Source organism: Carettochelys insculpta, chromosome 6, assembly GCF_033958435.1.
Source record: "Carettochelys insculpta isolate YL-2023 chromosome 6, ASM3395843v1, whole genome shotgun sequence".
NCBI lineage: Eukaryota > Metazoa > Chordata > Testudines > Carettochelyidae > Carettochelys > Carettochelys insculpta.
Window position 1 is genome coordinate 21,734,013 of NC_134142.1, and position 69,563 is coordinate 21,803,575.

General features: G+C 47.3%; 1 protein-coding gene and 1 non-coding gene across 2 annotated transcripts; both read right to left on the reverse strand.

Annotated features, from left to right (window-relative positions):
- Window positions 1–4,745: 4,745 nt before the first annotated feature.
- EIF5 (eukaryotic translation initiation factor 5) lies at window positions 4,746–15,287 on the reverse strand. Its single transcript, XM_074996449.1, has 12 exons — window positions 15,156–15,287; window positions 14,851–15,034; window positions 12,080–12,359; window positions 11,400–11,481; window positions 10,800–10,972; window positions 10,305–10,416; window positions 8,341–8,480; window positions 7,592–7,747; window positions 7,212–7,373; window positions 6,738–6,902; window positions 6,349–6,483; window positions 4,746–5,129 (listed from the first exon to the last, which is right to left on the reverse strand). The coding sequence occupies exons 3-12, from the start codon at window positions 12,149–12,151 to the stop codon at window positions 5,037–5,039; spliced, it is 1,290 nt and encodes a 429-aa protein (XP_074852550.1). The 5' UTR covers window positions 12,152–12,359; window positions 14,851–15,034; window positions 15,156–15,287; the 3' UTR covers window positions 4,746–5,036.
- On the reverse strand, window positions 10,035–10,158 carry LOC142015513 (small nucleolar RNA SNORA28). The gene has a single exon (XR_012646168.1). It is a non-coding gene; the product is annotated as a small nucleolar RNA SNORA28 (small nucleolar RNA).
- Window positions 15,288–69,563: the final 54,276 nt, after the last annotated feature.

Below are 69,563 nucleotides of genomic sequence, written 5' to 3' on the forward strand. Positions count from 1 at the left end.
AAGTGTCAGAGCAGAGGAAACTTTTTAAAGATTCAGAGAAAAATTAGTAGTAGTAGAAAGAATAAAAAAGAACTCAGACATGTTAGAACAGAACAGAACTTACCAGCCCTGCCTTTTCAAAGCCAAAACTAAACTTCCGCACTCTAAGATTTTGAGGGTACATGCACCTGATTGAGAAAGGGAATTAACAACCCCACTCCTTTGAATATGCAAAAGATATCACATTGCTGACTTATTAACATCCAAAAGTGGGCATTTGGGGCAAAATATCACCTAACAGCCCTTGGTGACCTAGGCCTTCACTTTGGAATAAACAGGATGGTTGATCCAACAGGGCCATAGCATCTTGGCACCATACAAGATAAAAATGTTGTCTACTAGCTAACTGAAGTCTGGGAGCACAGATGCACTTCCCCTTATCTGTATCTGTCCAGAAATGTCCAGATACCCACAATGACTAGCTCAAACTAATGTCTTACAGAGTATACCTGTAGACCCTTTAATTACTGCTAAAAGGCAATAAAATACAGAAAGGTACAAGGAAATAGAAAATAATATATAATACAGGCTTAGATTACAAGAATAAAATATACAAAAATACATAACTGGCTAACAGCCTTATAGGCTACAATGCCTTGGTGCAATAAAATTTATTTTGCATATGGATGGAAAAAAATTAGAAGGAACATTGATTATAACTGATTCTTTGTTTTGTGTTACAGTTACCCAAGTATATTAATTCCCAGATATCAATTTCATCTGCTGTGGTGGTATACCAGATGTGGGGCAACAGCCTTTGGCCTGTGCTTGTGCTCAGGCAGCACAAAGCAGGCAGAGACTACTCTCCTATGCCTGTTGGCATATGGTCCCTTTAGGAATCATGGCCAGCCAGCACAGGTTACAACAATCTATGCAGACAGAGCCTTGTGGAAGTAATCAGCTCCATAATTCCTCTGCTCCTTCATCAAGAGGCTGTATTAACTATCAATTTTGATTTCCCAAACTTCATTCCAGCAAGGCACACAATGTCTATGGTGAAATGGTCATTAATGTGCAAACACATTGTACTCTGAAAGCATATGCTCCTCTCACAGGAGATGGCACTCAACAAAAGCTACATTTTCTAGGCTGTTCAGGGAAACTATGTGCACAAGATCTGCGTATCATGCTTTTACTCCTTAAATGGACATAAGGTCTGAGATAACAAGGACACACTAAGACAAATGAGTACAAGGCTCAAATGGGTTTTGCTTGGTTCAGATTCATTACTCTTCAAATTGGATAGGTTGTAATTTAGCAATAGTTGTCTTGTTTATTGGTATCATTCCACTAGCGAGCTGCAGTTAACTCCACATTTCTTAGTTCTCAAATTTACTTTTAGCTACATATGCCTGCCCTGCTCCCATATTTCCAAGGATTGCTAGTATGGAATGACTGCCTCAGTTCATTCACTATAGTGGCTGTAATTTGAGAGTGAAAAGTGATCTCTAGGATCTGTACTGCACTTTGGGTTCCCCAGCAGGCACCAAAAAAATATGCAGCACCAGCATTATAAACAAGATCAAAATCTTGCACCAGTTCCCTCCTCTAACAATTTAAAAAGCTTGTCTTTGTGAGGAGCCTACCATCTAGCACTCAAAACCCATTCCTTAAGATTTACCACTATAAAGCTGTTTATAGCTGGTTTTGCACCCACCACAGTGCCTACTTTGGTGAAGACCAGTATCTTTTCAGGGCAGAACACTGGAAACACCAGGCTGCAAGGAGATTGTTAGGTGGCCACCTAACAGGTTAGATGGAAAGAACAAGACTATTTTCAAGCTTTGCTAGTCAAGCACTTTCTAGAGCAAGCAATGCTGCACAAGTTTGAGAGGGACATGTTCTGCTTCTGAAGTGCAGAAGGCAATGGGTTTGGCTGTTGTCACCTGTCCTCTTTAAGTACATAGATTTAATTTCTTTATAAACTTGAACAAAAACAGGGGCTTGGCTTGTAGCACCTTTAACTCCAGAATTAACTGTGTAGTACTTACTTTCACAGCTCTGCAAGGTCTGAGCTACCCTACTCAGATGTAATCTGATTGTGAGATTTCTGGAAAGTGTCAAATGCTTTCTAGCTGCTTTTGGGGGCATGTTTGAGCACCCAATTATCATTTGTGGTCATGAGAGAGTCAAGGATATTTTATCAAATGCCACAGAATTAAGAATTAGGTAAAAGATACTGTTTAAATACTTAATACCTGTGATTGATAGCTCAGAGAGGGAACATGCTGGTTTGTACACAGGGTGCATCTGCAAGTGGAAGAGGTATTCTGAGGCATAAGTGCTGAGGGTGTTGCAAACTTAGAATTACTCCAGAGAAAGACTACCATTTTTCAAAGGGAGACAGACACTTTCTGCTTTAAAAGCTTTTGCCATATTTAAGTGGAATTTTTTTCAATTACAGCAGACCTAGCATTGATGCCATCCCTGAAAACCTCAGCTCTGCATTACACTGAAACCAAACAGATTTAGATACCAGACTTTACTCCACAGTTTACAAACAAGTGGTACTCAAAATTCCACTCACATAAGCAAGATAAGCTCCCTGAGAACCTAAAAGCAAACAGTACAGTTGAAAAGCTAAATATTATAGCTACACTATCAATACCTAAGCTGTGCCTAAAATTAGTTAGAGCAGCCAAGCCCTCCTCCACTGTAGGCATAGCGCAAGTGTAGTTAATCAAACAAAAGCACAGGTCAAATCCATAATATGCTGCTTTTCAAACTATTTTTAGTGCAGTGTGAAGAATGTTTTTGGTGTCTATACCTTGACCAAAATAGTTCAGCTCTATGCATAGGCCAAGACCGGTTTGTTATTAAACACTAACTCTACCTGCAGGGTGAAGCATCTTGTTTAATCAGCTGTCTATAGTGTGGTGGTAATATAAGCCCAGCTATCACATTTATTTCCTCCCTTTAACAGCTGCAGTAATAAAGCTTCATAAACAGTCATTTTGACATAAGCTGCTCTGTCAGGAAAGTTGTTGCCCTATGTATCTAGAATTTATTACTGCACCACCACAAAAAAGGTTAGGCAGTCACTCCTAAGACAAGGAAGCAGTAAGCTGGGAAAGGCTTATTCTAAACTTGCAAACAGCATGAAGAGGAACTTTGTTCCTGCAAGTCTCTAGGTAGACCACTATTTCGGCCACACAGAGCCCATGCTAGTTAAACCACTTTTTACTCACATACCTCCTGCCAAGCTGGCCTAGGAACTCTGACAAAGCTACATATACTGAAGAAAGATGCCAAGCTCTCCCCCCCCCCGCCCCCCAGAGGGTCAAGAGCTCTTCCAATCTCATTATGTGCGCAAATCAAAAGCTATTAACTTTGTTCTATGCAAAGGAGTCAAGTAGCTAGGACTAGATTTAGTTTAAAGTCCCTGCCTCCCAGCCCCAACAAAAAAAAAAAAAAAAAAAAAAAAAAAAAAAAAAAAACACAAACCACTTAGGTTGAGATTCCCTCAGTACACTAAACCAAATTGAGCTCAGGTTTTGAAACAGCTTCAGAAAGGGTATCAAGTTGTCAAAAGCTCAAAAGGTTTTCCTTCATAGCATTTAAGTGGCAGTATTTGATGAGAAAAACACCCCTGCTTCTTATGAAACACTCCGAGTCACTCTTTACTACTTAGTCTGCAGACAACATTGAAAGCCACTTTTTCTTGCTTAAGAAAGTAGCTTGTGTCAATTCTGGCTTTGCCAAACATCACAGCTGATGCTTACAATAGCAAAAGGATACATGTATGAGAAAAGAGAAGAATTAGGTTAGGAAAAAGTTAAAAGCAGTAGTGTGACTTGTTCATACTCCCCTCCTTTCTATATTTTTCTCCTTCATGGCCTTCAGCAAGCCTCACCACCCCCTCTTGATTGTTAATGTGCTCAGAAATGCAATTCTCTAGAGGCGTGTCTACATGGACACAAGTCTTTGAAACAGTAATATTCAAAATGGCCATTAGCATGGCTAACAAGGTGCTGAATTGAATATTCAGATGCTCATTAGCATTGACACTTCCAGCCACAGTGCTTGGAAAGCATGTGGCTACATGGGGGTCCTTTTCCAAGGGACCCTGCACCTTCTGAAATCCCCTTCTCTCCATGGGAGTAAGGATATTTCAAAAGGTGCAGGTCATTTGCAAAAGGAGCCCAGCATAGCCCCATGCTTTTGGAGTGCCACAGCTGGAAGTGTCCTAATGCTAATGAGGTGCTGAATATTCAATTCAGCACCTCCTTAGTAATCTTCAAAATATGGCTATTACAAATCTTGTGCCTGTGTAGACAGAGCCTGAGTTAAAGTTTGAGGAATTTAGAAGTTGCTACTTCAAATTGCACTGGCTATTCACCATTTGGAACTAAGACTAGAAGGAAACTTTTGCTCTTGCAGTTTGAGCTGTTTATCATAGGCAATATCAACAACTTCAGAAGCACCCTACGGACTGCAGAAGTCTACTTGTTTTACTAATTTTAACTACATGCCCATATCATCAGATCAGCTTTTTGTCTGCCAACTGATACCTGGTCATTTAGTGTACCTCCTAGCTTTTTACAGATGCTAAAAAGCCTTAGCAACAGCACCCTGGAATATGTACCAAGCATCAATACTTCTAGACAGAAGAATAGAACTGTTATGGAGATACCTGGATATTTAGTTTGGAAATCAGACCAATACCCACTCAGTTCAAGCTGAACAGACATTCAGTGATGGCTCTCTTAAGCTTGACCAAAACCAAATCCTTTATTCCCACAGCTGTATAAATGTGCTCCAAGCATGTGTGTCCAAACAAGTTTAAAAAGAAAACATGCCATTAACAAACTAAGTCAGTTCACTGATGTGTATGACTCCTTGGTGTTTGGCTTATACTTAGTTACACAAAACCAGTCAGTCAGTGAAAGACATTGGAGTACTAAGTTGAATGTTAAGCCATTTCAGCTTGTGCAGATACTTGAACTTCTGGAAGAAAATGCAGAGCAGTCTGCAGTATATAGTGGAAGCATCCACTTTTAAATGGCATCAATATCAATATCATCATCCTTCTTGTTCACAGGCTTCACTGTTTCGACTTTAGGTACACTGGCAGTCTTGGAGTACACCACCTAGTGAGACAAGATATTTAGTATTTTGGGACATCCACTGAAATCATTTAGTAGCTGGGGGGGGGGGGGGGGGAGAGAGACCACCACATTATGCTATAGACAGCATGTACAAAGTAAGTCTTTCAGGAACAGGTATGGACTGCTTGTTAAAAACTGAGCTTGTATAAAAAGTACAGCTGAAGCCAGTTACCACATCCTGCATTACTCTATAGGGATCAGCATTTCTCCGTCAGGGTGCAAGTCTGTGTTATCTGTAAGGAGCTTTAGAAGTTGTCTAGCATCTGATGGATGCACTGGATAGTAACAGCAGCTAGCATTAAAGGCTAGACAGTTTGCGCTTTAAATTTAGCCTCCACTGAGTGCATTAGAGTTCTATTTTAGAAGGCTGACAATCGTTCTACATAGCACAGCCTATTAGTCTTAGGCTACAGCTATACTTATCAGCCAGAAGTTCAAACACATTGCCATGTCATCCATTCCCACTTGCTCCCACTGTTAGATCATATTGTGCTGGTGCACCACTGACAATATGAGCAACGCACTGTGAAATATCCCTTAGTGGAGCATTTCTGTGGTTACAGATCAGTTGAGGCTGTGGGGGAGATCAGAAGAATACCAGGAGTGACATTGAAGTCTATGCATTACGGAATACTGGAGGAAGCCAGTTCTGTTAAAGACACTGGAGTCCATGCTGGCTCTGACAATGAATGGAAGAAGTTTTGACTAAAAAACTGGGCTCTCCCCCCCCCCCCCCCCGGATCAAGTACACATCACTGGCAGCGTATACGCTTTTTTTGGCGTAAGTGGCAGCTTTTGGCAAGAAACCCTTAGAGAAAACCCTTTATGTCACAAGGTGAAAATGAGTGCAGAAGTCTTGTACTTTTTACTCAGGGAAATAATTTCATGCCCACACAAAGAAGGGGTGAAAATATAAAGTGTTGGTATTTTTAACTGGGTGAGGGGGGTTCTCCACAGCCCCAATTGCTCAAAGTGGAGCAAACAAACACCAAAACAAAACCTTTAACAACTGAGTGCGTAAGTGGCAGAGAAGCAGATTTAGTTTGATGGGGACAACGTGAACCTGCCAAGGTATTTAAGGGCATACAGCAACAGCCTTAGGCAAAGAAAGCACTTTAGGGAAAAGCTAATTACTTAGGCCACAACTAGTCATGTAGGCTTGTTAACGAACAAATGGGAGAAGAGGTAACACATGGCTTACCTCAATGTTTTCATCTTCATCCTCTTCTTCATTACCAGAAGATTCTTCTTCAGCTTCCTTCAGCCATTTGATAAAGGGTTCTGCTTTGAGTCTGATTTCTTTAGCAAGCTCTTTTGAGACGTATTTCTTAGAGGGCTATAAAGAAAAAAAAAAAGTAGTATCAGCCCCAGTGCACCAAAAAAATTCACTAGAAGACAAAGTTTAGCAAGAGAGTTTTGCCAGAAGCTACTCAGGAACACCAAGTTACAGTGGCCATCTTGAACAAACTGCTTTCAAGAAGTGTATACTCTGCACATTACACTACAGGAATTTAACCAAATCAGGACATGCCTCCCTCCAGCTCCAGAGAGCACATGATGTAGCACTGTATCACACACTCCCCCCAATACCTTTTCTGCCCAGCTAAGTATGACTTCTTCTTCCAGAAGATCTGCATCATACATTTCCTTCAGGATATGTGGAATTTTAGAAATAAGCTGAGATTGATGCATGGCTACCACACACTCCAAGCCATGAAGAAGGTATCTCTGAGCTTTCTTGTTGTTGTGGCAGAACTGTAAAGAGACAGTATGATTGACAACCATGAGCTTCTCACTCAAGTAAAAGTGTTCATCTTGAAGATTTCCAACATTCTCTAGCAATTGTCAAAACCTGACAAGTTACCACTGCCTTGTCCATTAAGTGTTTTGGAAGCAGTCACTTGACCATTTACTACAGAAAGCTCAGATTCTCCTTGTACATTTTGTTCTGCCCCAGTAGTCAAAACATCTAAGCAGCTCTTAGACAATTCTAGAGGCAAATAGTGAGACTTTATATACTGCAGCTAGTAATACTACTGCCTTAGATTAGAGCAAGAAGCTTACACGTAAGAAGTGGCGTCTATATTTCTTTATCTGCTCTCGAATCTTCTCATCGAAGAGGACTTCAGTCAAAACTAGAGGGCCCATAGCCTTTACATCCAGTCTCTCTGCTTCTGCTACAATATCTTTGTCAGAAGTCTCAATGACACCTTCTTCCTTCTTTTTCTGTAGGTGAGAATTAGTCACAAGTCAGATGCTACCAAGCCTATACTTCCACTCAAATCTCACCATTCACTTCCCACCACTGAGCTCTTGGTGAGAAGCATATCGCAGTTAGAAAGCTAACACTAGCCTTCATTTACTATTCTTTGGAATAGTCTACTGTAACAGTAAGTTTTTTCAAACCTACTATTTCCCCAGGCGGGGGTACCCTGAAGTCTTACCTTCACGAAGTCAAATAATATGTTGACTCTCTCCTCTATTGTTCTTTCCAGGTCATCACTAAGTGTGAGGTTCTTTGCATGATCACTGATTTCATCCATTCTGCGCCTCTGGGCTTCTTCAGTTGTATCTTCACCCCAGTCATCATCATCCTCCTCCTGAGGAAGAGCATTCAATGAGTTTGAAGCTCTGAAGACAAGTGATGCTCAAGTCATGGGCACATTAAAATCCTAATGCCATTCCAAAACATTGTATTGTAGATGTGTACTTTTGAGGGAATAGGAGTGGAGATATTGGTGCACATCAGGTGAGGAAGTATTCAAGTTCACAGGGCTGGCCCCAATCATTAAGTTATACACAGAGCATCTCTGTTAACTACAGCAGTTAGCTACCAAAAAGCCTGACCACCACACTTGTTTCCAAGATGTCAGAAGTAACTATTAACCACTTCATGAATTCAACTGCAGAACTGGATATTGTGCGTGACTACTCCCAGACATGCACAGGGAGCACCAACAGAGAGAGAGAGAAGGAATAGGCGCTTGTGTCACAATAGCTGTTGCAGCAATGGCCGCTAGCTTAAACAGACTGGGCTACAAATATAGCCCTTTCTAGGGCAGCTCTTGTGAAGGAAACTATCACTCTTTTGGAGAAAAGTTAAGTGGAAATGTTGTCTGAAGCTATTCTGAAGTCTAACTTAAGCCAACTTTGTTTTTTTTTTTTTTAATATAGAAAACTAGAAAAAAATTACCACTGCACGAGGAGGGTCAAGCTCATCTGGTGGTGGCGGCAGTGGTGTCTCGTTGCTAGACACAGAGCCATTCTCTTTATCCTTGCCTTTTCTGTTCTTCTTGTCCTTTTCTTTCTTTCCTGTACTAGTATCACTGTTCTCTGGAAGGAGAGACAATCGATATTTTAATTGGTTTCCACGTGGGGGAAAAAACAACATCTCCTTGTTGCAGGCAAATTGTCACTCGAGTGCAGCAGATCACTAACAAATTAGCTTGAAGTTTAGTATTCCTAGGTTCCTTTTTGTGGTGCACTCAGCGTTAAGCCTGTACCAAAACTACCCCAGACGCAAGATCTATAATCTCACTCTTGCCCATGAAGGTTAGAAGCCAACATACTGAGACCACTTTAATAAGTACTATTCTCCCCACAACCTGGTTTGAAACAAAGCTGTGATTTGATGAAATGTGCGTATCATGGACACCAGGCCCATTTTACATGTAGATAGTTTTAAGCCTAGTGATCTGTTCTGGCCTTATCTTGTTTGATATGCTCTATAGGAACAGGTCAGTAGTTCAACCTTTAGAGAAGTGAGCCACTTTCAGTTATCTGGTCTGTTTTGTTACTCCAAGCTTCCTTTCAACTTGGTTACCCAAATCCCACCCATCTCACAAAGCTTACTAGGAAACAGCTTTTTAACCACATTCTAAAAAAGTATAACCCCGGAGGGAAAACAAAACAAGTTAGTATACTACTCTTTACACAAGTCACTGTACAGCTAGTTTCAGTTACTATTTCAACCTAGTAATTCCCCGAGCTAGATCTACACCAGTGGCTTTGTGACCTGGCAAACACATCACCTAGATGACCTATATATTGCAGGGGTGCATCAATTTCTCTGAATAGTCACATAGCTTTCCAGCTTAATGGAAAAGCACTAGCAAAATGGTATCACTACCTTGCAGTCAGATTTTAAAAAAAAAAAAAAAAAAGCCTTAACGTACTGCAAAAGCTTGATTTAAAGATCTGACTTGGCACTACCAGCGATTAAGACTCAGTGACGTCACCCCTCTAAGAGTTTAGCTTTGTTTCCAAACAGTCTTATAGCTCTTACTAAGCAGACAAGCCTTTCAGATGTCTCTGCACTTGGCCACTATTAACTGTTATGACTGCAGTAGTATTTCTGCAGCCACTAGGTTTTGAATCACTGCTTCTGCAGCTTCATAATACGTACACTCTCTCATGTAGAGCTACTTTCAAGTCTCAGACTGTAGACCCTGTACCTTTCAGAAAGGTTTGTTGAATCAATGTCATCTTTGGTCCTTTGCACTGTCAGATTTTAAAGACCCAAGGTTTAAGCTACAGTCCTCCTAGATCTCTTACAAGGGGTACTGTTCAGTACACTTGTTTTTACTGCTCTGTAGGACCCCCAGAAGAAAGGAATTTTATTTTGAAAGCCTCTTCCCAAACTGATCAGTAACAGAGCCTGTCTGCCTCTGTACAAAGGTTTGATCATAAGCACCATCACCCTATATGAAGCATTTAGTGATACCAACCAGCACGCAGAGCCCAATTACTTTTATTCCCATTGTACTTGCCAAGCTGTAACCTGCAAGATGAACCTATGGTTTCCTCTAGGAAAGGCACTACAGTGTGCTGTTTATAAACCTTAAAAGGGACTGGGAAATCAGTTGCTAATGTGCATTTTCAGATTAGGTTGTTAGAGTCTATATAACAAATGACCTCATTTTACAGAGGCCCTTGGAATAGGTTAGACTTTTTTATTTTAGCAAGCTTAAATTGAGACAGGCAACTGGGTATCTGCCACAGAGTGTTGCTTGCACAACATATCCAATTACATAAAACCCTTCCTCCCAATCTTTAGGCATCCCTACTGCCTAGCCCCCTCCAACACAGATCTGTAGGTGAAGCCAACTTTAAGGTTTTAAACAGTTAGATGACTTGTGTAAATATGCAAATACTTACCAGGTGGGTTTTTGAGAATGAATGTGCAAAGTTTATGGTTTGTGTCAAGCATGCCTCGATAGCCACAGGCTTTGCAAGAGTTGCCTATAGTTTGTTTCTTGGGATTGACATGCTGCCGAAAAGGAAAAGTTGAAGTTAAAACCTTAAATTCAAAACATGCATTTGCTTAGACCAAGTAGTAATATGCCAATATTGAGATTTAAGGTAAACAATTGATCTGTGTAATCTGAACATGAAAGTTATGCTAGTAGTGACTTGCATAAGCATTCTCAAGCCCAAAAAGTTTCCTTCTTTTGTCATGTCTGAGACTGGACACATTTTAGACTATTTCACCTAAGCTGCAGGGACTATCAATTTAACTGCAAGTAGTCAATCTTGCATAAATTAGTACCTGTATGTACCCTGCCTTATTTTTAAAGGCTAATCTTATGCTTAATACCCATACGAGCCTGGCTTTTTTTTTTTTTTTTTTTAAATTAGATATTTAACACTTACCAGATCAGTTTCAGGATTCTCACACTCAGGACAGAGAACAAATTTTTTAATGAATCCATCCAACATGTCTTGCAGCTTATTCGCCTCATGAGATCCATTGACAATGTAACGGTCATTCTTAACATCAAACTGGGTCTGTGCCCCCAGCTCACAACCAAAAAATTTGGTGGGATCTTTCAGGAGACAAAAATTAGCACTTTATAAGTTTGCTGGGTTTTGCCAATAGCCAGCTTTAGGCCTGTGTACTACTGTTTACATTTAAGGGATACCACCATCCTCACCCTTAATAACTGATCACTTTTCCACTAAGTAAACAAAACAATTGTTTTACCCTAGGAACACTGTTGAATTTTAGGACCAACACCACCTTAACATATAATACTGTCAGTGTCCTGCAAGTATATAGACTTAAATACCCATGACTTAAAAACAAAACTATTGGCAAAATTATCTGTACAGAGCCCTAGTCATATGCATGATTTTGAACTCTAAGTTGCTGCATACCTGCCCCAGTACATGCTTTCACCACACTTAAACACTGCACAGGTGGAGAGAATCCCTTAGATTGGGAAATTTTATGTTACTTTAAAAACTACTTACACGTTGGAGGCCGATTAAGTGCCTTTGCAACATCAACCATGTTGACTATAACTGTCTTTATTCCATTTCCTTTGCCCTCCACCTAAGGAGGAAAGTTAAATTCACACAGTTACATATACATGAAAGATAACATCACAATACTTTCTCAGTAGTTACTCAACCCAGGTCTACAGTAGAAAGTGAAAATCCTATTTTAGATACAAACAAATCCAGCTACAAGAACTGCATAGCCAGAGTTGACTCCTACAATTGTTTTTGCTGCAGTCCACACAGTGGGAAGTCAGAGGAAACTCCCCCAAACTGCCATGTGTACCAGTGTCCACAGCAGCGCCATGACAGTTTGATTTATATGTCCCCAACAAGGTGCACACTAAATTCAAGCCTGGAAGATCAACTGCCGGTGGTGTTAATCTTTTAGTATTGTAGACATGCACTACGTGAAACAGATGCTGTGTAAAGCAATACTGGTCCTTCAGAGGCGTAGTGTGGTATAATGGACAGAGCATGGGGAAGGGTTCATTCCTTGCTCTGCTAACTGGCCTGCTGGATGACCCTGCCCAAGTTACTTCATTTTGCAATTTAAGGTAGAAAAAATACCAATTCAAAATGCTTTACAAAGGCCACTGATGGGAAAAGCCACTAAATAATGTTTACATTCTAATTGATGTACAGGAAATTACCTTGGCAATCAGACGGGGCATTTTGTAGCGATAGAACTGATCGGAAACACTGCGGTTGACGTTGACAGACATTTTGTCTTATTAGTAGCTTTATCAATAAGGTGAAGAGATCTTTGATTGCAGCTTTTTGGTATCCTCTGTCTGGAGAAGACGGGATGACATAAACGACTGCAAGAGTTCTTGGTCTCTGACATGAAAAAGTTTTCGCCACTGAGGCTGTAAGGTTCTTGCTTGTATGCTATGTTCACCCAATACAGGTACCAATGGCTGCGCAACAGCTCTGCAAGTATTAAATAAAAAAAAAGGTAGAGATCAGCCTAAAGCCTTCCATTAAAAGCTGCAGGATATTACTGTACAGGTTAAACATCTCTAGTCCAGCACCATACATGATCTGGCATGATTTTTGTTAACCCCCTTATGAGGGTGGCCAAGTTTCCCCAGGGACACACAACATTTGTTCGCAGCCACCAATCCTGGCTCTGTGTTCCATGCTGTTATTTAGAAGACATTTATCAGTAGCTTAAAAGTAAGACCAGTAAGTAGTGGACATAATTGGTAATGCTACTAGACAATACAGACCTTCCATGGTCCGGCAAAGTCATTTGGTACCAGTCAGGCCCCCCAGTGGTGCCAGACTAGAGATTTCAACCTATAATTGTAATCTTAGGTATGTTCTCCCAGCAGTCCTATGACCAGCAAAAATAAGGTTTTTATGCATTATCAGTTATTTGACTATGCAGTTTGTGTTTTATAGCAGTTGCTCAGCTGAAAAGCAACATCTGCTGTTCTATAAACTAGAACCTCTTCACATGGTGCAAGCCTCCACCCCCCCACCCAACACCATATACTGGAACTACCAGAAGAGGGTTGAGATGGGGATGGATACAGGTCAAAAGAAAAGCCTCACTAGTGAAGAGTCATGGGGGGTGGAGCAGGGCAAGTTAAAACTACTTTGGAAGGAAGCAGCAAGCAGGAGAAACCCCAAACCCCCTTAACTGGCTGTTACTGAAGAAGCTAATTTTGAAGTGCGTGCTTCACTTACATCTAATCATCCAGAATACTGTAAATACCTACAGGATGAAGCAGCAGCTTTTTTGGTAATACAGGAATGACAATGTAGTTTTTCCTTTAGATCTGAAGTTGGCCTGCCCCGGGAAAGCTCACCTAATTATTTTGTGCTACATTGTCATTCCTGTACTACCAAAGAAGGCTGCCTGTTCCTCTTGTAGGTATAAAGATGTTAGTATTCAGATTCCTTAAGGGTTGTGGTTTGCCAACAGCTTAAGTGGCTGAACTTGTTAAAATTAACCACAGTGCTTCCTTCCACACAAGCACTCATGAGTATAGCAGAAGCCTTTGCTTCAGCATAGCAGTACTGAACACCCACACACCTTTAAAAAACACTTAACCAGCCTATTCCTATTCTTGCATCCGAGCAAAAAAAAATTATTGTATCACTTATGCTCTATATTTAGAGCTTGGTCATGAGAAAAAGCCTATTTTTCTAAACTGTACCATGATTAAATATTGACTGACCACTTATGTAGATACCACACTCAGAGAAGGAAGTTTATTCTTGCTAGTTCTTCAGAATGACTGGACATTCTACCACTCTGCTACTTCAAGAGATAGTATTTAGTTAACTTATTCTGATACAACAAAAAAAAAAAAAAAGCACATTTGTAGTTTCAAGCATTTTGTGCAATACTGGATTTTTTCCCATAATGAATAATCTACTTTCTCCACTATTTATTCAGTGACACTAACTCAAAGTCAGCATTACAGTAACTGACTGCAAGAGCAGTGTCAACCTAGGGTTGATGACCTATCAAAGTGTCAAAACGAATTGTGACCCCCTTAGTTTCACCATCTTCACCCACAGCTCTATTCTCAATATAAGTAACAGCTTGTCCCTAAGATACCTGTAAAAGCCTGGCAGTGGAAGAGAACTTTGGGTAAGTGTAACTTTATCTTTAAGAGTTCTGTGCATTATACAATTCGAAGGATGAGCTTACCCTAGGGGGCCTAGTGAATACCCACTCAGGCTTAATCTTGTCATAAGTCAGGTTAGAAGGAGCCCTTTTATTGGGAAGCGAGTGGAGGAAGAACAGCACTGTCGGCTTTACTCCCCACCCCGCTGCTTTTCGCAGCGGACCTAAAACCAGCCGTCATGTGGCCCAGCTACGTGCCTGCAGAGGCAGCGAAGAACCAAGTGCCTCAGGGAACAGAAAACCCCGCGTTCCTGTAGGCCACAGGGCTCCTTTTTCTACTGCAGCCCGAAACCGCCCCCCCCCACGAAACCTTCGCGCGAAGCCAGCAGCCTCCCGCCCGCCTCAGCCTTAGGATGACTCATAAATGCAGCGAGGAAGCACTGAGTCAGACCTCAGCAGAAACGGGGGAGGGAAGTCCCAAGTGCGCATGCGGGGCCTGCGCGACTGCTCCGGCAGCTCCCCTCTAACTCGCCCCTCCCGCTGTAACCCCTGGAGGACAGCCCCCGCCCCCCCGCGCTGCGGATTTCTAACTGCGCCACACAGCTCCCCGCCCCCCCCAAATCACGAGGCGCGGCCCCAGCCGCCGCCATTTTGCTTCCTCGCATGGGGCGCAGGGAAGAGGCCACCCTACTGGGGGAGTCAGCCCCGCCCGCTGCCCCTCGCGCTCGCATACCGCACCCTCTCCAACCACCGCTGCCCCCCCCGAAGGCCGCACGGACCCCACTCATTACCACTCCCCCTGCCCGGTCCTCCGACCCAAGGACCCCGCCCGCCACTCACCGTGTTCGTCCAATAAAGACATAAACCCAACGCTGCTCGCCCTGGGCTGCGACGAAGCCGAATGTTTAAGGAAAACGGGGCCGACGGGCGCTTATATCCGGGCGGAGAGGAGGCGGGCGCCGCAGCCGCCGGGTCTGAGCGTCCTGGGGCGGGCAGGATCAGCAGCAGCGGCGGCGGCGCCAATCTGTGGGGGAAGACACAAAGGGCACCGTGAACGGCCGCACCTGGGAAAGGGAGGGGCGGGCGCCGCTGAAGCTGAAGGGGGCGGTTGGCGATTGCCCCTACAATGGCTACCGCGTACCCACCTCTAGAATGTTCTCGCTCCGACTGACGGACGCCACGGCTGGGATCAATCAGCCAGCGGCGGGATGCCCCTCCCTCGCGCCACCATTAGCGCGCCTCACGCTCTCCGCCTCGATTATTGGCTGCCGCTCCTGTCAATCAATCCGCCCTCTTTCCCCTCTTCGCCCAGAGCCCCAGAGGACATCGCGTCTACAGTGATCAAAGCTCGCGAGAACTAGAGCGGGGGAGGGGTGGGAGGAAGAATGAGTCACTGAAAAAGCCTGGGCTGTGCGTCATGGGGTGGGGGCAGGGTGGCTGGGTTTTCATGTGGCTGAGGGCGGGCGTAGAAATGGCGCTGGTCACCGGAGTGAGGGGGCTTGTATGCTGAGGAAGTGCACCCGCCAGGGGCTCCTGGCATCCTTTTAGCCCTGTGTGCTAACTGCAATAGCTCCCTTCCCCTCCCCCCTCCCCCCAGTACAGGCGCTCCCTGCAGTCCCTGTCCCAGCTCTTACAGCAGGGGCTAAGTCGGGGCCATCGTTGGGATTTTTGAAAGCTCCTAGTAAAACAGGAATTTAATATTTTTGTTATTGTGTGATACTAATAATATATAAGTGGCTTCACTGTGATAGCAAACCAATTAAATACACAAATTCTCTGACGTGCTGTTCCCTGCTCCCTTATAAATGCCGTCAGCAGCAGGAGAAACCTCAATCCTTGGTATGCTTTGAATGGATAATATTTTACAGTATTTTGAGGGTTGTATGGAGGAGTAAGAAAATGGGACAGTGAAATAAAGTGATTAATAACAATAGTGAATAAAATACTTACAAAATTAGGTTTGCAAGCCATTTATAAACTAGGCCATGGCTGGTAGCAAATTGTCACAGACAGGGAACAATCCTTTTGTTGGACCTTTTGTGTTTCTGGAATGCTTTTTTTTTTGGCCTGGCAGAAAAAAGACAAACAACAAAATGCAAAGGGGCCTGATAAAAGTGATTTTCCTACAGGACACGAAGGAAAAGCCAGGCTATTACTGAAGACACGATCAGTGACACATTACAATGAAAAACATTTTTCCACAGCAGCAGCAGCAGAGCTGAAGTACAGTTGGGAAAGACTGTGTTTTTCTAGAATTTAGTGATGCTTTCTCCCAAGACCCTCCTACACCATGGCTGCTGCTGTCCTAGTTATACAAATTCTCGGTCTAGTGAGTAAACTAGTGCTCATGGCAGGACTCTATAAAATCTATATTCAGAGTTTTGTTCAGCTCTGACTGTTTGAATGAGGGAGATGTACAAAATCTTTAAATTTTTCCTTGAAATGTGCAAACTAATATCTTAAAGAATCTTCAAATTTAAATCCAAAACAAGGAAATGTATGTCCAAAATATGTGAGACTTGGCATTTATCAGGAGGAAAAAATAATCAGAAAGTGGGATGCAAGAAAAGCACGACAGGAAACTTCACTGTGTGACAATATGCTTGATCATATAAACTTTCTCAATGCTGCCTTTCTGTGACTTTTGCTTCATAGTACAAAACATCTGAGGTTAATGAATTACAAGTACTAAAAATGTGCTTCTGCCAACACCACTTCACAGTATGGCTGGAGCAACAGAGGCCTTGAATTTGCAGCATTTTGAAATAATGAGTAACCCTAGTCAGGTCTGATATCACCGTATTGAGATGCTGATGAGTTCTATAATTTTTGTACTATATAAAGTGACATAATTAATGTAATGGATGTTTTAAAATGTTAGTCCTAATGCATACTGCAGGCACTAAACCAATGTGAGTGATAATCAGAGAACATTATTTTTAGTAGTCTTTACATACAATATAAATGCTCTGTCAAAACAAAAAGCAGTCAAGTAGCACTTTAAAGACTAGCAAAATGGTTTATTAGGTGCGCTTTCGTGGGACAGACCCACTGATGATCTGAAGAAGTGGGTCTGTCCCACGAAAGCTCACCTAATAAACCATTTTGTTAGTCTTTAAAGTGTTACTTGACTGCTTTTTGTTTTGACAGTGTATAGACTAGCACGGCTTCCTCTCTATTACTATAAATGCTCTGTATTTTTTGGCCAAGAATAATTTCAGTCAGGACCTGCTTACACAGTGTAAGCAAGATGAGATGGACATTGTGAAAAGACGTGCAAAACACTGGAAATGGATTGTGCCCATGCCGAGGAAAGATGAAAGTTCCATCACAAAGACTGCTGTGCACTGGACTCCTGAAGGCAAGCAGAGATGAAGATGACCGAAGACAACATGGTGCTGGACTGCTGAAGTAGAAATGAAGAGCATGAATCATGCTTGCGGCACTATAGAGAGGCTGGCTAGTGCCAGACAGAAGTGGAGGACTTTAGTTGCTGCCCTAAATGCCAGTAGGTGTAAAGGACAATGAAGATGACGATACAAAATATACAAAAAAACCAGATTCTTTGCTGGGGACGGCTCAAATATTCCATCTGATTAAAACAATCTTTTAAAATTTGACTTTAGACCTCAAGTACTTTTACTGACTGAAAATACTTCTAATTTTGTTAATTTAGAAACTAATGGCTCTAAAGGGACAGAAATCACTTTCCACCCCTCTTTAAAATCATGCCTTCACGAGTCACAGAGCTGATGGTTAAAATTGTTGATGTGACCTTCAAAGAACAGGCCACTTGTGAGCTTTGCATTTTACTGCTATAAACTAAGCAATTTATAACTATTCTCCACTTTTATTGTTAATACATTATTAGCCCAGCTGTTTTGATTTCCTTTTTATTTAATGGTGATTTAATTACACAGTAGGAAATTGTCCGCAATGGATTATACTCCTACAATAAGCATCCACATACAGCAGAAATTGTTTATGAGGGTTTAATTCAGCTTGGAATAATTCATACATTTTGCTGTCTTACCCAGGTTATCAAAGATTCCGTCTTCCCTCTGCCCCAAAAATGAATGCCCGTTACCTACGATACAGCTAAATTAAAAATAAGTATTCAATTGATATTTATATTTAAGATGTAAACCCACAAAACATGGAAATTCTAATAATCTGAAATATCTATAAAGTGGGATACCCCTTGTTAGTCCATGTCTACATTGTAATTTTTAAGCAAGTTTGTAATCACTAAGGAGCATATTTGGCTCTGCCAATGTTACATGGTTAATATTCAGTTATAGTCAACCATGGCTGTGAAAAGCATTTTGACTGTGCTAAGCTGTGTCTACACGTGCGCGCTACTTCGAAGTAGCAGCACTAACTTCGAAATAGCGCCCGTCGCGGCCACACGCGTCGGGCGCTATTTCGAAGTTAACTTCGACGTTAGGCGGCGAGACGTCGAAGTCACTAACCTCATGAGGGGATCGGAATACCGCCCTACTTCAACGTTCAACGTCGAAGTAGGGACCGTGTAGACGATCCGCATCCCGCAACGTCGAAATTGCTGGGTCCTCCATGGCGGCCATCAGCTGGGGGGTTGAGAGACGCTGTCTCCAGCCCCTCAGCTCACTGGTGGCCGCGTGGAGCGGCCCCTTAAAGGTCCCCTCCCCCTCCCTGCCTCTGCAGGAAGCTGAGGGAACGTGCAGGCTGCAGCCTGCACACGCGGCCAGCCTGCACCTCCCTCAGCGACCCAGCCAGCTGCGATGGCTGCCTGGCAGCCCCCCCAGCGCCCCCAGGGGACCCCCCCAAGGGGAGCCAGGGCTCACAGCCCAGCCAGAGGGGCAGCCAGTCTGGGAAGCGGCAGCGGGGCCCCTCCTGGATGGAGGCTGAGCTGCGGGACCTGCTGGGGCTCTGGAGTGAGGAGGAGGTGCTCCAGGTAATGGGGAGCAAGAGGCGGAATGCGGATGCGTTCGCTCGGCTGGCCGAGGGCCTGGCTGCCCGGGGTCACCCTGCCCGCACTCCTGACCACGTCAGGAGTAAGGTGAAGGAGCTGCGGCAGGGTTACTCCCGGGCCCGGGATGCGGCCGGCCGATCTGGGGCCGCCCCCGTCACTTGCCCCTTTTACAGGGAGCTCAGGGACATCCTGGGCTCCCGGCACACCTCCTCCCCTCCGGCCACCCTTGACACCTTGGTGATGAGCCCCAGCAGGCCCTGCAGACGGAGTCCGCCCTGGAGGCAAGCCCCGCACCCCGGGGGCCACCCCCGGAGGCCACCCCCGGGACATCGCGGCAGGAGGAGGAGGAGGAGGAGGAGGAGGGGGGCTCCTGCTCCGCAGAATCCAGCCTGCAGATCCTCCTCCTGCCATCCCGGAGCAGCAGCAGGGCCTCCACCCCCCGGGGATCTCCGGACTGTGGGAGCGGACCGACAGGTAGGTACCCCCCTCTGGTGGACACCCCTGGGCTTGAGGGGCAGGGGTAAGAGATATGTGTGCAGGGCCCCCCACATGCTCACATGGCCATGGCCCCAAGGACACCAGGGCCATGGCCCTCACAGCACTGCAGCCATCAGCCCCTGCCCCCCCCCACCCCGCATGACAGTGCCATGCCCCATCCCCGGGCCAGGGGGGAGTGGAACCTCGAGGGGCCCCTGGGAGGAGGGGGTGGGACACCCCGCAGCAGCAGCATGTGATGGAGTGGGGGGAGTGCCAAAGGGAGACTCAGGCTACATATGAGCAACAAGAGCCGAATAGCTCCCAGGGCCAAAGGAGGATCCTGGGGCTACAGCTGGCAGGTGACACCTCTGCCCTGAACAAACAGGAGGGAGGAGCCGAGCTGGCTTGGAATTGGGGGGCGAGGGCGGGGGCCACAGGTAGAGCCTAGGGGAAGGGAGAGCTGGTAGGCAGCCAGCCTGAGGAGGAGGAAAGCTGCATCCCCGAGGGGCACCCCTTGGGGTCTTCTCCCCACGACGGGTTGGAAGGACTGTCTCTTCCGACAGCTGGTGCTGTCACTCCTGGCAGAAACTGGGCATCTGTGGCCTAAGAAACCTCTCCTGCTCTCAGACCCTGCAGGGTGAAGTGAGAGTCGCTCCCACCAGGGGACGGGGTGCAGGGCAGGGGGACCCCTGCACCCCATCCATCACAGCAGCATCTCCCGGGGACGGGGATGGGGAACCTGCAGCACAGGGCTGGGGGGACAAAGGCCACGGCTCGGGGCCCACACTAACGCCTGTCTCCATTCTTCTTCCCCCGCTCCTCTCCTGTGTCCTGCACCTGCACCATCAGAAGGACCGGAAGAGAGCGCCGGCGAGGCGTCAGTCGTCCCGGAGAGCCCTCCGGGACCATCGCTCCAGGGCAGCCCCTCGGCCGAGGACCAACCGGCCCCATGGCGGGCTAGACAGCGGACCCCGCGCCTCCAACCGCTGACGGCAATGGACCCCCAGCTGCTGGCCATCCATCATCGGCAGCTGGAGGTCGCGGAGCAGCACCTCCAGCTGGAGAAGCGGGCACTGGCCTGGCGCCAGGAGGCATGGGGGGCCTACATGGACACATTTAACCGCCTGGTGGACTACCTGGCCTCCCATACCGCGCCGGCCGAAACATCGCCCGCCCTGCCTGCTCCTGCAGCCCCACCACCAGCTGCTCCGCCCGTCGCCGGCCCGTCCGCCGTCGCCCTGCCACCCACTGGCGAGGGCCGGAGCGCCGAGGGACCCCTGGAGCCACCTGACACTCGCCGGCCACCATACCTTCCGGTCCAGCCCGCTCCCACCCAGCCACGGACCAGGCTGCGAGCGCGGCGGGGCTCCCGGCCGGCCACGCCCAGTGCCGGGCTATAGGGGCGAAGGGCCCGGGACGTGGCCCCCCCTTTTATATAGTTGGACCCTGTTTTTTTCGGCCCCCCATTTGCCCCGTCCCCCCCATGTACATCGTTCTCCCCTTTATCCTCCCTGGTTTTCTTTTTATTATGTCAGACAGTTGTTTCTTTGTATTGTTTTATTTTTGTACATATTGCTTTTGTTGAATGTTTGTACATAGTTTTCTGTTTGTGGTTCACATATTTATTTACATCCCAAAAAAAAAAGGTTCGGAAAGAAAAAAAAAAATTTACGTTCAGCCACAAGTGCGTGCTGTCATTTGTCCAGGACAAGTCGGGGCGGGGGGCGGTGGGGTGCTCCATGGTGTGGGCGAGGAAGGGGCGGGCAGTAGGGGGCCTGGGCAGAGTTCACCCCGCGGCCTGTTCATCGAAGTGGGCCCGCAAGGCCTCCTGGACCCGGGTCCCCTCAGGGTCCACCTGCCAACTGGGGGCAGCAGGTGGCTGGACGTGTGCCCTGGCGGCCTCCGCAGCCCAGCCCTGGAAAAAGGTCTCCCCCTTGCTCTCGACCAAATTGTGCAGGGCGCAGCAGGCACCCACAATCTGGGGGATGTTGTCGGGGCCCGCATCCAGGCGGGTCAGGAGACATCTCCAGCGTCCCTTCAGGCGGCCAAATGAGCGCTCCACCACCTGGCGCGCGTGGTTCAGGCGCTTGTTGAAGCGCTCCTGGCTAGCGGAGAGATGGCCCATGTAGGGGTGCATGAGCCACGGCCGGAGGGGGTAGGCCGCATCTGCGATGACGCAGAAGGGCATGGTGGTGTCCCCCAGAGGGATCTCCCGCTGGGGGATGTAGGTCCCCGCCTCCAGCCGGTGGCACAGGCCCGAGTTCCGGAAAACCCGGGTGTCGTGGGTGCTGCCAGGCCAGCCCACGTAAATGTCCTGGAAACGTCCCCGGCTGTCCACCAAGGCCTGGAGGACAACAGAATGGTAGCCCTTTCGATTGAGGTATCGTCCTCCACTGTGATGCGGGGCGCGGATGGGGACGTGAGTCCCATCCAGAGCCCCGAAGCAGTTGGGGAAGCCCAGGGTCGCAAAGGCGGCGATGGTGGCATCTGGGTCCCCCAGCCTCACGAGCCTGTGCAGGAGCATGGCGTTGATGGCATGCACAACCTGCAGAGAAAGCACATGGGACAGCACCAATGAGGGGTGAGCAGGGTGTGCGTGGCCCTGCCCTGCCCTGGCCCCCCTGCCCTGCCCTCCCCCCGTGGGTTCGCTTACCTCCATGAAGACAGCCCCGACAGTGGCCTTGCCGACACCAAACTGCTGGCCCACGGATCGGTAGCTGTCCGGAGTGGCCAGCTTCCAGACAGCGATGCCGACCCGTTTCTGCACTGTGAGGGCACACCGCATGGCAGTGTCCTGGTGCCTGAGTGCGGGGGTGAGCCACTGGCACAGCTCCAGGAATGTCTGCCGGGTCATCCTGAAGTTCCTGAGCCAGTGGTCGTCGTCCCACTCCCCAAGCACCATCCGCTCCCACCAGTCGGTGCTGGTGGGGTAGCTCCACAGCCGCCGGCGTGTGAGGCGGGGGGTGGGGCGGGGTGCTGCAGTGGTAGGGGTTGAGCCCTGCTGCCCTGGGGGCATCTCCTCCCCTGGGGCAAGGAGGTGCTCAGCTGCCTCCCACATGGCATGGGTCAGGGTAAGCCCTGCTCCTGCCGAGAGGGCTGGGTGGACCTCTAGCTGCTGCTGCTGCTGCTGCTGCTGCTGCTGCTGGGGGTCCATGACTGCGGCGCCCGGGGTCTGTGTGCCTATGGCTCCTCAGACCGCGTGCTGTGCAGGCTGAGTGTGTCTGGGAGGGGCCCTTTAAGGGAGCGGCTAGCTGTTGCCCCGGAAGCGCTAGTCCGCCCTGTGACCCTGTGTGCAGCTGTGCCTGGCATCCCTATTTCGATGTGTGCTACTTGGGCGTGTAGACGTTCCCTCGCTGCGCCTATTTCGATGTTGGGCTGCGCAACGTCGAAGTTGAACATCGACGTTGCCGGCCCTGGAGGACGTGTAGACGCTATTCATTGAAATAGCCTATTTCGATGTCGCCACATCGAAATAGGCTACTTCGATGTAGGCTTCACGTGTAGACGTAGCCCTAGAGTGGTAAACTTCAAACTGTCTTCCCATGACTGTTTTGGTGAAGGTTTTTTGCAATGCAGGCAGGACCCCTAACTATGTCTTAGTAAATGGTTTGGTCAGCCTGGCTTTTTTCCAGGTCTCCATGCTGTGAGGCAGTGGCTCCCAGCCTTTTCACTGACATGGCACACATCAATGAGACAATTCCACAGCACACCAACTTTTTTCACCTGAATAGATTGCTCATAAATGTTGCCCTTCCCCACTAGCCTGGTGGAACCTAGATGCAGCATTTAAAGTGTGTTCCAGGTCCAATAGGCTCCTGCCCTCCCTCTTTCCCCCCTTGGCATAGCAGGGAGCAGCAGCCTTGCTGTTTGAGCCCCAGCTGGTGAGGGGTCATCAATTTTTCCCTGCATTGGCTCTGCAAAGGTCATGTGTGTCCTGCTTCAGTATCAGTGAAATGGGAGTTGCATGTCAGTGGCACTGCAGAGGTCCATTGTGTTAACATGCTGAATTAACGGCTGATATGAGCGCCAGCCAGTGAGGGGTCATCAATTTTCCCCTGCATCAGCTCTACAAAGTAAAGAGGAAATTGGCAAAATTTCATGGCACACTTGGACAGTTGTCACTGCACACCAGTGTGTTGTGACACACTGATTGCAAACCACTGCTATAGGGCATCCCTGACTGCGCAGCCTTGTGTGGGGTTTTGTTGGCATATCTCTGGGCCCTTTGTTCCTCTGAGGTGCATCCCAGATAGCTGTTCAGATTTTCCCAGAATGCACTGTTGCACACATGTTGAGGAGCATGGCAATATATGTGCAACTGTGGCTGACTCATGTTTCTGAGAAAAACTACTCATCATCATCATCATCAATAACCGTGGGCTCAGCGCCCGTTGGTGTCTGATGCCTCTCTCACTATTTCCTTCCATCTTTCCCTGTCCATTGTGGAGTGGCTTAATTTCTGTAACAGCAACGAAGGGTCCTGTGGCACCTTACAGACTAACAGAAAAGTTTTGAGCATGAGCTTTCGTGAGCACAGACTCACTTCATCAGATGCTGGTCTTGGAAATCTTCAGGGCCAGGTATAAATAAGCCAGAGCAAGGGTGGGGATAACAAGGTTAGCTCAGTCAGCAAGGGTGAGGCTTACTACCAGCAGTTGATCTGGAGGTGTGAACACCAAGGGAGGGGAAGCTGCTTCTGTATTTAGCCAGCCATTCGCAGTCTTTGTTTAAGCCAGAGCTGAGGGCGTCAAATTTGCAGATGAATTGTAGCTCAGAAATTTCTCTTTGGAGTCTGGTCCTGAAATTTCTTTGCTGTAGGATAGCTACTTTTAAGTCTGCTACTGTGTGGCCTGGGAGATTGAAGTGCTCTCCTACGGGTTTTTGTATATTGCCATTTCTGATATCTGATTTGTGCGCGTTTATTCTTTTACGTAGAGACTGTCCAGTTTGTCCGATGTATATGGCAGAGGGGCATTGCTGGCACATGATGGCATAAATTTATTTAAATTTATTTATGCCATCATGTGCCAGCAATGCCCCTCTGCTATATACATCGGACAAACTGGACAGTCTCTACGTAAAAGAATAAACGCGCACAAATCAGACATCAGAAATGGCAATATACAAAAACCCATAGGAGAGCACTTCAATCTCCCAGGCCACACAGTAGCAGACTTAAAAGTAGCTATCCTACAGCAAAGAAATTTCAGGACCAGACTCCAAAGAGAAATTTCTGAGCTACAATTCATCTGCAAATTTGACGCCCTCAGCTCTGGCTTAAACAAAGACTGCGAATGGCTGGCTAAATACAGAAGCAGCTTCCCCTCCCTTGGTGTTCACACCTGCAGATCAACTGCTGGTAGTAAGCCTCACCCTTGCTGACTGAGCTAACCTTGTTATCCCCACCCTTGCTCTGGCTTATTTATACCTGGCCCTGAAGATTTCCAAGACCAGCATCTGATGAAGTGAGTCTGTGCTCACGAAAGCTCATGCTCAAAACTTTTCTGTTAGTCTGTAAGGTGCCACAGGACCCTTCATTGCTGTTACAGATCCAGACTAACACGGCTACCCCGCCGATACTTAATTTCTGTAGGCCAGCTCCGCATCAATCTACTATATTTTCTGTCCATTCTCTGTGGGGTCTGCCTCTCCTATTCGAACTGTCCATTATGCTGAATACCAGAGTCTTGATTTTTCGTTCATCGTCCATTCTTCAAATATGCCCAAATAGTTGGAGCTTCTGTTTTATAACCTTCTGCAGCAGGTTCTCTTTCGGCTGTATCTTTCTATATAATTCCTCACTGGTGACTTTCTGCATCCATCCTATTCGTGGACTTAACTGAGATTTGTCTGTGGTAACTGAGTCAGGTGGGACGATCACTATTCTCCTTCCTACCTTCGCAGTGAGAAGGGATTGCTAGAGTCCTGAGCAGATCCTCATCTGTAAAAATGAGCTGTTGATATCCACATCCACATCTGTGGATATCCACATCCACATCTGTGGATATCCACATCCATGATGGGGATACCTGTAGATATAAAGTGGATATCTGCGGATTTACAGGGCTCTAGGGATAGCTTAATTATCTAGGTGTCAGATTTGTATATGTCAGCACACATTCAGCTTCCAGCAAGGTTAACACACTTCAAAATCATGCAGTTTTCCAAGCAGGATTCTTTTGGATGTCTGTTTTGCATTGACAGTGAAGATCGTGCAGGACTCAGAAAAAAAGTATGCTCTGTTGTACTTGACTAGGGTCTCCACACTGCCACTATTGTGTAGCTAACTGTTCATCGTGTTGAGTGGATTTTGTTTCTAAAATGCTGTGGTATTTATGCTTAGAAGATGAGATCTGTCAATCAATGGCTCAGTCCAAGAAGAATTTTCTAGTTATTACATAAGAACATAAGAACGGCCATACTGAGTCACACCAAAGGCCCATTTAGCCCAGTATCCTGTCTTCCAGCAGTGGCCAATGCCAGATGCCCCAGAGGGAATGAACAGAACAGGTCATCATCATGTGATCCCTCTTCTATCATCCATTTCCAGCCTCTGACAAACAGAGGCTGGGGACATCATTCCCACCCATCCCGGATAACAGCCATTGATGGACCTAACCTCCATGAATGTATCTAATTCTTTTTTGGATCCTTTTAAGATCTTGGTCTTCACAACCTCCTTTGGCAAGGAGTTCCACAGGCCTACCGTGTGCTGCATGAAGAAAAACTTCCTTTTGTTAGTTTTAAACTTGTCACATACTAATTTCATTTGGTGACTCCTAGTTCTTTTTGTTGTTGTTGTTGTTATTACTAAAGGCCACATCCAACATTGGGGCCCACTTGTGCTAACTGTTCAAACACTTAAAGCTTTAAGGCTATGTCTACACTACAAAATAACTTTGAAGTTGTTTACTTCGAAGTATAACTTTGAAGTGAGCAACTTTAAAGTAGAGCATCTACACACAAAAAGTATCCCTTCCTTACTTTGAAGTAGGCTCCCTCTACTTTGGAGTAAAGTGTCTGCACACCAATAGACCCTACTTCAAATTAAGGGGCCAGAATATGATGCAGGCAGGGGTCTCATGGCCTACAAGCCCTTCCAGGCTGTCAGCCAGCTGACCCCTTAAAGGGCCCCTCCCAACACCACCCACCCTGCATGTGCTCATGGCTGCCAGGCTGCAGACAGCAGGGCAGACTGCGTGCTGGGGAGAAGAGCTGCACACCGTGCCCGCCCAAACACTCTCTGAGGAGGACCACCTCAGCACTGTGGCCAGCCTGCTGGCCATGCTGCTCGCCGTGCTCTTTCAGCAGCACGGATGGGTCGTCCACAAAGGCCTCATCCTTCAGGCCCTGTCCAGGGCCTTGCTGTTCCTCCCCTGGGCCCCCCGGTCTGGCACCAATGGGCCTTCGCCACCAGCACCGAGGGGTGGGACCGGCTGTTGCTGGGGGACTGGGACCAAGAACAGTGTCTGAGGAACTTTCGCATGACCTGGCAGACATTTGAGGACCTCTACCACTGGCTCGCCCCAGTCATCCAGCACTGGAACACTGGATGCGACCAGTGGTCCCAGTGCAGAAGAAGGTAGCCATCGCACTGTGGAGGCTGGCCACCCCCGACAGCTACCGGTCTGTCAGCCACCAATTTGGAGTCAGCAAGGGCACTGTCGGAGTGGTGCTGATAGAGGTGAGCCTGGCCCACACCACATACCTACCCTGGGGAGGAGGCTACTGGGCAAGGGGAAGGGGACCCCTGGTGGGGAGGGAAAAGGGAAGGGGGCCGCTTGCAGGGAGGGGACAAGGGGATGGGGGTCCACCTAGTCTGGTGTTCATGGATATGTCTTCCTCCCCCTATCTCGCCGGCAGGTTGTCTGAGCCATCAACACGGTGCTCCTGTGATGCGTCATCACCTCGGGGACCTGGATGCTGCCCTTCCTGGGTTCTGGGAGCCGGGGTTCCCAAATTGTTTTGGAGCCCTGGACAGGACGCATGTGGCAATCTTGGCCCCCAACCACAGTGGGGGCTCCTACATTAACAGGAAGGGGTACCACTCCGTGGTACTCCAGGTCTTGGTGGACACAAGGGGCCATTTCCTGGACATGTGCTTGAGTTGTCCAAGCAGGGCCCATGATGCCCACGTGTTCTGGAATTCATGGCTGGCATGCCAGATGCAGGAGGGCATGTATATCCCCCCATGGGAGGTCCCGCTTGGGGACATCACGATGTCCCCTGCATCATGGCTGACGCTGCGTACCTGCTGCACCCGTGGCTCATGTGGCCCTATCCTGGACGCACCACCTCGGCCCAGGACACCTTCAACGGCCGCCTCAATCATGCCAGGGGCACAGTAGAACAGGCGTTTGGGGGGCTGAAGGGGAGGTTTCACAGCCTCGTCACGAGGCTGGATGTCAGTCTCCCAAACATCTCTGCAGTGGTCGCTGCACGCTGTGCCCTCCACAATCTTGTGGAGGGCCGATGGGAGCCCTTCTGCCATGGCTGGGCCACGGACCTTGGGGATGAGTATGAACAGCCGCCTGCTGTCCCGTGCCACCAGGCAGAGAGGGATGGGGTCAGGGCCTGGGAGGCATGTGCCAGGCCTTTTTCCAGGGCCTGCCCTGACCCTCCCGGCCACACTCTGCACCACAGGCCCCCCAACTACCTCATTCCTCACAATCCCCCACTAAATGAATCCCTCCTATTCCCCCGCTCACCACTGTTCCACCGTGCACCAGGGACCTGGGGTTGGGGTGGGAACAGCACACATCTCTGTTGGGGAATAAATGTATTTGATGAAATGAAACAGAATGTGTCAAACTATAAATAGTACATGGAGGGAACGCTCCACGGAGGGCAGGTGGGGGGCTGGAGGGAGGCTTGGTGGGGAGACAGAACCTGGAGTGGGGCTGGGATGGGAGAGGACTCAGTCACCCAGTGGTGTGGAGGGCCAGGAGCTGCGGTGGCCATGGCTGCCTCTACTGCCCCAGGTCTGGGGCCCCCCTGCGAAGCTGTGATGGGTTGGGACCATGGGGGCAGGTAGGGATGAGGTGGGGGTGCCACAGGCTTGGCCTCCATAGGGTGTACGGGAGGGGCATTGGGGCTGGGCCAGGTGTTCCTGCCCCGGCCAGGAGCCACCGACCACCTCAATGTGGGAGGCCAGGGACAGGTCTGCCACACAGTGGGTGCCTTGTGGGGGGTCGGCTGCTGGAGGGGCAGCTGTGGGCTGGGCTGGTGAGGGGGCGGGAGGTTGGACGAGGTGGGTGGCCAAGGCCTGAGCCAGGGTATTCAGGCTGCCAGCCAGCCGCACACACAAACCTCCCGCTCCATCATCAGCCAGTCCCAGAGCATGCTGGTCATCTCTTGCATGATTGTGGGTCCTACTAGCACCGTCTTCATGTGGCCTGGCTGCAGCCATGAAGGGATGCAGGCTGGGGCAGTCTCCCGGCCCCCTGCAGCTGCAGCCTGCTTGGATGGGCTATGACAGCTGCCCAATGAAGGACCTGTGGAGACAGAAGGGCACAGCCTGTGATGGGAGCCCAGGACCCCCACTCCACTGACCCCCCACCCCACTCCCTTGCTATCCTATGGGCTGTGGGGCCCTTGGGATCCTGGGTGCCGAGGGGTTCCCACTTGGTGAATGTTGGGCTGTGTTCAATGCCCCCCTACTTTCCCCGGCAGGTGGGCTTCAGGGCTTCAGGGGGGGTGTCCATGGGCTTAGTGACATCCCAGTTTCCCCGTACCTACTGACTGCGACCCTCAGGGGCTCAGGCTCAGCTGGGCTGGATGAGGCATGGCTGGCTGTCCCAGAGGGGAGGGCAATGATGAGAGTCCCATCACCAGAGCCCTCATTATTGCCCTGGGTCTCGGTGGGCTGGTCCCCAAGCAGGGGGCTGGTGGTGCCGGAGGGGTCTTCCCCCTCACTGGTGCCCGTGGGATGTGTGTGTGTCCAGTGGTGTCCATGAGGTGCTCCAGGGCAGCCACCTCCCTTGGCCCCAGGAGCCTGTGCATCTTCGTGTAGTGGGGGCAGTGCCCGGGCAGTGCCCCCGACTGGCTGGCAGCGTTGCGTGCTTTGCAGTAGGCCTGCCTCAGTTCTTTACTTTGATGCAGATGCTGCTCCTGGTGTGGCTGGGGTGGCCTCGGGCAGCAAGGCTGCTGCCCAGCCTGCTGTATGCCTTGGCATTTTGCTGCAGAGTGCCTGTTTGCTGAAGGATCTCCTCATCCCCCTGTAGAGCAAGGAGGTCCTTCAGCTCCCTCTTGGTCCACGAGGGTCCTCTCCTGGCACGCCCTTTGCTCAGGTGCTGCAAGCCCTTGGACTTGTCCGGGGCCTCTGGTGGGGCAGGGGGGGTCCTGCCGTGCTGCCATGGTGCCTGGATGGTGCGGGTGCTAGCTGGAGCCTCAAGCAGGGGCAGTCCAATGGGGAGCTCATGCTGCCCCTTCTTGTGGCACACTCTCAGCTTCCTGCCTGGGATTGCCAAGGAGCTGGTTCCTGTTAGGTGCCTGGCAGGGACCATAGAGTCCTGCCTTGGCTGGCCAGAGCGTCTACCTGCTGCCGAGGGCATTGCCATGGAGGACCCCTTACTTCAAATTAGTGAGTGCAGAATGTCTACACACATCCTACTTTGAAGGTAAACTTTGAAGTAAGGCACTGCTCCATTCCCGGGAATGGAGTAGTGACTTTGAAGTTAACTCTGAAGTAAGGAGAAGCGTGTGTAAACATTCTGCATGCGTACTTCAAAGTAGCCCCTGACTTCAAAGTTAACTTCGAGGTTATTTTGTAGTATAGATGCAGCCTAAAAGTGCAAGCATGGCAGCACTGTCATGGCAGTGCTTTAGTGTGGCCATGACAGGAGTATTGGCAGAGCTTTAGGTAGACCACCTCCATGAAGGGAGTTTATAACTGGCTTGGGAGTGTGGCTCCCAGTTTTGTAGCACTGTGCACATTGGTGCTTTACAGTGCTGTAATTTGCTGTGCTCAGGGCGTGTTTTTTCACACCCGGAGCAAGAAAGTTATAGTGAAGTAACTTGCCAGGGCAGACAAATCCATAGCCCCTGGACCCTGTCCTAAATACCTTACAGCCTAAACAGATGAGACATTAAGAGGATCAGAGCGAAAACAAAGGCATAATTGGGTATGACTACACTTGCATTCCTCCTTTGAAAGAGATATGCAAATGAGGTAAATAGAAAATGCAAATGAGGCACAAATTTGCATATTTGGAACCTCATTTACATATTTTAAGTTCAAAAGAGCTTCTTTCAAAAGAATAAAGCCAGCATAGATACCGCTCTTTTAAAAGTAAACCCATCTTTGAAAGAATCCTTCTTCCCATTATTTAAATAAAGGGAAGAAGGATTCTTTCGAAGATGGGTTTACTTTTGAAAGAGCAGGGTCTACACTGGCTGTCTTCTTTCGAAAGAAGCTCTTTCGAAATTAGAATATGCAAATGAGGTGCAAATATGCATTTTTATACCTCATTTGCATTTTTGACTTACCTCATTTGCATGCCTATTTTGAAAGAGGAATGCAAGTGTAGACGCACCCATTAAGAGAAGTGACTTGCTTTTTCAGAAGGTAAGGGTAGACCTATGTTTTGCCAGCTGCAAACAGCGAACAAAATGTGTAAATTATTATATGCCAATCTCTCAGATCAATGCGCGCAGGGACGATCAATGCAGCCCACATTTATTTCTTTTGGCATATGGACTCCCATAGCACTAAAAAGAGTCTAATGAGTTTGATAAGCCCATGTCTAAAAGGGGCCTTTCACTTCCAAGGGGAGCAGTGGCAAAGGCTGCTTCCAAGCCACTCAGCTCCACTCAGATCTTTGTTTCCAGAGTTACGAGTACCGCTTTGAAATGATGTTTGCGCTCCGCAGTGTCTCCATAGCTGTGTCAGCCAGAGAGACAAGGTGGGTGAGGCGATATCTTTTATTGAACAAACTTCTGCTGGTGAAAGAATGCTTGTCTCTTTCGCTAGCAGAAGTTGGTCCAGTAAAAGATATTGCAGAGCTTTTCTTTATGCCATTACAGAATAAAGCTGGCATTTGAATAGTTCCAACTAGGCTTTGAGGTTAGCTTCTTACTAAGAATAGAGTTCACTCCATGGGCATTGCTGTTATCTAGCTAATAACAGTTTTCTGCAGTGTTGAGATAAAAGAGGTGGAAGATTTAAGAAAAAAATTTTGTTTGTGTCATAAAGGCAGTAGCATTTTAACACATTGGACCACGGGGCCTGTGCCCAAGGGCCTGGGCAATTTGGGGTTTGAAACCTAGGTAGCACTCTGGGGGGGACAAAGAAGCCAGAGCTGTGGCCCTGCTCCCTGCTTCTCCTCTTCCCTCTTAGATCCTGTCCCCAGGCCAGGTCAGAAGCTGGAACCGGCTTATATTAAGAGATACTCAAAGAGCCTGAATTTCTGTGGGGAGGTCTGGACCCTCCACTTGCCCTTAGTGGGGGGTGAAGGAGCCCAAGAGCAGCTCTCAAACCACATCCCTGCCCCCTTGGTGCACCCCCTAGGGCAGGTGAAGGGTCCAGGGCTTCCCAGAGTGGCCCATGCTCCCTTGATGGCTAAGCTATTGCCATGGCCCAGGTCTGTCCTCTGGCCTGACCAGGGTGCAGGGCCTTGTGAAGAGAGAGGTGGGGGGGCAGGGGGCAAAAGTTCTGTGGGCTCAGGACCTCAATAAATATTAATCCACCTCTGCATAAAGGCTTTTGCTTCTTGTGTGATGAAACGGGTATTACCCACAAAAACTCATTACTTAGTAAATAAAATTGTTAGTCTTTAAGGTGCTACAGGACTACTTGCCTCTTGTATGGTATACAGAAAAAATTGGAACTTTCTGTTCCATTTTTTTTCTGTTTTATTTTTATTTTTTTCATGCTAGAAATATCAGGAGCTCAAGTCTGTACTTTCCTTGTTAAGATGGATGTCTTTTTGAAGGGCTCCTTTGTGCATTGAAAAGTTTCTCACATCTCAACAGTCAGGGCAAGAATGTTAAATCTTTACCAAAGATCAGTTAACCTTCACGTATTATGAATCAGTTGTCATTACATCTCGAAAAGCAAAACTACAAGGTAACTGCACTAGACTGCAATGAACTATGCAGTAATTACAGTATCCTTTTTATAGAATGTGACCAAAATGCTCAAAGTATTTCTTGGTATGGCAAATGAACATGTGACCACAGCCACCCATGGAATGTATGAGTCTTTCTTGTGCCCAGATTATAAACCAAGAGATTTGTGTGTAAGTTCTTCAGAAAAGAGTGCAAGGGTAAGGAACTGTCTGTTGCCCTAAGCTGCATTCTGCTTGTACTTGATACTAGGTCAGAAACACTTAGGACTCATCTATTATACAGTGTTAATCATGGAAGAGGACTGATTTCTAACATAGCGTTGCTACATGTAGATGTTTGGGCTTGGGCTGGAGCCTGAGCTTTGGGACTGGCTCTTTCCCTCATCGTATGGGTTGGGCTCCAGAGGTTTTGTTGTGATGCTGGGATGGCGGGTGGCAAAAGCTGGCCTGAGGCAGTTCACAGCAGTTGTTCCGAGTGCATGAGTGGTCGGATAGCTGGGAGGTTGATCATTATCAGAGGAAATCTGGGGCAGTGGCTGGAGTTCTTCTCCTGGGAAGGGAAGGGAGCCAGAAGAGCCAATCTGTGGGGCCAAGTCAATGGGTTTGGGAGATGAGGCAGGGAGGCAACAAGGCAGGGTCACGGAAAGCAGCAGGCTAGCAAGGTAGGGTCAGGCAAAGCAGTCTAGGCAGCGACTGGCTGGCAATGGTCTGTTGCTCAGACAGCTTCTGCTTCCTGGTGAGGCTTTTATTAAGTCCAGGTATCCAGTGACAAAACTGCCTGCCCATCCAATTGCAGACCTGAGGTGTGAGTGCTGTGTGTCCATAGACCAGATGTCATGATTGAGGGTCCTGCAGTGTTGCAATAACTAAGGATACCACCAAAAGACTTTGCAGATCTGGGTTCAATGCTGGGGTCCTGCAATCCCCCAACATTTAAGGGGCTGAAGCTCTGAGCTTATCCAGAGGGACTATGTGAAAAGTTCTGACTTCTTTGGGGGCATGTATATAATGGGCTGCTTCCCAGAACCATTCTTCTATCCTGTGCCCTTTCCAGTCAATGAAGTACCACATCTTCTCTTTTCATAGCTAGAGCTTTGTTTGTGCTGCCATATAAAGTCAGGGTTCAGATGAAGGTTCAAGCCTAATGCCTCTTCTGTCTACACACATATCATCCTATCCCACATCTCAGACCCAGGGTTCAGGCTCTGTGGCTTGGCTGTGTAGATGCAGAGCCCCTGGTCGCATGCTGTAGACATCCATCAAAGTATTCCACTATTCCACAGGCTGACTTGTGTGTAAACTTGCTCTGCAGGTCAGCGTTGGAGTGTGTCTGCGTGAAGGGGACATTTGATAGAGCAGACTGTGTGCTCATAAATAAATTGGATAGTGATGATCCTCCAAGCAAGTGATTAGGTTACAGAATGCAGGGATATTCTTCTTCGGGTCCCTTAGAATCACTGGCATATTCCCCTTTGCAGGACAAAGTGTCTGCCTTATTATAGGGGTCAAGTGGTAGTAAAATTGAACTGAAAAATCAAGTGAGCCCAGCATAGCTGCAGTTGCATTAGGGCTTTATCAGAGGATGGGTATTCTAAATTTTTGTGGTCTGTATACACCTGGACTGGATGTTTAGCTGCTTCTAGATAATATATCCAGGTTCTGAAAGCTGCTTTAATGGCAAGTAGCTCCTTGTCTGAAATTTCATAACTGTGCTTGGCAGTAGGTGAGTTAGTGGGAATAGTACACACAGGGATAAACTTCTTGGTCAAGGCCCTGTTTCTCGGACAGTACTGCACTGATGGTCATGCATTGGTTTCCTGGAAGAATGGGTGACCTGGTTTGGGATGCGTGAGGAAGGGTACAGAGGTGAACACCACCTTCAGATGATGGAAGGATTTTCCCAGCAGAGAAGATATAGGGGTCAGGATTTGGGAGGAGACCCATATGAACCATCAATAGAAATTTGCAGACTCAGTGGTGTTGCTGAATCACAAACCATTTCCACCTTCCCAGGGTCCATGCAGACTTTATGTTGAACAGAATATAGTTCAACAGTTCTGCAGTGGGGTGGTTGACAATGCATTTTTCTGGCTTAGCACAGAGCCTGTGTTGATGAAGTCTTTCTAGGACCCTTGCACAAATGCTGGTTGTACACAGGCTGGTCTTGAGAGTAAATTACCTGTGTACCAATAGCTGTACACTGATATTGTCATGACTTCTCAGAAAAGATGCTTATATGTTGTTGGGCCTTCCCTTGCTTTTTTCCCCCAAGGTTCATGTGACTTCAGCTACAACATCTCTTTCTAAAACTCATCAAAAACTGGTCATTTTTGGTACATATGGAGTAAATAGGGGGTTCAAAAATCAACAGGCAGATCAAAAACTGCAATATATTTTTTCCAAAAATCTAATGTTTTGGGAGCCAGTCTTATGAATTTTGGGGGTCTGACTCAAGAGTTTTCAACATAACTTGCAGGTGTCAAGGCTGCTTATTTCACTGCAGTATGGACTGTCTCAAATCACTGGCAAATACCTCAGGTGAGCACTGTGGTTGGGAAACCTCAGTGGTTTTGTTTATGTGCCCTGAGGGTAATGTTTGGGTTTCCATCCCGGGACTTACAGAGTAGTACTTAGTAATGAAAATCGCATACATTTTCCTGGGTTTTTGCCAACTGTCAGATTTGAATATTACAGTTACTGCTGCTATCATAGAGGTCTGCTCACCACCTGAACTGTGCAGAAGGAACAGACAGGTAGCCAAGTTAGTCTGTATCTTCAAAAATAACAAGAAGTCCTGTGGCCCCTTATAGACTAACAGATATTTTGGAGCATAAGTTTTCATGGGCAAAGACCGTCTTTGCCCACGAAAACTTATGCTCCAAAATACCTGTTAGTCTGTAAGGTTCCACAGGACTGCTTGTTTGTGCAGAAGGAAGAGTTTCACAGTCCTTCTCTGCTCAAAATAACATATTTTGGTCCATTCAGTGAGTTATTGCAAAGGAGTTGGGAGGGTGCAGGGCACCCACTTGCCCCCTTGCATCAGTGCCCCATACTGTGCAGGGGGAAGTATGCTCCAAAGAACTGCTACTTCTCCCCTTGTGTAGGTGGGCAGGGAGTGGGGAAGGCTTGGTTCACCTCAGCCCTTCCAACACAGCCAATGGTACACTAGTGCTGGCATGTCAGACAGCGGGGGTGTTGCATTTGGGGAGTGCAGTTAGACACCCACAGCCAGCCCACATCAGCTGGCTTAGGCTTGCAGGACTTTGGCTAAGGGGCTGTTTAACTGCAATGTGTGTACTCGGGGCTGCAGCCTGAGCTGGCAGTGGAACCCTCCAGAATCAGTGCAAAACCAGCTTGCCACTTGCTTTCAGCTAGACTGCCCTTCTTTTGGGAAATGTTTCTAAATGGCTGTGTCTACACGTGCACGCTACTTCGAAGTAGCGGCACTAACTTCGAAATAGCACCCGTCGCGGCTACACGCGTCGGGCGCTATTTCGAAGTTAACTTCGATGTTAGGCAGCGAGACGTCGAAGTCGCTAACCTCATGAGGGGATCGGAATAGCGCCCTACTTCGACGTTCAACGTCGAAGTAGGGACCGTGTAGACGATCCGCGTCCCGCAATGTCGAAATTGTGGGGTCCTCCATGGCAGCCATCAGCTGGGGGGTTGAGAGACGCTGTCTCTCCAGCCCGTGCGGGGCTCTATGGTCACCGTGTGCAGCAGCTTTAGCCCAGGGCTTCTGGCTGCTGCTGCTGCAGCGGGGGATTCATGCTGCATGCACAGGGTCTGCAACTCGTTGTCGGCTCTGTGGATCTTGTGCTGTTTAGTGCAAGTGTGTCTGGGAGGGGCCCTTTAAGGGAGCGGCTGGCTGTTGAGTCCACCCTGTGACCCTGTCTGCAGCTGTGCCTGGCACTCTTATTTCGATGTGTGCTACTGTGGCGTGTAGACGTTCCCTCGCAGCGCCTATTTCGATGTGGTGCTGCGCAACGTCGATGTTGAACATCGACGTTGCCAGCCCTGGAGGACGTGTAGACGTTATTCATCGAAATAGCCTATTTCGATGTCGCCACATCGAAATAGGCTACTTCGATGTAGACTTCACGTGTAGACGTAGCCAATGGCTGTTTTGTAACTTAACCCAAGCTGTGGAGTGTTTGCCTGATCTCTGGCCATTTACTTCTCACTGTTCTCTAAATATGCAAACCATAGGAACACTTCCATTACTATTGAGAGCTCTGTGGAAAACCTGATCAATGGAGAACTTTAATCTCTGTGCATATTTAGATATACACGCGAGTTGTTACAAGCTTTACCACGCCTCACTAACTCCTCTGCATTCTGTATTGCACTGCGTGTGCTGTTAGTTCTTAATAAATCATTAACAATGAGTCAAATCTGTACCTTTTCACTCCCAAACGAATGAGATCCTCAGCCTTTGGAGTATGCTGTTAAATAAGTGAGGCTATGCTTCTAATTCCTCCGGCATGTTTCACACCCCCACACAGATAATTAGGGAGGAACACTCATCTTGTCCTTATTAATTTTATTGCGGTGATGCCTGTGAGCCCCAGAACCCTGTTGTGCTGGGCACTGTACAGATACAAAACAGTTTGAAGGTCCTCATTAGTGACCTATTTTTGTTTCCACCCTCTTTTCTGTGACATTTCAGTCAGTCGAACTCTGACCTCCATAGCTCAGAGCAATGAGAAAGGCATTTCTAAGTGAGATGTTGCAATTCAGAGCAAAGGGAAGGGGTTCAAAAGTCTGCGTGCGCTGATCAGGATGCCCCAAACGCCCTTGAGAATATTGCACCACTGTTTGGCATTGGTCTGCTGTACTCTGAGTGGCCTTGAATGCTCTGTACTTACATTTCTCCCCCAGCCAAGCAAACTATTTGTACAGCTGGCTCAGCAGCTACTCAGTGACATGCAGGGTGCGGAAGAGCGCAAAGCACTTGCATATGGTATGACTGTTGTGGGCCATTCCCTAGCATGTTTTCAGTAACAGATTACGCTTCACTTCAGCTTGGTGTGACAGGGTGTAAAGACCATTTGGAAGCTGGAAAAGGAGGGTTAAACCTAGGGTGACCGTATTTCCTCAAGGGAAAGCTGGACATGTAGTACTAGCCCAAGCCCTCCTTCCTCACTGCTGGTTGCTGCTCACCCCCCACATGAGGTTGGGGCTACAGCTGCTCATCTGAGCCGTGCACCCCCCCGCCCCTCACGAATCGGGCTGCTGTCACTGCTCGCCCGAGCCCTACCTGCCCCCCACCCAAGTCCTACCCCTTCTGCGCACAGGGCTGTCCCTAGAGTGGCACAGGGCCTGGGGCCACCCTGCTGCCTCAGGCCCCATCCCTACATCTATTCCACCCCACCCCACTCCATTCCTTCCCCAAATCTCGCCCCCTGCTCCACCTGTTTCCTGCCCCTATTCTTGCCCCTTCCCCCACTTCCCTGAGCAATGCAACATGGGGCATTACAGGGCCTCAGGTGGGGCAGGGCAGAGCAGGGGTTGCTAACCCTCCCCTGCTCTCACCATGGTGGTGGGACCCAAAGCGTCCGGGCAGCTGACTCCACTTTGCCTCCTGCCTTCTCCCAGCTGGTGCACCCAGCTTCTCCCAGGTGAGTGTGGAGCAGCAGGAGGGAGTGGCTGAGTCCAGCTGCCACCCTGTACCAGATCCCTGTAATCCCCCAAGTCCTTCCTAGCCATAGGATACTCGAGGAGGCCACCAATGTGTTAGGTCTGGGGCAGTTGCCCCAAGCCATCCTGAGGGCAGGACAGCTCAGCTGCACAGAGCTGGTATCAGTGCTCACCCTCTACAACTTTGGCAAAAATGCATATTTGTTTACATATATGTATATGTGTGTGTGTGTGTGTGTGTGTGTATATATATATATATATATATACACACAGAGAGAGAGAGAGAGAGAGAGAGAGAGAGAGAAATACATATCTCATAGAGCTGGAAGGGACCTCAGAAGGTCATTGAGTCCAGCCCCCTGGGCAGGACCAAAGACCATCCTCTTTTTAAAGAAAAGAAGAACCTATTTGCACCAGACCCCTAAATGACCCCCTTAAGGATTGAGTTCACAACCCTAGGTTTAGAAGGCTATTGCTCAAACCACTGAGCTATCCCTTACCAGCTGACCAAATTGCAAGGACAAGGACACAACTTTGCCAGAGAACTCTGGACAGAGCTTAAAAAAGAGACTTTCCCCTCCAGGTCAAAATGGGATGTATAGTCATCCTGGTTAAACCCACTCCCTGAAAACAGGAACAACTAAGGACCTTTCTCTGAGCACAGGGCAGTCCTTTTTCCTCCTAGTTGTAAGGAGTTGGGAGCAGAGGACTTGAGTCTGAGAGAAAAAAGGAGGAAGGCAGCTTTAGAAGAGCGATAAAGAACTAGGCTTTGTGTTTGCTCCTCCAGTGCTCACTGACATGACCTACATAATTAAAGCTTTTTTTTAACTTGGCTGATGCATGCCTTGCCTGGGAGTTGGATGCAAAAAAAAACCCCTTTTGTGTCTAATTTGGGGCTTAGAAGGGTAGGACATTCCCTATGTTTACTTTTCTATTTTAGAGTAAAATGTAGAAAAGGTTTGTCAACTTCACCTAGCAGATCAGAATCTTTCCTGTTCTAACTAGTCTTGCCACTTTTATATATATATATATATATATATATATATATATATATATATATATATATATATATATGTATGTATGTATGCATATGTATATTTATATATATGAATGAGCTAGAGATACAAGACCAGGGATGGGGAAACTTCTTTGGGTCAGGGGCCACTGACCCACATTAAAATCAGACAGGGGCTTCAGTAGTGAAAAGCAAACAAAACAAAACCTGACTCCCCTCACCGACATGGCCTCCAACTGAGATGCAGAATAAAAGGAAAACACTGACCTCATTCATGCAACTTAGGATGCCAGGGTTCCCTTCTCACTCCAGACTCATGGGTGGTGGTGGGAGATGCTAAGGCTCACAGCTTCCTCCCAGGGTTGGATTAGCTCTGGGAAGACTCGGTCAAAAGGACTTGACACAGCACCCAATCACAGCCCCAATGGGACAAGAACACCAGGTACATCTGTCCTACTCTGGATGAGGTTTTATGCAGAGCAAGCACATAAAAGGCTAGCCCCCTTTACTAGTGAAGAGAGATATGCACAGATGTCTCCGCAGACCCTGTCCGCAGAAACAATTATTTACTCTGGCTTTACTAATAAACAAAAATGATTTTATGAAATATAAGAAGGAGGATTTAAGTGGTTGCAAATAATAACAGATAGATCAAAGTAAGTTACTAAAACAAAACACACCAGCTAGGAAATGTATTACATGCAATTTCTTACCCTAGCAGTAGCTCTAATAATCTTTTCTCACAAGCCTGGGTCTGATCCTTTCCCCTGTTTGGTCTTAGATGTTTCCAGCAGTCATCTAGGGTAGTAATCAGGTGTCTCCTGGCATCTGGTAGCAGCTCCTGTTGTTTGGTTTTCCACCTTTATATCCCTTTTGCTAAAGGCAGGAATCCTTTGTGTTTAGTTTAAACTTTTTGCACTTCCAGTGGAAAAGTATGGAATCCATAAGGGGTTCCAACTTCAGGTGACCTGGCCACATCTTGGCAAGACCACTTATATATAGCCCATGCTTACAGGGAAAACAGGACTATTCACAGATTGTTCACTTGAATACCAGGCCATTAAGTTCCTTGAGTACTACCAATGGTCTTCACTTAGCTGGTCTACACTAATAAAACAGGTTATGCCTCATATTTGTAAATTCAAATCCAGGAATGATATATGTATGCAAATAAAATAAACACATTCAGTGGATGCTGATTTTAAATATGTGGCATGAAGTATTTTGCATATTTGAGTTATGTCATATTTCTATGCCTAAAGCATATTTTCATAAAAAATGTGAGGCCTGACATCACAGAACCCATCTCTACTAAATATTTGTAAATGTGGTATGGTAATTTCTGCAGCTAGAAGCTCTGTTTCTTGGGTCTGTCTGAGTTGCATTTGGTGCTGGGCATTTTGTGGGGGGAGAGATGGATTTTACCATGTTTGTGCGTTATGGGATCTGCAGGATCTGCAGGTCCAGCTTGGTTCCTTGTGTTAGTCCTTTAGCAGTTCTAAGAGATTCCTACCTGCTCATGGCTCCACGAGGCTATTCTGCTAATGGAGAATAGCTGGAATGCAGGTGGCCTGACTGTGTCCCTTTTACCTTGGCCACACCCCCTATGCCCGTGACTAGTGGGGTAGGGGGATACCACCAACATGCTAGTTTGGGTTACTTTTGAAAATTTAGGCCCAAGTTCATTGCCTAGAACCACTCAGGAAGCTGGTGACGGAGCACAGAAAAATAATCTACCTATCTTGGCTCCAGCGATTCTGTGTCTTAATGAAATGTGTCCCAATTTTCCACTGATCTTAACTGTGGAGCTTCAACAGTGCTGAGAAGTTTTGCCCGTGAGGCTTGACAACTTTTCAGTTTCTTAAAAAAGGACACTACAGACCCCAACTTGCTCACTCATCTCTCCCCCCAGGTCTCACCTGGCATGCCTGACTTTATGGGTATGTGCAGCCCAAGACAACCTCTCCCTCTCCTTCAGCCCTGTCACTGCCTCTTCCTGACTCTGCTCTGCCTCACTCCTCCCTGGCCTCTTCCCACCCCTGCTCTGCCCTCTCCCACGCTCACTGGGCCCCTTGCCCAAAGCCCACTGCCCCAAGCGACACAACATGGGGCATTACCAGGAGGCTGGCACAGGGCAGCTGGAGTCGCCCATCCATTCGCTCACCGCATTGGCAGGAGCCCCTAGAAGCAGAGGAATGGGCAGCCTGCTCTGCACCATTGCCCACCTCCCAGGCGCCTTGCTCCAGTTCACTGCAGCATCAGAAATCATCAGAAACGTGGCCCACTCTGCTCCCCAGAGCCCACATCCCTCTGCTTCCTGTGGCTCACGCTGCTGTGGCGAGGGCAGGGGAGCCCCAGCCCCCACCAGGTAATCCCTCAGGCCACCGTGGGCCCTGCAGATGAGGTTGGTGCTAACCTCAATATGTGGGACCATCCCATCTAAAGAGGGAGGCACACCAAGGCCATCCCATGCCATCCAATGGACCAGATGGCTTTGCTCCCTTCCACCTGCAGCTCTGGGCTGGGAGCAGAAGTGGAGCCTGCCTACAAGATGCAGGTAGGAGGGGGTCTGGACTGAGAAGGGGCAGGTGTGGGTTGATGACCTGACTCTCCTGGTCCCTGTGCCCGGAGCTAGACAGGCAGGGACATTTCAGGCATTGATCATGGGGAGGGGGGAGGGCTGTTGCCAGTCTATCTGTCTGGGTGAGCTGGGGGAAATGTCCTTCCTTCCTGGTGCCATGTGCATGAGCTGGAGGCCAGGCTCCGCAGTGAACCACATGCCCTGCGTATTAAAGACACTGCTCTCTCTGGTCAGAGCTAATGAGAGTGGGAGCTGATGCTGAAAAGTCGCCTGTGCCCTGGGGAGATGCGGCTACCCTGCATGGGATCTCTGGCTCAGGTTGTGCTGGTCATGTGTGTTTCAGAGCCCCTGGTGTAGGGTAGGAGAGCAGAGAGGAAGGTGGAAAACAGGCTGCGATCCAAACACAGGCCCGGATGTGGATTGACACCCACCTGGCTCACAGCTATGTTGCCCCCAGCTCTCTGCAAACATGCCACTCTGCTCACACATACTGTGGTACCTGGGCCCCTCTATTCCAGATCCTCTTTAGGGATCTGATCAGTACTTCTGACCAGACACTCTATGGGTCCCCTATGGACCAAACTTTCTGGTCAAAACCTGGCAACCCCCTTTACTGCACATGTCAGTAGTTCCGGACTGTGACTAGAAATTATCATTTGTTTGCTGTAATTTTCCCATGAAAATAAGCTAATGAGGCTCTCTTCTTCAGGCTCCACGTCTTTTATCCTTGCTACAGTGCTGTCGCCTCCCTTTTTTTATTCCTCCCTTCTTCCTAAAATAAATACAGTTGCTGTTTGGAAACTAGGTAGTGGTATTTATTTCTCTGCTCTTGCTCTCAGAACATGAGCACAGCTCACAAATTTCTTATCAGTTCGATTGGTGGTGTCTGATGTCCTGGAGACAGGACTGAGTGCGTTATCGTAGTGTTCAGAAGGCAGCAAAATGAGTTGTGTGATCTGGGACTGGGGCTGCACGTGCTCAGCCTATCCTGATAAGTCACTGGCTTTGGATGCATGCAAATGAGTCCTCAGCCCACCAAAGGCTGTTTCTGGAATTCTGACATATTGAAAATGAAGCAAAAACCAAAACCGAGAAGCATAAAATGTTAATACTGTAGATATAAAAAAACGTGTAATGAGAACTTGACTGTGCATTGCAGATTCTCATCTCTTGTCATGATCTGGCCCATAGAGCAGTGAATTGTTACTTTTTCATCCAAGAGCTGCAAGTTGTTTTCTTTCAGATTTTTTGCCTATGATATTTTTCCTATTTCTTTGACTTATGGATGTAGAAATGAATAATGTGCTGAGCACAGTACCTTCAAGCAGCCAAGACTTAAGCTATGCACTAGAAAATAATTGCAAACTTCACTCTGAGATACTAGATACCTACCAATGTACTTTCCAGTATGAGTAGCTCAAACAACCATGAATAAAACAGTTTTTAAATTCTTTATGGGTGTTATGTGGGTATAACTTATGTCACCCAGAGGTGTGAATAATCCACCTCCTCAGTGACATGAATTACACTCACCTATGTGCTGGTGTGGACAGAGCTTTGTCAAAGGGAGACTTTTTCCTGCAGACGCAGCTACTGCCATTGGGAAGAGGTGGTTTTATTATGCCACCAAGAGAGTTTCCATCTGCAGAGTGTTTTCACCGCATGCACTACAGCTTCATCAGCGCAGCTGCGTTGTTGGTGCACCTCTACTACAGACTAGCCCTTGGTAATATGACGGTATTATTGCTATTGTAATAGGGTGGGTTAAACCCTGTGAAAGGTTAGGTTAAATTGTATTGTTGTAGGTTAGGTGTGAGCATCGCCATCCATTCCTCATAAATGTAAAGAAGCCAGTGTAATCAGGGGTCTGAAGTTCAATGACATTCACCCCAAACACATCCTTTATCTCCAGCCTGAACAAGGCCACTCTGTGGGTGGCAGCTTGTCTGAGTGTTCCTTGGATAAGGGTGGTGTGTGTTTGTGTGCATGTAGTGAGAGAAATGTGGGTGCAGAGTACTGGCTGCAAAAGCAGGCTTGGGACTGCCAGCAAAGAAAACTGTCTCCTGGTATTTGATCCCTTTTATAATCAGGGAAACAGGATTTTAGGTCTAATCTTTGCATATAAAAAGACTGAATTAAGGAAAATACTGGTTACCACTACCAATATCTTCACCTACCTAGAGCAACCTGCAACACACCAATTTAGCTTATTGCTGGGATCAAAAGTGGTAACATTGCTACCATTGTATTATGGTAGCAACTAAGAATCCTAGTCTCACACTAGGCCCCAGTTGTGCTCGGTGCTGTACAAACAGGGCCAAAAAAAGTCCCTGCTCCAAACAGAGTACTGCCCTGAGAGCTGCCCTCACTTCAGCCTGACTGCCCATCATTAGGATTCCATCACAGGTATTTTTAAGTAAACAGCAGAGACACACTGTGGCCAATAAATAAAAATTCACAGAACCTGTGACCTGTATATGACTTTTATTGAGAATACCTGAATAGGCAGGGGAGGGGACAAACAGAGTGCTGCTAGGGCTTGTGGCTGCTCCAGCCCCACTGCTGCTCCTGCAGAAGGGGCTGACCCACTAGCCTGAGAGGGACTCTGCTGCTCTGGCAGGCCTGGGCCCAGACACCAGTCAGCTGTTCCAGGATGGCAGCCCCAGAAGAAATCATGGATGGCCTGAAAAATCACAGAATCTATGACTTCCATGACAGAATTGTATCCTTACCCATGAACTGCAGCAGCTGCAAAATACTCATGCTGGAATGCTCTCTGGCCTCCCTTGCAACACACCCTGCACCACAGGTTTTTGATGGTGGAAACCAAAGTTGGCTGTTCACTTGGGCTACGTCTACACTAGCTCTTTGCTTTCAGAAGGGGCATGGTAGTGAGCGAGTTGGGAAGGTTCTGATGAGGTGCTGCCATGAATATGCAGCACCTCATTAGCATAATGGTGGCTGCACGTGATTCTAAAGTGCTGCTTTCGAATTGTGTGCCGCCTATGTAGATGGGGGGCCTTTCGAAAGGACCCCCTGGACTTCAAAAGCCCCTTTTTCCAAAAACTAAATAGGAAGAAGGGGCTTTCAAAGTCCAGGGGTGTCCTTTCAAAAGGCCCCTGTTTACATGGGTGGCGTGTGATTCGAAAGCAGCACTTTCAAATTGCGCAGGGCCGCAATTATGCTGATGAGACACTGCATATTCATAGTAGTGCCTCATTAGCATCTTCCCAACTCACTCCTTACCATGCCCCTTCTGAAAGGCAGGGGCTAGTGTAGACAGGGCCTTGGTGAGGAGGGCCTCCTGTGCCGGGAGCGCTGTGTGGAGATGCTGCAGCCAAACATAGAAGAGGCCCCATGAGGGTACTCTGGGTAGGAATTCCTGTGCTTGGACATAAATGTCAGTGGGATCAGATCCTTGCTGAGCATCAATGAAGGGCTTGCAGCTGTTATGGGCTGTAACTTACATTGTGTAAATTTCCTGTTACTGGAGTGTCATGTTAAATAAGAGAGGAGCCCACTGAAAAGAGCACTGGATCTGAATTTCAAGCTCAAGACAGGAAAAGGAATGTTAAGAGCACACCAGGAATGCAGGATCAGCCTGATGTGTTCCAGCCCTGCCTCCCTGGATGTCTGGACCCGAGTCTGTTCTCACTTGCCCCAGCGTTACACTGCTCTGACCAGTGATTACGGCAGATTGAGACAGACTGGGGAATCCTCCAGGCATTGGATAAGGAGCAGGTGTACCTGCAGAGGGAGCATTGCTTACTCAAGCCAGGGGCAGGAGGAAAGGATCACCCCATTCTCTTATCAGTGTAGTGTTTTGCCCTCTTAATCCCTTACTTGAACCTCTGGTGGTAACTCCATTAACTTCAGTGTCATTTCCCTAATGTGGGAGCAGGATCAGAATAGTTCTTTTTGCCATTCTGCTGGAAATTTGGTTCACATCACACTTCTGCTTCTGATGAATTGCATGCTTGACTGTGTCCATTAAACTGACTTTAATTATGTTATTAACATTTACTTATTGTTTCTGTAATCTTGTGCATTGTGAAATTTCTCAATGGCTTGAGAAAGTCCCATACAGTGTGAGATTGTAAGGAACTCGAAGACAAAGACATTGTGAAGAAACTCTATGAATTCTTTTCTTCCCTGTGGAGTATCTGAGGGAGATTCCCACACCTCAGCCATTCTCCATAGGTGACTAATCTGAGGAACAGTCCTTGAGGAGATGGAATTCACCCAAGAGTTCTGAAGGAACTCAAGTATGAAATTGCAGAACTAGTAAGTGCAGCATCTCCTCCTTGCATAGTTCACAACCTGCATTGCATGCTACAGCAAGGAGGGATAGCTCAGTGTTTTGAGCATTGTCGTGGTAAGCCCAGAATTGTAACCTCAGTCCTTCAGGAGGCCATTTAGGGGTCTGGGGCAAATAGATTTAAAAAAAAAGAGTCTGTTAGGGCTGGTGCTTAGCCCTGCCAAGAGGGCAGTAAATTGGAATCAGTGGCCTCCCAAGGTCACTTCCAGCTCTATGAGATGCGTGTATTGTTGTAGGGGATAGACCATTTATTCTGCAATGCAGAATGCTTGGTAATCAATGTCATTTTATTAATCTTTGTTAGGGTGACCATATTTCCCACCTCTCATAGAGCTGGAAGGGACCTTGGGAGGCCATCCAGTCCAGTCCCCAGCCTTCTTGGGAGGACAAAGCACCATCCCTAAAACTCACGGAGGGCCTGGGAATCAAACCCAGCTTACAAGAAGGGGAATCTTGCATGATCCCACTACACCAGCAGTGCAGACTTGTAAAGGGGATACCAAATGGGGCTGACAGCCTGAGCCAAGCCATCGTTTGCCCTCCAAAGTCTCTCTATGCCCTCTGAGGGACAGAATCCACTTTTTGTCCGTTGATCATCTGTTGGCTAGAGCAAATGAGACCAATGCCCAGTTTTACCAAAAGAGTTGGGATGTTCAGTGTAGGGCTTAAACAGGGCACCGTCCCAGGCGAAACAGGGTAGATAGTGAGCAGGAGCTAAACTGCAAATACAGTTAGGCCACTGAGTTTGCTTGTTTTCCTCCCAGAAATGACGTCACTTATTCCAGACATTTGACATGTTCTTCACTGCTCAAAGCTAGGGCAGGAGAAAAGGATGATCTTGATGGAAGGATCCAGAGGGTATGGGGGAAGAGTGATGGCTGAGGTTGCTTAGAAGAACGCAGTGCCAGGAAAACACTGACTTTTGGCTCACAAAGGATATAATAATAGTACTGCACATATCTTGTTGCAATTTTGGCCTTGTATATCTTGTACAAAATGCTTGACTAGCAGTACCCACTAACTTATCTTGAAGGTGTTCTGAGTTTTCAGTTCTAAAACTTGGGCTTAAAGTATCTTTTCATTTTGTTTTCTGTTTCATACAATTTATATTTGAGCTTGTATGCTTGCTGTTAACATAAGGTATTTGGACTGAAAGAAAATTGCATTGCTTTTAGCCAAAGCATATCACATTTGTATTTTGCAGGGTATGTTTTTGTTTCATTCATACAGGACAAGATTCAAATGCTATTGTCGGAAAAACCACATTTTGTCTTCTCTGAGTCCCCCTCACATCTTTTTTTTTTTCAGTGGCGATGAGTATACAGAGGTCCTTTGATGTCTGTCTGTATGGGACCCTGCAACCACGAGGTACCCCCTTGTTGAAGTCATTGGTGCTGGAGCTAAGGGTATTGGGGGTGATGCTGCAGCCCCTGGCTTGAAGTCTTAATAACAAACACCAAATACATGGTTTCCATCATCAGTACCCCCACTATAAAGTATTTCCAGCCCCTCTGGCTGTAGTGCCTTAATGTAAAGACCTACAAACAAGATGCCTGTGTGGGGACTTCCTTCCAACTTCCTGCCAGCCACTGAGGGAATCAGGTGGTCCTGGTTCGGCTCAGTACCTCAAGAAGCCAGGACAAGAAGCTCTGGAGTGAGGGAAGGGGGCCCTGCTCATGTCTAGCCTGGTTTTGTATCATTTGGAATTCAGACTGTTAAGCTGCTAGATGGGAACATGATCAGAGATTTTACTGCCTTGTGTTACTGTGGTTGTGGGTGGGTTGCAGAGGGACAAAAACAAAACCCAAACTTTCTGAAAATAAACCTGAAACTGTAGACAAGGTTTTTGTTGCTAAACTTGGGACCCCAGCTGAGTTTCATTCAGCTGCAGAGACCCTGCTTCAGCCTCATGCAATCGGCCTTGAAGATCTGAGTGTGGGTTCTGCAGTCATAGACAGGTGTTTAGGTTTTAGTCTGGCGTGTGTCCTCTGGCCTATTTTTGTCATAGACCCATCTATCGCGTGCTGCTTCCTGGTTGCTCACTACCTACATCTTTACCCAGCCTTTTAACTTCCTGTCAGTGTCCCTGTCTACTTTTATTTGCTCACCTGCACCTTTATTCTGCTTTGTCCTAGGGCTGAGGCTTCTTGTCAGCAAAATCTCTTCACTCAGTCTCCTGGAAAACGAGTAAGGGTGAAACTAAAAAACAGAGACAGTATAATATTCAGCTTTCATGAAAGTCAGACCCTCACCTAGCTTTCTAAAACTAACAGCTGTGGCAAATATTTCAGCAGAAAAAACTGTATGGCACACAGTTTGTGCACTACCATCCCAGAACAAAGGAGCCTGCAAGACAAACCTTTGTCTCGTGGTGTTTGAATCCAGCCAACAAAATCTGAGTTTAGAAGCAGTTAGTTGGATTTTAAAGTGCTTTGCTGGATGTTTTAGCAGAGTAGAGAAGTGGGTGACGCACGATAATGAGACCATAAAGAACCAGTCTCTTTCCAGCTGAACTCACTGGGAGCATATCTTAATCACTGACCCTGATCCTGCAAGTTTGTATTAGTGTTGCCAGCTATCCAACTGTGAAACCCCAAAGCCCTTGTCCCGCCCCTTCCCTGAGGCTCCCATGCCCCCTCACCCCACCTCCCTGCCTCTGTCACTCATTCTCCCCCACCCTCACTCACTTTCACCAGGCCAGAGCTGGGTTGGGGTGCAGGAGGGACTGTGGGGTATAGCCTCTGGGAGGGAAATTGGGTGTGGGGTGTGGGATCTAGGTTGGAGCAGGGGATGGGAGCAGGGCAATACGTGGGGGAGGGAGGGCGGTGCTTCCCCAGGCATGCGGCTTCCAAAAGTACATCCCCCTGGCAGCAGCTTTTCCTGCAGTGGGGTTGGAGGTCGGGATCTCTGTGCACTGCTGCCCATAGGCACCACCCATGTTCACAGTTCCCAGCCAGTGGGAGCTGCAGAGTTGGTGCTGCAGGCGGAGTCAGCCCTCAGGCCTGCATCCTCCCTAAGAGGCTTCAGGGATGGTGCTGGCCCCTTCTGGGGGCGGTGCAGAGTGAAAGCAGGTAAGGGAGTCTGCTTTTCGTAGAATCATAGAATCATAGAAGAGTAGGACTGGAAGGGACCTCGAGAGGCCATTGAGTCCAGCCCCTGCCCTCATGGCAGGACCAAGCACTTTCTAGACCATCCCTGAAAGCCATCTATCTAACCTCTTCTTAAATATCTCCAGTGATGGAGATTCTACCACCTCCCTTGGCAATTCGTTCCAGTGTTTGATCACCCTGACAGTTAGGAACTTTTTCCTAATGTCCAACCTGAACCTCCCCTGCTGCAATTTAAGTCCATTGCTCCTTGTTCTATCCTCAGAGGCAAGGAAGAACAAGTTCCCTCCCTCTGCTGTATGACACCCTTTTAGATACCTGAAAACTACTATCATGTCCCCCCTCAATCTTCTCTTTTCCAAACTAAACAAGCCCAATTCCTTCAGCCTTTCTTCATTGGTCATGTTCTGTAGACCTTGGATCATTCTCGTTGCCCTCCTCTGGACCCTCTCCAATTTCTCCACATCCTTCCTGAACTGCGGTGCCCAGAACTGGACACAATACTCCAGCTGAGGCCTAACCAGCGCAGAGTAAAGCGGGAGAATGACTTCTCGTGTCTTGTTCACAACACACCTGTTAATGCATCCTAGAATCATGTTTGCTTTTTGTGCAACAGCATCACACTGTTGACGCCTATTTAGCTTGTGGTCCACTATAACCCCTAGATCCCTTTCTGCTGCACTCATTCCTAGGCAGTCCTTTCCCATTCTGTATGTGTGACACTGATTGTTCCTTCCAAGTGGAGCACTTTGCATTTGTCCTTATTAAACTTCATCCTGTTTACCTCAGTCCATTTCTCCAGTTTATCCAGATCCTTTTGAATTATGACCCTATCCTCCAAAGAAGTTGCAACCCCTCCCAGCTTGGTATCATCTGCAAACTTAATAAGTGTACTTTCTATGTCAATATCTACATCGTTAATGAAGATATTGAGCAGAACCGGTCCTAAAACAGACCCCTGCGGAACCCCACTAGTTATACTTTTCCAGCAGGATTGAAAACCATTAATAACTACTCTCTGGGTACGGTTATCCAGCCAGTTGTTCACCCACCTTATAGTAGCCCCATCTAAGTTGTATTTGAGTAGTTTATTGATAAGTATATTATGTGAGACCGTGTCAAATGCTTTACTGAAGTCTAGGTATATCACATCCACCGCTTCTCCCTTATCCACAAGGCTCGTTATTCTATCAAAGAAAGCTATTAGATTGGTTTGACATGATCTGTTTTTAACAAAACCATGCTGGCTGTTCCCTATCACCTTACCACCTTCCAATTGCTTGCAGATGATTTCTTTAATGACCTGCTCCATTATCTTTCCTGGCACAGAAGTTAAGCTGACTGGCCTGTATTTTCCCGGGTTATTCTTGTTCCCCTTTTTATAAATGGGCACTATATTTGCCCTTTTCCAGTCTTCTGGAATCTCTCCCGTCTCCCACGATTTTCCAAAAATGATTGCTAAAGGCTCAGATACCTCTTCTATCAGCTCCTTGAGGATTCTAGGATGCATTTCATCAGGCCCTGGTGATTTGCAGACATCTAATTTTTCTAAGTAAATTTTAATTTGTTCTTTTCTTATTTCATCTTCTAAACCTACCCCTTTTTCACTAGCATTCTCTATGTCAGGCATTCCTTCAGATTTCTCAGTGAAGACCGAAACAAAGAAATCATTAAACATCTCTGCCATTTCCAAATTCCCTGTTACTGTTTCTCCCTCCTCACTGACCAATGGCCCTACCCTCTCCTTGGTCTTCCTCTTGTTACCAATGTATTTGTAAAAAGCCTTCTTGCTTCCCTTTATGCTTGTAGCTAGCTTGAGCTCATTTTGTGCCTTAGCCTTTCTAATCTTGCTCCTGCATGCTCGTGTTGTTTGCCTATATTCATCCTTTGTAATTTGTCCTAGTTTCCATTTCTTATACAATTCCTTTTTTAGTTTGAGATCATGCAAGATCTCCTGGTTAAGCCAAGGCAACCTTTTGCCATGTTTTCTATCTTTCCTACGCAGCGGGATAGCTTGCTTTTGGGCCCTTAATAATGTGCCTTTGAAAAACTGCCAACTCTCCTCAGCTGTTTTTCCCCTCAGTTTAGCTTCCCATGGGACCTTACCTACCAGCTGTCTGAGTTTACCAAAATCTGCCTTCCTGAAATCCATTATCTCTATTGTAGTGTTTTCCCTTCTACCCTTCCTTAGAATTGTGAACTCTATTTTTGCTCCACTGCTGCACTGTTAGTGCCCAAAATCTCCCAGGTTTGGCTGACACAGGGCATGATTCCAGGATATGCCCAGGGATAGCAAGAGGGTCAGCAGCCCTTCTACATATGTGCAAGTCAGTCCTGTGTTGTGAAAGGAGTGAGGGTTTACAATGTGTGGGGTCTTCTCATATAACTCCTTAGAGAAGAAACTGCTGATGTAATGGGGGATAGAGTCACTGTTAAAGAAACCTTATTCCACAACACTGATGTACTTTAAAATGGGTAAGTTATGTAAGGAATGTGGCAGCAGGAACACAATGCTGCTGAAGGCTGGGAGGAATCTGTCTCCTGGAGATCATTTGCATGAGAATGCAAAGGGGTGCATGTGTGATAACTTTCAGGCAAAGCCTAACGGGTAGCAAGTAAGCCATGAGATTTTGTCTATTGTAAACACATTGCTGTAAAATCACAATTTATGCTGACGCTCAGTGTGGGAGTTGTGGGAATCTCACCAATGCTCTGGGTTGTTGTGGGGGACAGGGCAGTTGCCATAGCTGCATAAAACATTTATTACACAGGGCTCCCTGGTTTAAAGCATTGTAAGGCAGGAAGGGGCCTGGGTTCCAGACCCACAATGCTTTAAGCCAGGGAGCCCTGCGAAATAAATGTCTTATGCAGCTATGGTGACTGCCCTGTTCCCCAAAACAACCCAGAGCATTAGTGAGATCCCACAACTTCCACACTGAGCATCAGCATAAATTGTGATTTTACCACAATGTGTTTACAATAGACAAAATCTCAGCAAGCTGGCTCAGCTAGTACTAAGACATTTATTACACAGAGCTCCCTGGTTTAAACATTGTAAGGCAGGAGGGGGAGGGGTACTAGTAAGTTGAGCCAGCTTGCTGAGTGCCTTGGCCTTGCTTATGCCTTGGTTATATAGCTATAAGCCTGGTTTGACTAGCTCTCCCCACCTGTTGAAAGACAGAGCTGGATACTAGGGTTTAATGAAACTCCACACTAGAGATACTAAGAGCTGAAATCACAGGGTTCTGCCTCAGGGTGATCCCTCAGCAGATGCTGGTGGGCGGCTGGTAAGGGAGCATCATGGGATGTTGCAACTGGCGGGCGGCCGGTAAGGGATGGGTGGTGGCCGGTAAGAGAGCAGTGATGGGCAGGCGGCTGGTAAGGGAGCAGTGGTGGATGATGATGGCGACTGGTGGGTGGCCGGTAGGAGGAGCAGCGGGCGGCCGGTAGGAGGAGCAGTGACTGGCGGGCGGCCAGTAGGAGGAGCAGCAGAAGACAACGGTGACCGGTGGGTGGCGCAACCGGCGGATGGCCGGTAAGGGAGCAGCAGACGGACGGACGTTGTGACTGGCAGGCGGCTGGTAGGAGGAGTAGCCAGCGGCCAGCAGGTGGCAGTCAGTGGGATACTGCAGACAAGTGGACAGCTAGTACTGCCCTGGTGATGTATCTGAGGGCTCTGGGTCTGGGACTGTACCAGGAGAGGTACACCTTGTAACTGTGGGGAGGGGGGGTAAAGGCCAAGAGCCCCAGCAAGAGACTTGGTTCGATAGCGTGTGGGGATGTATCTTGTTAAAGGGGTTTGTCTCTCCTTTGTTTAGATATACTGCATCTGTCACCGTAAACTTGGGATAGATTATTGTCATTAAATAAGCTGTTTCTATCTTAGACTCTGTGCTTGCAAGGCGGGGGAGGCACCCAACAAGTGGGGTGAGGTTGCCCAAGGCCACTGGGTGGGGGCTCTAGCCGGTTAGTTGTATCCTTGACATGGAACCCCTAGGAGCTGAACCCGGCCCTTCTGGCAGGCACCTGGCCTTAATAGAAGGGTGACGGTTACAAGCTATAAAAAGTGTACCTTATACAGAATAAGAACCGAAGAATTTGCTATTCTATAGTGCCTTTCATTTCAGGAAATCAGAGTGTTTTACAAATAAGAATTAAGCCTCACAACACATAGGTGTGAGGGATTAATTATTACTGGTTAATAATAAATAGTATACTCATCTTACAGATGGGTGGACTGAAGCAGGAAGAGGAAGTGATTTGCCCAAAACCATAGAATAAATCAATGGCAGAACAGGAAGAGAACCAAGGAGTCCTGACTCCTAATCTACTGTCAGACCATTCACAGAAAATTCAATTTGCCATACAGCAAAGCTTTTCATACTGTGTTTATTCCAAGCAGGCTAGTGCTGGAAACTGTCTGGTTTGCCTAGTGGGGGCAAATTGCGAATACGGGCTTTGTCAGACTCCGAAATGAAAACCAGTTTGGTGAGTGTTGCAGATTATGTGGAGATTTGACACTCTGTTACATGACTAAAGATCATTATTACTTTCTCTTTAAACTATAGCCTTATTTTCTTTCCATGCTAAGCATTCAGGCCACACTTGAATTCTCGACTCTCTGAACAACCTCAATTGCTGGGACACATTCTCATTCAGGCAGTGAATCTAGGTCAGCTCTTCATAAGAATAGAACATTGAACAAAATGTACAGGCCTTGGGCACACTGTGGGATTTTTTTGTTTTGTGGTGCTCATGATGAGCTCATAAATTTGGCTTCTAATTTTGTGGCAGACGGCTATTGCTTTTTGTGAACAAGATGGACTTAGGCATTGCAGACCTGATGCAGAGAAAACAGAAAATCAATGATGTGTAATATTAATTGTGGGTGTACATATGCAAGGCAAAGTGAGGATGTTCATTTTCAGCAGGGAAGTGCTGCAACGGTGCAGAATTCAGCTGACTATATTTACAAGTGGGATGTGTAAAGTGGTTTCAATTCAGCCTCTCATTTTTCACCCACAAAGAACTGCATGTACAGGCAGCTATGTCTATGTGTGCTTTTAAGTTAGGTATATAATCATGTATATGCTATCATCAATAGCTGAAGTTAATTGCACTGGCTACTGCTGGAAACAGGTTTTAAATACCAGGCCCTGTAGAGCCTCGACCATCCTATGGATGGGACATGAGGGGCCCAGGGTAGCCTGGGGGATTACCTGGGGGGGTCTGGTGTGGTTGGCAGCAGGGGTCAGGCCCCACACACTCACACCGGCAGCCTGCTCCACTCTTGTGCTCATCTACCATTCCATTGTGCTCCATTTAATTGCAATGGTAGCAAGTGGAGTGACCTGGCCCAGGACTGAGGGTGCTCTGCTTCCCACCAGCGTGGTGAAGTGGTGCACAGCAGGCTGGGAGACGGGCAGGGAAGCAGAGTAGGCTGTAGGGTTGTTCCAGCTCCTGTTGCCGTGGTGAATGTGGGAGCTTTGGGCAAGGGGTGTAATGGGAATGGGAGGGGACGGAGCAGGGGTAAGGTGAGGCAGAGTGGTGGTGGTGGTGGGCTTTGGGGGGGTGGAGTGGGGGCGGGGTAGGCATCGAACTTGTGGCAGGGGGGTTGCCCCATGCCCCAAGCCTAGGGCACTGGACAGGGGGTTTCCCCATACTCCACACCCAGCCAGGGATGGCCCTGTTACTAAGAATCCTTCCATTGACTTCTGTGGCCATTGGATGAGGCCTCCAAATCCCAGAGTATGCATGGAATCATACTAATAGTTCTACATTACTTGTCACAGGACACCAGCTGTGCACAACACCCTGCGTGGGTATGAGCGAGGTGTGAAGTGTCCGTTTGTATTGTTTCCCAGAGTCAGTGTTCACCAAGTAGTTTAAGAAAACCTTGTCAGCCTGGAGGAATAAAATATCCCAGAAAGACGAAGAAACTTTAGTCTAGTGGCAAACATTTAATATTAAAACTTTCTAGGAGAGCAGCCCCGGCTTTATCAGCTCAGTGAGAACTTGTAAATTGAGTAGGGAAATGACAGTAAGTTCAGACAAACAAAATGTCACCAATACATTTTCTACATTTCTTCTTTCTTTTACTGGGGCTGGGCCAGTGTAGAAAAAGATGGGCCTCTTGCTTAACGCAGTAGTTTTCCCCAAAGCCACCCACGACTTTCATTACATTGGTGAGCAACAGTGGGCACAGTACTCCAACTGAGGTCTAAGCAGCACCAAGCAGAGAGCTACATTCACCTCCTGTCATTTGCATGCTGTGCCTCTGTTCATGCAACTTAAAATTCCATTTGCTTTTTTTTTTTTTTTTTTGCAACAGCATCACATTGCTGACTCAAACTGAGGCTGTGATCCACCACAGCTCCCACCTTCTTATTTGCAATGCTGCTGCCAAGCCAGATTTCCCCCATTCTTTGTATCTGTCCGCTTGGATTTTCTGCTCTAAGTATAGCACCTTATTTCTGTCTGTCTTTGTTGAATTTCATTTTTGTTGTGTATAGCCCAGACAACAAAATGTCTCCATGGAGTCCGTTCTCGTTTATGCAAGGTGCAGACATTGTTTGTTCAGCAAAGAAGAGACTGGAATGTTGGTAATAGTCGTCAGGCATAATTATTATTGGTCTAAGATGTTGCAAACACTCTGCACCTCTCAGGAGTTAGCCTGTGTTTGTTATTATTTAGATAGCGTTTGTGTAGCTTTACAGAGAAGCAGAAAGACAAGAACTATTCTGAAGTGAGTAGAACACAGATGCACTGTAAGTGCCAGTCTCTCTCTTTATCTCTCTGGCCTCCTCCTGGGTGATTTGCCTTGATCTGTCACTGCTCAGCTGCCTCTTATCTAAATTTCTTCCTTTCCTGTAACAATCAGATGGGACAGGGAAGGTTGACAACTCCTCCAGAACCTCCACATGATGTGACCAGATTGGATATTTTAATGTCAAGTCTGATCTAATTGCCTTTGTGTGTATGGAATAAAATGTCGTGAGACAGGATAAATATTTTATCAGTGTGCAGTTGGGATGGCTGCATTTCTCCCGAGCAAGGTGTGAGACTCACCCCAATCTCATCTGCACCATTTCACATGATCAATAGACAGAGTACAGTATATTGTACCGAAAAATCATTCTGCAGAGTTATTACAAATCTTTGGGTACTGCTTTGTGCCCCTCTTGCCATGGAAAGCCTTAGTTAGCTTGAACACAATTATAGAAGGCTCAGAGAGAGAAACAACTGCAATGACTTCAAAGATGCACCTGAAATAACCTCTCTCTACATAACATTCTACTCTGAAATCTGATAACCTAGGATCCCCTGGGAAGAGGAGTCAGATTTTCAGAATTAGCTAGCTGCTACAATTAGGTCAAAATTTTCCAAAGAGGTCAGCATGGATCTGTAAAGCACTTTTAAAAATCTGGGCAGGAGTGTCAGACTGGAAGCTGTAAGGTCCAGAGTGCACCTGGGCAGCTGGCTCCTGTAGGGGTGTCTAAATGGGATCTTAGCTCTCTTTTCTAACCTGGCAACAACTGTGGGTGAGCATCATGGAAAATCTGGCCCACCAAATATATATTGGTTCCACTGGAAAGATAAGGATCTCCATTTCCTAAAGCTCCTGGTTACAGCCCTGCTGGATTCTGAGGCCAGGTCTACATTAGACATTACATTTGATTGTAGATAAGCAACTCTAACCATGGCAATTGCATAGCTAGAATTAACTTATCTACAGTTGACTTATCTGGCCATCCCCACAGAAGAAGGTCAATGGGGGAAACTTTCTCCCTTACTCCTCACAATATTGAGGAGTTCAAGGACCAACTTCTGACCCCAGATCGATTTCACGTGCCTAATAAGGACTGGCTCGATCTTCTGCGTGGTGAAGACATACCCTGACATACCTGATCTTGCTTCCGCACTCATGGGAGCTTTAACCTCTGCCTGTCCTCAAGGGTGAGAAATGGATGAGTTCTGATCCGGCGTTAGTGCTGAGTTGTATCATGCTCCTGTCTGGCAGCTTGTAAGCTTGCCTGGAAGCCAATTTGTAGATATGATTTCTAGCCTGTAGGTGGTGCTCAGCAGATATGCCTGTAAATAGCCATCAATGCAATGCCACAGAAATGCTGACAAGTATCAGAGAGGTAGCTGTGTTAGTCTGTATCTTCGAGAACAACAAGAAGTCCTGTGGCACTTTATAAACGAACAGATATTTTGGAGCATAAGCTTTCATGGGCAAAGACCTGCTTCATCAGATGCGACAGAAATGCTGGTGATTAAAAATTAAATAAGCCCTGGCCCTCTGTGGCAGTAAAATAAAAAAGAAAACACCATGCAAACAGTTTTGCAAACCACAATGTGAGTTGTCAGTCCCAGCTATATACACTTGGACATACTGAGCTTACAGGTGTGATATTCAGGAATTTGTTTACAGCACTTGCAAAATTAAACCTATATAATTTATGGCAATAGGTGGCATATGACAAATGTGCAAGAAGATTTTTATCTCCAAGTAGGGTTAAAAATACAGGTTAAACTGTTGTATTGGGCACAAATGGACACTGTTCACTGTTAATATATGTTTTATTTTTAAAAGTGCAGGCTCCTTCACTGAGCAGTTCAAAAGAAGAAATTGTCATTGGGTTAAAATGTTATTAATGTGTTTAACAAATAGTACCAATCACTTAGCATAAAATACATTTACATTACAAGGGACACTAATCAATATTTTAATTTTACCCTGGTAAATTTCTACAGAAGAAGCTCTCATTGAGATACCTCTAATGATAATGATCCTAACATATGAGGTGGATGCTAGAAACCTTGTTAATCCCTCCTCAAAGTCTCCAGGGATGTTATTCAGACCCTGATGTCTGCCTCTGGGGAAGCAACTTAAAAGCTTCTCTGTTATAATCTAGCAACATTTGTCCCGAGTGGCATTTTGAGGCCACCTGTGTTTTGCTCCTTTCCTTTGTGCTGAAGGAACCTACATGAGGTCTGGGAAGAGGAGGTGCAGCATGTGAACCAGCAGGACCCTGTGTGTGTGCGTGAACTGGTGACCTCTTCTCACATGAGTGTGTGTCCCCACTTAGAAATTAAAAACGCTCTTTTATATATTTAACCAGGGGTGAAAATAACTTATTTCTCACAGGTACTGTTCTTTTGTGACCTGGGTCCCTGCCAGCTCTTTCACTAGCTCCCTGGGTATGGGAGCTATAGAGTAGCTCACCAGAGAAGGTCCTGTGTGGTGTGATCTCTAATGACTGACAGCCAGCAAGGTGGTAGCAGAGAGGTGTGGTGAGTGGCCAGAAGAGTGATGGTGGAGAGGCCTGACGAGCGGCTAGCAGAGAGGCGTGATGCACGGCCGGTGGAGTGAAGAAGATGCCTTTCTACCCCCAGGCCCAAACTGGGAGGTGAACTCTGCAGAGTCACCTCTGAACTCTAGGGCTGCTCTGACCAAAGGCAATTAACTGTGAGTGGGAGGCAAAGGAAAGGAGGGCATGTGAACTTGTGGGTTACCCATATATCATCATAGAGCTGGAAGGGATCTCAGGATCTCAACAAGACCAGCCCCCTTAGCAGGGTCAAGCACCATCTCTCCCCCACCCCCTTTTTATTATTATTATTAAGCCTAATTGCCACAGATTCCTAAATGGCCTCCTCAAGGATTGAGCTCATAACCTTGGGTTTAACAGGGAAATGTTCAAACCACTGAGTTCTCCCTCCCACCTGGAAAGTAAAAGGTTACTGCCTAATTTACCTGGGATGGGTCTTTGACTCATGATTAGGTTTATGAATTCTGTTTGCAGTGGATTTCCAAATTAATGTCAAGTTACTGCTCTCCTTTTATTAAAAGTTTCTTTTCTACACTCAGACCCTGGGCTTGCGCCTGGGGAAGCATTGCCTCTCAGAGGTGACCTGGAGTGGTATGTGAATTTCCCAGGTGGGAACTCAAGTCCGTTCTGTGTTGAATGCATGGAAAGGAATCCCTCTAGAGTGAATCTGGCCCTGGCTGCTCCTGGCTCTGCCTGTAAGAAGAGTTGTGCATAATGTTGTTTCAAAGAGTGGTTGTGTATTAGTTTACATGCTGAGTTGCTGTGTTATTTGCTATATTGTTCCCTGAATGTGTTTTGTCACCACAAGGAATGTTTTTTGTCACCTATTTATGTATTTTGTCCAATGTGGTGGTGAGGTCTCTTTGTTTAGAAACTGAGCAAAAGGTGCAAGATATCCCTCTCTGAATATCTGCCACACAGAGCCACAGCAGTGGTACCACTAACTCAGCCAGCAATATCGTCAATCTGTCCAGCTACACACTCAGCTCAGCAGAAGAGTCTGCTCTCTCTCGGGGACTCTCTTTTTGCCCCACCACCCGCACAAACATAATACAGTTCTGCGGTGATCTGGAAGCCTACTTTTGCCGTCTCAGACTCAAAGAATACTTTCAACACAACATTGACCAGCACACCGTTACACAGACACCCTCCCAGCAGCACAAGAAGAATAACTCCACGTGGACTCCTCCTGAGGGTAGAAATAACAGTCTGGACCTATATATAGAATGCTTTAGCCGACGTGCACAGGCAGAAATTGTGGAGAGACAGGATCGTTTGCCTCACAACCTCAGTCATGTGGAACGCAATGCCATCCACAGCCTCAGAAACAACCCTAACATTATAATCAAAGAGGCAGATAAAGGAGGAGCTACTGTCATCATGAACAGGTCTGACTACCAGAAGGAGGCTTCCAGACAACTCTCCAATACCAAATTTTACAGGCTACTTTTCTCAGATCCCACCGAGGAATACACTAAGAAACTACACCATCTGCTCAGGACACTCCCTACACAAGCACAAGAACAGATTTATACCAACACACCTCTAGAGCCCTGTCCGGGGCTATCTACCTACTACCCAACATCCACAAACCTGGAAATCCTGGACGCCCCATCATCTCGGGCATTGGCACTCTCACTGAAGGACTGTCTGGTTATGTGGACTCTGTCCTCAGACCCTATGCCACCAGCACTCCCAGCTATCTCTGAGACACCACTGACTTCCTGAGAAAACTGCAAGACATTGATGACCTACCAGAAAACACTATCCTAGTCACCATGGATGTAGAGGCTCTCTATACCAACATCCCACACAAAGATGGAATAAATGCTGTCCGGAACAGTATCCCTGATGATGCTACAGCACATCTGATGGCTGAGCTCTGTAACTTTATCCTCACACACAACTATTTCAGATTTGGCAATGATATATACCTTCAAATCAGCGGCACAGCTATGGGTACCTGCATGTCCCCTCAATATGCCAATATTTTCATGGCTGACCTGGAACAGCGCTTCTTTAGCTCTTGTCCACTAACACCCCGTCACTACTTACGCTACATTGATGACATCTTCATCATCTGGACCCATGGGAAGGAGACTGTGGAGGAATTCCACCAGGACTTCAACAACTTTCACCCCAACATCAACCTCAGCCTGGAACAGTCCACACAGGAGATCCACTTCCTGGACACCACGGTACTAATACACGACGGCCACGTCAATACCACCCTGTACCATAAACCTACTGACGGCTACGCCTGCCTTCATGCCTCCAGCTTCCATCCCAGACACACCACACGATCCATTGTCTACAGCCAAGCACTAAGATATAACCGCGTTTGCTCCAACCCCTCCGACGGAGACAAACACTTACAGGATCTCTACCAAGCATTCTTGAAACTGCAATACCCACCTGAGGAAGTGAAAAAACAGATCGACAGAGCCAGATGTGTGCCACGAAGCCTCTTACTACAGGACAAGCCCAAGAGAGAAACCAACAGAACACCACTACCCATCGCCTACGGTCCTCAGCTAAAACCTCTAGAGCGCAACATCAGGGATTTACAACCCATCCTGGACAATGATCCGCCACTTTCACAGGCCTTGGGAGGCAGACCAGCCCTTGCCCACAGACAACCTGCCAACCTGAAGCAAATCCTAACCAGAAACTATACACCGCACCACAGTCACTCTAACTCAGGGACCCATCCATGCAACAAACCTCGTTGCCAGCTCTGCCCACATATCTACACCAGCAACACCATTACAGGACCTAACCAGATCAGCCACATCATCGTGGGTTCATTCAGCTGCACATCTACCAATATAATTTATGCCATCATGTGCCAGCAATGCCCCTCTGCTATATACATCGGACAAACTGGACAGTCTCTACGTAAAAGAATAAATGCACACAAATCAGATATCAGAAATGGCAATATACAAAAACCTGTAGGAGAGCACTTCAATCTCCCAGGCCACACAGTAGCAGACTTAAAAGTAGCTATCCTACAGCAAAGAAATTTCAGGACCAGACTCCAAAGAGAAATTTCTGAGCTACAATTCATCTGCAAATTCGACACCCTCAGCTCAGGCTTAAACAAAGACTGCGAATGGCTGGCTAAATACAGAAGCAGCTTCCCCTCCCTTGGTGTTCACACCTCCAGGTCAACTGCTGGTAGTAAGCCTCGCCCTTGCTGACTGAGCTAACCTTGTTATCCCCAGCCTTGCTCTGGCTTATTTATACCTGGCCCTGCAGATTTCCAAGACCAGCATTTGATGAAGTGAGTCTGTGCTCACAAAAGCTCATGCTCAAAACTTTTCTGTTAGTCTATAAGGTGCCACAGGACCCTTCGTTGCTGTTACAGATACAGACTAACACGGCTACCCCTCCGATTCTGAATATCTTGACTCCAGGTGCCCTGGCAACATTCATGTGCATATCGTATGGCAGCTTCTACTGTACTGAGCAAACAGTGTTCCTTGTACATTCATCATTGTGCCTTTACATGCCAGGTCCCCATCTTCAGTCTCGACAAAAGGAGCTCGGGCACCATTACATCGTTGCTGTTGGATGCTTACTTAGCCGTTGTATTATAAGAGAAGTTCAAGTAGTCTGACTTCATCTGATGATTATCTAAACACAATGACTGATTATCGGTCAACTGAGCCGTACAATCCATTTACTATAAAGGGTTGTTTTTGTACACAGGTGAAAACCAGGAACCTGCAAGATAGCAAGTTTAGGTCTAAGATAAATAGAGGAACTTGGCAGAGAATTTATTTGAAATATTTTCATGGTTTAAAAAGTCCCTTTAGACAAAGGGGATATAGCAGAACGGGGAAGCCCCAACCCTCAAGCCGAAGCAGGCAAGCTGTGGTCCAGGTCCAGACCACAGGCTCTGTGGGGGGCTGGGGCTGGGGAGAGCAGGAAGTGGCTCCGGGCTCCAGGCTCCACTGCCAGTCGCTGCTGTTCTCCCTGCCAAGGGAATTGGGGGGAGGGGGAGGGCAGCAGCCTCAGCATCCTGCCAGGAGGTTTCCTTCTGCTGCGCTGATCAGCCAATCAGAAGAGTGGAGGGCGGTGCCTGGGAGCAGGGGGCAGGAGCAGAGCCACATGTGTCCGGGGGTGAGCGGATAAACTGCATCCCACCCTTTGCCCAAATCTCACACTCCTTGATGCTCCTACACCCCCTCCCATCCAGACCCCTTACCCCCACCCTGATCCCTCCCTCCCAGATCCCACATCCTCTACCCTCCTCCTGCCCAGACTCAACACCCTTCTCCAGCACCTATCCCACCCAGACTCCCCACTTGCACCCTGCTTCTCCTCCTCCCTCCCAGACCCCTCATCCTGACCCCTCCCACCCAGGCCCCCCAACTCAGCCTGCTCATGCATCCTACCTCCTGCCCAGACCTCATAGTCCTGGCCCCATATCGGAGGTGACCACATCAATGAGGTTCTTTTTTTTTTCTCACTTGTGTGGCCCCCAGCTGATTTGTCTATGGTCAGTGGCCCCAACCCAAAAAAGGTTCCCCACTCCTGAGTTACAAATGGCTAAAAATGGCAGTGGTATGGAGTGTTGGCACATCTGAGCAGCAGGGGGGCTCTTTCTGCAGTGCTATACCATGAAGGGAAGCCCTTTACATCAGGAATATTCCCAGGAGAATATTTCTATCCTTTTTTGACTGGCTGGTATCACATAAAGGAGATGGGGCAGATTGGAAAGTCACCCCCATAGGTTTGGTGGCAAACACTGCGGATAAAATAGTGCTAGGAATCTAATCAGATGTCTGAAGCAGTGTGTTCCAGAACAGTGGAGGATTTGAGCTGATAGGCCAGGATGCTGCCTGGATGAAGTGAGCTTTGAGAAAGAAGAAAGTGATCATTTGGCACATGATCCATTTAATAGAATCCTAGGGCTGGAATGGACCTCAGGAGGTCATCGAGTCCAGACTCCTGCTTCAAGCAGGATCAACCCCCACTAAGTCATCCCAGCCAGGACTTTGTCAGGCTGGGACTTAAAACCTCTGTGGATGGAGATGTCATCACCTCTCTAGGCAACACATTCCGTGCTTCACCCCACTCCTGGTGAAATAGTGTTTCCTAATATCCAACCTATTCCTCTGCTTCTGTAACTTCAGACCATTTATTATGGTCTTTTCTTCCAATCAGTTTTGATTCCATCCACTGCTATCGTCAGTCTTCTGTGATGACAGGTTCTGATGGCTGAGGAAGGCAGGAAGTGGGGAGTGCAGTTAGTGTTTTCATACACACACCCAGCTGGGATGCTCTGGGGGGTCACCCAGACCAGGAGGGGGAATAAGAACACTCACAGAGTTGGAAGGGACCACAGTGACCAGAGATAAGAGCCCCAAAATCTACAGGGATTGGAGCCATCCTGTGTTGATGCCTGCACCTCTGTGCTACTTTCTGGCCATCTGCATGACTCACGTCAGTAGCATACTGCCATTGATAAGTTTCCCTGCAGCTGCTCAGTTGAAGCCATGGCAGGACTAACTGCCACTCAGGTTATCCATAATCTGAACAGAGGACAGAGGCACAAAACCTGTCACCTCCTCAGCTTCATCCCCTCCGGGTCCAGGTATCCTGAGGAACTCCTTGTCTGGGGACAAGCAGATATAGAATTCCTCTTTTTCCAGCCCTGCTAGTGGAAGACACTCTCCTGCCAGTAGTACCATATTCCTTTGGCGGGGTGAGGGGAGGGAGACGGCGGGGGAGGAAAGCTTTGCAAGAAAGTTGTCAAAATGATGAGCAGTTAATTTCCTGAAATCTATGAATTGAGTTCATAGAGGAAAGCGGAATTGGCTGTCACTTTACTGCTCAAGTTGTAATCCATTAAGTGCCACGTGAAAGAGTGGAGACTTTATCTGCTCTGTAAATACCATGCTGTATAAAACTCTCCACAGGCAGGATGACTTAGAACAACGACCGCAAGGGAAGTTGTGCTGTTGAAATGGGAGACTGGAAATGTTCCAGGCTGACTGGAGAGGCAGGCACTGATTCTTTGGTGCTTTGTTAACCTTTGTTACAGAAATAAACACCAGAAACCAGGTATGGCGGCACAGGCCCGGAGCCAGGAAGCAGTATCAGCTCCCCGTGACACAAAAAGAACATCCCAGTTGCAGAGCCAAGGGGCTCCCTGGTAGGCATCAGTGATTCCCAGCTGGCCTGATCAGCTCAGTGTTCTCAATCTCAGAGTTGTCTTAAGCTGTGTCTAAAAAGAGGCATGCAAAGTATCATCTGCAAACAAGGAGGGAAAACAAGGCCATGGCATGGAAGCTAATTTAATTCTTTGCATCAGTTTTCACTGCAAAGGACATGAGAGAGATTCCCACACCTGAGACAATTAAGTATCTTTCAAGTACCTAAAGGTTTCTAACCAGGAAGAGGGAGAAAAACTATTGTCCTTAACATTTGAGCGTATGACAAGAAGCAGTGGGATTAAATTGAGCCTGCTGGACCATAGATGTTGCTGGAGGAGCATCCCGAATTTCAGAGGTGTTTTAAACCTGCTGCCTATTAATTTCATTTGGTGACCCGTAGTTCTTGTGTTGTGAGATGGAGTAAATAGAACTTCCTTGTTTACTTTCTTTACACCAGTCATGATTGTATAGACCTCAATCATATTCCCCCTTAGTCATCTCTTTTTCAAGCTGAGTAGTCCAAGTCTTATTAATCTCTCCTCATACAGAAGCTGTTCCATACTCCTAATTATTTTTTCCCTTTTCTGAATCTTTTCCAATTCCAATATCTACCATATATTTTAGAGTGCATCCCTCTATCTGTCAGTGCTACATTTGTTCAAGAATTCCTCTTAAACCTGAAGAACTATAACCACAAATTTTGGTACAAAGCTACATTTTATCCTAATTTAAATCAAGGTTGGGTTTAGCCTGGAAAGTGGGAAATGCCTGAAATTCCAGCATTTCCCAGAACATTGGAAAGGCTGCTCTCCTGGTGCTGAGGTAAACAGCCTCCCCGACTCCTGCCTCTGGACAGGGTAAGAAAAAAAGCCACAGCAATGGCCCTTGCTCCAGCCCCACCACCTGCTCCAGCTGGGATAGGGATGGGAAAAAAATCTGCAGCCCTGGCTTTAGCCTCAGCCCCTCCCGCCTCCTTACTGCTGTGTCAGGGCCATGGAAAACAGTGGTGGCCCCACCCACCACCTGTCTTGGTCCCACTGCTGTCGCTGTGCTAGGGTCAGGGAAAAAAACCCAGCCCTGGCTCCTGCCCTGCAGTTCAGGCTGGCGTGCGGGAAGGGGCATCCCAAGCAAGACGCCCAGCCCCAGCTTCCCTTGGAGTGTGGGAATCATAGAATCATAGAACTGGAAGAGACCTCAAGAGGTCTTCAAATCCAGTTCCCTGCCCTCTTGGCAGGACCAAACTCCATCTAGACCATCCCCAACAGGTGTCTGGCTAACCTGTTCTTAAATAGGTCCAGCCCGTAGGTAACTTATTCCAGTGTTTAACCACCCTGACAGTTAGGAAGTTTTTCCTAATATCTGATCTAAACCTCCCTTGCTGCAGTTTAAACCCATTGCTCCTTGTCCTATCCTCAGAGGCCAAGGAGAACAATTTTTCTGCCTCCTCTTTGTAACCTCTTTGAGGTACTTGAAAACCGCTATCATGTTCCCTCTCAGTCTTCTCTTTTCTCTTCCCCCCACCAGGAGCTACAGCCTGGGCTGCAGAAGCTGGCCCTGCCCTGCCCAGCCCACCCTTCCCTGTGGAGACACAGGGGTCGGGAACCATGACCTGGACCCCAGCAAGGAGCTGGCAGGGCTAGGCAGCACAGCCCTGCCCCCTCAAGGACCAGCTCCACCTGCACTGCTGTGGCTGCCTCTGTAAGTCCTCTGGGACCTCTCAGACCCCTGTGCTGCGGAACCCCCACTCCCTACCCTGCCCCCCCATACCCAACTCTCTGCCCTCTGCCCCCCATCTACTGCCATCACTCCACTCCCATCCACCCCTGCCCAGAACCCGCCCCAACAAAACTCCTGCTTTGACATCTGCACCCCCGACCCTGAGCCCTGACCCAACTAGGTGGTCTCACCCCCACCCACTACCCTAACCACACCAACTGCACCCCTTCCACTAAGCCCCCCAGCATGCCTCCACCCTCACCCCTGGCCACAGTGCACCCCCACATCCCAACACGGCTTCTAAGCCCCCCCAACCCAGTCCTCAGTCCCCAGCTTCTGCTCTCACCCTACCACACTGCCCTGCCCTAAGGTGCCCCCACACCAAACCACCTTGCTGTGACATCTACATCCCCACACCTCTCCACGCACACCAAACACTGTGCTCTGAGTCCCCACCGCCCTGCTCTCTCTCCAGCACCCCCACTCCCTGTCCTGAGCCCCCACACCCAACTCCTGCCCTCACTTCTCCACCCCACCCCACCACAAGCCCTCTCCCCACACCCCCAACCCTGTGCCCTCACTGCAGCACCCTCCACCCCGCCCTGACCATCCCACTCTTGCAGCCCCCTACTCTGTTACCCACACCCTGCCATCAGCCCTCCCAGCCCCAGGACTCACCCACCCCCCTCTATTTTTTCTAGCAAAAGACAGAAAGACTGCAAATGTTGTCTGCACACAAGCTCTATGTAATCTTTGAATCACTCTCAGATTTTTATTAATCCACGTCCTTTTTCCTTCATTTCTCATTATTCTTTTATTTTTCAAACAGAAAAAACCTCTTACTTCACTTATGTGTACATATATATATATATATATTTATATATATATATGCGCACCCACTATTGGGGACAAGGGCATGCCATTGACTTATACAGAGGCAAAATTATATTTTCCCTTATTATTCACCCCTTTCTTAATGATTCCCAATACTCTTTTCAATTTTTATCTGCCACTACACACTGAGCAGGTGTTTTCAGATAACAAAGCACAATGATTTCAAGATTTCTCTCTCGAGTGGTAACAGCTCATTTAGTGTCCATTGCTTTAGATGTGTAGTTGGGCTTAGGTTTTCCAAATATATTTTCATTTTTAGTTCATAAACTTATTTAATCATTTTATCTAAAACGGTGTGTTTGAACTGAAGTGTTGGGGTAGCAAGGTTTGTGCATATCATTCCTGTTCATGAAATAATAGACTTTATATGAGCTTGTATTGTCCAGAAGAAGTCTGGGAAGTATAAGATAGTTTTTTTTTTTTGGTGGGGTGTGCGGAATCTGAGCGTGGGAGTGTATTGGAGTCACTTTGCAGTACAATTCAGGCTGGAAAGAGCCTAGGCATGACTGACAGACTATCATTAAAGACAGACCAAGCTGGGAATGACTTACATGCTGGAGGTTGGTTGTGAGCTGTCCTGACTGTAGGCTACAGCAGCAAGGTGGTGTAAAGGGCACCCCAGATTAGAGGACGGGGGTTGCACAGATACTCACCAGTGTAGATTGTACCCTGGATATGTCACAGTCGGAATTTCTCGGGGTGGAAATTTCAGGTTCTGACCAGCTCTTTTACGCTTATGCTATCAAACATGTTAAATTTTTATTTCCTGCTTCCATTCCTTGTTGCTAAGGAATGGAACTGTTACCTCATGGTTTGCACAGTGAAAAAGACCCAGGGAGCTTGAGGCAACAGAATAAAAATAGAAAATGTTGAAAAGAGCAGGATAAAATGTGCATAGTTTCAAAACAGAAACTAGAAACTCCCTAGCATAGAAATGTAGAGATACTCTGGGGGTAAATAATGGTGCTGCACCCAGACATGTATCCCACTTGTTCTAAATGGTGCACAGAAACTCTGCCCCTTAAATTCAGATACCCAGTGAAACCATTCCTTAATGGTACATGGTTCAAAATGACTATTGCTTTAATAGTTAATGGGACCAGATGCTTAATTGGTGAAACCTGGTATAGCTCCTTTACTTCCTTGTTAATGGTAATGAGAGAAACAGAAAACACATAGCAAAAACAAAAGAGAACAAGTTAAGAGTGGAATTTTAGCTTAGTTCTGAGTGTATTGTCATAAAAATATAAGAACAGACACATTGGGTCAGACAGTGATCCATCTAACCCAGTATCCTCTCTTCAGACAGTGGCCAATGAGAGATGTTCAAAGGGAATGAACAGAGTAGAACAAGTGATTCATTTTCTGACATTGGCTCCCAGCTTCTGGGTGTCAGCGGCGAGGGACACCGGAGCATGGGTTGTATCCCTAACCATCTTAGTTAATAGCCACTGATGGACTCACCTAATTTTTTGAAGCCACTTTGACTTTCACAATATGCCTTGGCAACAACTTGCACAGGTGCATTGAATGAAGAAGTGCTTCCTTTTGCTTGCTTTATTCTGCTGCCTATTTATTTTACTGGGTGACCCCTGATTCTTACATTATGCGAAGGAGTAAATAACGCCTCCTTATTCACTATCCCCACACTCATTATTTTATAGACCTTGACCATATGTCCCCTTAGTTGCTTCTTTTCCAAGCTGAAAAGTGTCAGTCTTCTTAGTCCCTCCTCATGCAGAAGTTGTACCATATCCAATCATTTTTAACTGCCCTTCTCTGTATATTTTTCAGTTCTAATATATCTTTTTTGAGATGGGGGTGGCCAGAAATGCATGTCTATATTCACACTGTGGGCATATAATGGAATTACATAGTGGCATTGTACCATTTTCTTTTTAATTATATCCCTTTCCTAAAGGTCCCTGATGTTCTTTTGCATTTTTTGGCTGCCACAGCACATTGATATGTTTCCAGAAGACAATCCACAATTATTTCAATATCTCTTGCTTGGCTCATTAAAGCTATTTTAGATCCCATCCTTTTGTATGTGTAGTTGGAATTATGTATTCCGATGTTTGTTACTTTGCATTTGGCAATAGTGAATTTCATCTGTCATGTTATTGCCCAATTGCCCAGGTTTGTGAGATCCCCTTGTAATTCCTCAGAGTCTGCTTTGGACTTAACTATCCTGAGTAATTTTGTATCATTTTCAGAGTTTGTCATCTCCCTGTTTATTCCTTTTTATAGCTTGTTTATGAATGTGTTGAACAGCACTAAAC

Bases quoted from the DNA above. Each gene is read 5' to 3' on its own strand.
- EIF5 (XM_074996449.1), bottom strand. From the start codon at position 12,151: ATGTCTGTCAACGTCAACCGCAGTGTTTCCGATCAGTTCTATCGCTAC. The intron at 6,484-6,737 runs GTATTGGGGGGA...TTTTCTTTATAG, and splicing joins TACTTAGCTGGGCAGAAAAG to CCCTCTAAGAAATACGTCTC. The intron at 5,130-6,348 runs GTAAGCCATGTG...TTGTCTCACTAG, and splicing joins ATGAAGATGAAAACATTGAG to GTGGTGTACTCCAAGACTGC.